General features: G+C 36.9%; 2 protein-coding genes across 4 annotated transcripts in view; one reads left to right on the top strand and one right to left on the bottom strand.

The window, feature by feature from the left end:
- The first annotated feature begins 2799 nt into the window (after positions 1-2799).
- LOC149783044 (large neutral amino acids transporter small subunit 2-like) lies at positions 2800-59541 on the top strand. Of its 2 annotated transcripts, XM_089934640.1 has the most exons (10): positions 2802-3477; positions 16007-16132; positions 18637-18739; positions 23598-23642; positions 30439-30562; positions 31270-31373; positions 32939-33035; positions 53108-53257; positions 54194-54371; positions 59031-59541. In XM_089934640.1, exons 1-10 carry the CDS (start codon positions 3000-3002, stop codon positions 59093-59095), a joined length of 1470 nt encoding a protein of 489 aa, XP_089790766.1. In that variant the 5' UTR covers positions 2802-2999; the 3' UTR covers positions 59096-59541. The 2 variants fall into 2 exon arrangements, with proteins under 2 accessions (XP_089790767.1, XP_089790766.1); XM_089934641.1 differs by lacking the exon at positions 54194-54371 and having other exon boundaries at positions 2800-3477.
- Positions 59542-67148: 7607 nt separating this feature from the next.
- Positions 67149-72089, bottom strand: part of LOC149783045 (uncharacterized) — a 23794-nt gene continuing 18853 nt past the window's right edge. For both annotated transcript variants that reach the window (XM_089934642.1, XM_089934643.1), the window contains exons 2-3: positions 70941-71770; positions 67149-70157 (exon numbers count right to left, since the gene is read on the bottom strand). In XM_089934642.1, coding sequence (XP_089790768.1) covers positions 69179-70157; positions 70941-71470 — 1509 coding nt within the window. In that variant the 5' untranslated portion in view covers positions 71471-71770 and the 3' untranslated portion in view covers positions 67149-69178. The remainder of the gene's footprint in view (positions 70158-70940; positions 71771-72089) is intronic.

The raw sequence follows: 72089 nt of genomic DNA on the forward strand, positions 1-72089 counted from the left end.
ATTTAATATATGCAATTCTGACACCTTATATAAACAATCATAGATCGTTTATCTTACAAGACAGTGTAACTGTACAAATTTCACTCCTCGTAGTCGTACGTAGTGAAAAACAACAAATGGAAAACAGAAACGTAAATGTATAATTTAGAGACATTGCACGGTCCTTAGTAACTAAATTGTCGCTAGGATTAAAACTCTCAATGTCGCAATCGTTTCACAGACGAAAAACGTACTCCATAAGTAATGCAGTTCACGGCTCGGGGTCTGTATTATAGTTGCCATAACTACGTGCCAATAGCATTCCTATTGACACGGATGTCACTCGAATTGTTTTGGTCAATAAGCCCTACAATTATCCTGCTTTCATTATTAACGTAATATTTGGAAATATTACGACTCTCCGGTCACAAACTAAGTAACAGAAAGAAGCGAAACCAACAAAGTTTGTAAGAACTAATCAAAATTTAATTATCAAAGTTATAAATGAAAATGTTAGAAAGAAATTACAGCATAATGGAGTAAATAAAAAATAATCCTGAAAAAATTGTTTGATCGTCCAAATGTATGAAAGGTTCCGTATCTAGTAAAAAACCAGAACTTTACTGGTTTGCCAATATGTGAAAATTACTTTGTCCAAAAATCCTTTGAATAATTCACAATATCTCCAGAATAATAGTATAGTCCAAATGATGCACGTTTTCTGTTTCAACTGAACAGTCCAAACAAACGCTTTTCCTCTACAAATAATATCTAAATACTATATAAAACACGTTCGCAGACTACAAACAGGAACACAAAAATATACCTTCTATTACGACAATATTTCACAACATGACATATCCCGTTACTTAATTTGACCAAGCCCAACCAATGGGAAGTTACCGAATTCTTCCCGAACCGTCCAACCATTGAGTAAACGTAAGCATCTATTTATAGTTCCTATGTAATCATACCCTCTTAGCAGACCCTGCCTCGAAGGCAAAATGTACCTAAAACTAATTTGTACAATTTACAGCCATGAATAAAGTAAAACAAATTAGATAAAATCATGTATCAGGAGTTACAAAATTATAATTATACACAGCAGTAAGAACTTTAGTGGAATATCATCAATCGATGCTAGCAAGTAAAGTAAATTTTGTTGTTAGCATTTCAGTTTCTACACACATTCATTGTTTGTGTTAACTTTTTTCAGAACAAATCTTATCTCCGAAAATGAACTTTATGGGAAATGATTATTCGCTGATTTTAATAATTCCCTTTTAACTTTTGTTTCGTAGTTTCAAAGGTACTGTTAATGTAAGCTTTAGTTTCAGTTAAAATAATAAAATCAACGAAGGCATAAGTGACACTGCATTCGTACGAGGAGGCGAAGGATCGACATAAAAGTCAGAATCATGAATCGAAGAACATTTACTCTCAAAGGACAAATTTGTCGACATTTGCAAATGTACTGTGACTGAAATTTCTTCACATGTAGTAATTATGGAACTATCTAAAGCAGACAGATGGCCAGAATGGCTGCCCCCATGTTGTCCATGTTGTAAATAGAATGTCTATATAGCACATGAGTAGGTACATTGTCTTATATGTATTTAGACAGGAATTTTCTGTTGAAATAACTCACATCTATGTTGAGTGTAAATGTCTATAAATAGGGATTTGAGAAACAAACACGTCATTACTGTTTTAGATGAGTCTGTGGGAATCATTTGTGTTGTTCAAATCAGAAATAATACACTAAGAATTATTTACTTAAAATATTCTTTGGTGATAAGTTCTCGTTCATCATTTGGATTTATACACACTCTTTTGGATTTATGTGAACTCATTCAAAGACATTCTGGAGTACATCATTGTTTTATATCAGGACATTCTAGACTTGGAATTCATTCGGTACATTCCATATTTTGGACTTGTGGTAGGACATTTAGGATTGTTTGGGATTTAATTCACAATAATGTGTCTCTTGAATTTTCACTAACTCTAAGAATTAATTAGTTGTTGGTTTCACTTAAATTACTGGTTTCATTTTCTTTATGTTACATATTTTAAGACCTAGAATTGTAGCAATATGTATTTATAAATAACTAGGATAGAGAAGTGAGGAGAACATGGGAAATGTGTTTCTTTAAAGTTAAAGCCCTATGCAAGTGAGAAACTGTAGAGAAGAAATCTAAGCACATAGTGTCGCATGCCTGAAAGAAGTGGCATTTCACCACTGTTTTTCTTAGAAGTAACATTTATTAAAATGGTTTTATATTTAATATAAAAAATTGCAACATTGTTTAAAACATTTTTAAAGATGTTTGTAATTTTAAAGAAAGTATTCATTGATGATCTGAAATTTTGATACCGCCTTTACACTTTTTAAGAAGAAGAAGATAATAATGATGAAGAAATGATGGCGACGATAATGGACTTCGACAAATGCGTGCCTACGTAACTGATATGACGGTATGCATATTGCTTAGATATATCGGTATGCATATTGCTTTGGACAAAACAGTGTGGTCTCATTCTCATTTCTGTCTTGTTTATGTCGCTTGAATCAATAACCTAGGGACATCAGTCAAGTTTAATTCCACAACAAGCATTATATTAATAACTACTGCTCCTCCTACTTTCAACTAGACCAATGACCGGCCGTTTCATTCGTTTTATGAGTGGTCATATTACAAAACGTCATTCATACAACTATACTCGAATCATTCTACCATATACTATAGCGTTCCCGCTTAATCTTATCAATAGGTTTCTGTATCGTCTTTAATGAAACTACATTGCAGTGATACATTATTCAATCAATTTTCGTTGCAAGAGGGTTAATTGTACTACTGACGCTTCCTCTATATTCGCATTGATTTGCGTAATTCTCTGTCAATAGTTTATCAATATAATTTGAGAGTGAAACCATGTTTTTTTAGTTTATTTCATGCATTGCTTTACGTAAATACATTATATTTCTTCTTTCAGGACGTCGTAAGAAATTTTAAGATATGGAAATAGTAAATGGCGAGGTCATGGAGAAAACCCCGAGCAATGGAGGTGATAAAGAATCGAACTCAGTAAACCTGAAGAAGGAACTTGGTCTGCATAATGCCGTTGCTATGATCGTGGGAGTTATTGTGGGGAGTGGTATTTTCGTGTCGCCAAAGGGTGTACTTTTGGAAGCTGGCTCTGTAGGGATCTCGCTAATCGTATGGGGAGCATGCGGATTTGTTTCGTTAATCGGGGCCATGTGCTACGCAGAATTAGGAACTTGTATCCTGAAATCAGGCGCAGACTATGCTTATATCATGGAATCGTTCGGGCATTTGCCAGCCTTCTTGTATCTGTGGGTTGCCTTGGTAATCATAATCCCAACAGGCAATGCTATTACTGCCTTGACATTTGCCAATTACATTCTTCAGCCTCTGTTTCCAGACTGTGACGCACCAGGCATCGCTGTCACGTTGCTTGCAGCCCTTTGTATAAGTAAGTAATTAAACTATATGTTATTCTCTCTCTCTCTCTCTCTCTCTCTCTCTCTCTCTCGCTCTTCTCTCTCTCTCTCTCTCTCTCTCTCTCTCTCTCTCTCTCTCTCTCAATTAATTTTATTGTCCATAATACATTATTTAACAGATTGGTTTCGCAAATTATATTGTTTAGACGTCCATTTTTTATCATGCAATTGGCGGTCTTTCATGTGGGATGTCCGTGATAGGTACGATATCTAGTTCAACCACGAGATAAAAATACTGTCGCGTGGCTTGTTATATGGTTCATGTTTTTTTTGGGTGGGGAGTTGGCACAATACCAATGACTTAGTATTGAAAATTTGCTTATCTGTATCGATATCAATTACAACTGCCAAATTTTTTGATGCAAATGATATTTAAACATTCTATTTGGCGTTATAAATAATTGACACACAACTTTATGCAGCTTCGAAATTAGTCTGATTTTTTCCCCACTGCTCTTCAAAGCTCCCAGATTTTTTAGTAAGAGCTCAGCGTCATTTGGGCCGGCCTCTAAATTGCATGACACACTGGTAGGACCATCCCATTTAAAATTACATCAGATATGCCATTGTTTTTACACTTAAACATATAGTCAGACAGACTGTTAAAGCCCAAATTGTGTCACACATTCTGTTGGTAGGACCATCGCAGTTAAAATTACAACAAGTATGCCATTGCTTTTACACTTACACATAGAGTCTTACATTTACATAGAGTCTTACATTTACGTAGAGTCAGAGTCTTATATTTACATAGAGTCATAGTCTTACATTTACATAGAGTCTTACATTTACATAGAGTCTTAAATTTACATAGAGTCTTACATTTACATAGAGTCAGAGTCTTTCATTTACACAGAGTCAGAGTCTTACATTTACATAGAGTCATAGACCAACAAATTGTTCTCCACCACGTATTATCTGAGTTGATCTGACATTACTGTCCGTGGCGAAGAACAATCATGTGTTAGGAAAGATTCAATTAGAAGAGGTCGGCCTCGGAAAAATCTAATCTTCAGGCCTTTCTCCCTCCCACCCTCTCTCTCTCTCTCTCTCATATTTGCACTTTGAATGGTGTTACGATATGCTCTGGGCAACTGTGTATTGATCGAGTGAATGAACTCCTCACATCCCTGCGAGTGTATCCGCTACAAAATGTAGTTCTTTTTCTTCTTTTTTTGTCACTCGTGACAATATAAAAGGTATACTTCATGCTTGAATTAATTCCTTGTATATACTAGAAAAAAAAAAACGTATATATGCTCTAAATATGAAGTATTTCAACCGGCAATAAATGTAGGTTTTGAAATATGCATCACGTTACTAACAATAAATCAACAAATACAAATACATACACACATACCTGGTGGAGGAAGAATCCGGGTAAAACCCGATAAGAAGCACTGTCCAAAGGGAAGCTACTGGCATTTTTTTTCACATAACAACATTGACCGAGCCCTAGACTTGAACTCAGGATGAAAAATGTGAGATGGCAGCCATCGGTCAAAACTTTGATAGAAGGTTCCTTAACTAGTTGTGCTTATCAATAACTTTTGTATACGACACTCTCAGAACCTCAACTTACACCTAGAAAATTATTTGTTGACACGGTTAAAAAGAAGTTGAAACATTTAACTGATTACTTGACTTATTTTGCAAAATGAAACCAACAGTAACATAGCCTGGAATTATTAGTAGTGTGATGGGTTCGTTGCGAGCGCTGGTTATATTGCTTCTTATCTTGCTGAACATTTTATGTTTAAAATTTGTTTTGTCTTTTTTTGTGGGTGTGTTATTTTCATGGCTGATTAGTGGGTTTGCTATTTGCATAGTTGATCAGAGAGTTTGTTATTTGCATCGTTGAGCAAAGTTGTAAAGAAATCATCTACAGGTGTAAGAGGTTTGTCAGCGTAGATGACGTATTTCTTCAAGAAAGCATAGCCTCGTTTAAACAAAAACCATAGCAGCTACCGATACCAGAAGAATAAAAATAAATGATTTTGTTCCTGTTTATTTCATGGTCGATAATGTTTGTTTTGATTTTACCCGTTACTAAATTGGCACTTGTTCTTTGGCCCCCAAGAATTGCATGTAACTTTTAGACCCGGTGGTTTTTATCTTTGTCTACCCACAACGCTGACAAGGTTTTCCATTATTTAACAGTACCAGCTTTGACAGTATATTTAGAAACATTAGCTGTTTCCATAACATGTGTGGGCTTCCCAAAACATTTCTGTACTGCTTTCTTCTTCGCCATATCTATCAAGTAGTTTTTTTTATCTTTGAGATATCTGCGGTAAGGATTTACAACAACGACATATTGCAGATGTCAAGTTCATTCACTCGTTAAATTCCATACAATATAAATCTCTCAGAGATACACTTGCTAGCTTCCTGGTAAAATCCGCGATGAAAATAAAACTAGTATTAGGGGCCGGTAATTAATCAACCGAGTAGTATTATTATGAAATCGATTTATAATAGCCCAAGAGGATATTAGAGGGGTAGAGCAGCGATTAGTAAACTTGTTGATGCAGCAAATGTCACATGTTATTTTGCTTCAAATTGGTTAGCACGACAGGCAATATGGCAAATATATCTATCACCAACTAAACAAAATGAGTATGCATATTTTGATATCAGCGCTCCCAATGAGGTTCATCAAGCAGATATGTTGTTTTTAATAGACGATATTATTAAAACACGTAGACGTCAATCACGCACATACAAATACGCTTTGAGTGTCGTTGGCGTTGCAAGTAGGTATAAACAAGCAGAACCATCATCAACCACAACAACAACTGAAGTTGCATCTGCGTTTGAACGAATGTATCATCGAGGATACTTATGATGGCCACAGTTGCTACAGGTTGATCCTGGTGAGGAATTTCTTGGTTCAGTATCATCTCTGATGAAAAATATAACGACAAAATCAGAGGGCACGCCACATTTCATCGCGATCAGGCAACCGTTGAACGATTTAATCGAATACTTGCTGAGCGGTTATCAGTTTGAGCAGGACATATCCCTTTCAAAAAGACATGAACTCTCATGAATGGGTTGCAAGTCTCTCATGAATGGGTTGCAAGTCTACCAAGTGTGATAGCTGCGTTAAATAATGAAATTACTCGTGCAATTTCTCTGAAATCTATGAATGCGATCACAAAAAACATGTACTAATACGACGATATAACCCCTTCTCAAAACAACCAGTACTAAGCAATGAACTTGGAGGGGGTACAAAAATAAGCAGAAATATATTTACACCTTTTGACTTCGTCCCTGATAAATTTATAACATCAGTAAGTCACGCTCGCTTATGTAGCACAGCTAAGTTATTTTTAGATCTCTTGGTAACATTGCTGTATACAGACCTACATATATTTTAACTCGGAGAAAAAATATATGTGCGATTATTTTATATAGTGTGGTTTGGAAATCGAAATAAATCCACGCTGCAGTTTACAATAATTATGATTTATTCAGTCAAATGATCATTTGTAGGAATCTCTTATAGGTAACTTCATAATAATTTCTGAAACATGTATCAGCAAGGATGGTCCGTGGTGCAGTACTAGCGTGTTGAAATCTCATACTCTAGGTCTTGCGTTCAGACAAATGTGTCGATGGTAGGGCGATAATCGCAATTTTTCATTAATAGATGGGGAGCTGGGCCCCATGCTCGAACTTCAACAAACAAATACACATTCCCACCATGTCACCACTTGGTGGGTGTGCTTTTGAACTCACCCATAGTTGATTACGGGAGAATGTATGCAGTTTTTTAACGTAGAAATTGTTCCCCGTATATTTATTGTGCCGTCCATAGAATTAAGTTCGTGTTATGTCATCCATGATATTAAGTTATAGAATAAGTTAGTGATGTGCCGTCCATAGAATTAGGCTAGATAAGATTATATGTTGTGCCGTCCTATAAAAGTTAGATAAGATTGTATGTTGTGCTGTCCATAGAATTAAGATTATACATGTACCCTCTGGACCTGCTAGAATGTTGTTTGGAAATCTATGAGTTCACATGGGGGATGTGCCGTCCTTCGATCTAAGATTATATAAGCTGTAAATATTTTGTATCGCCCTCTGGACCAGCTAGAATATAGTTTGAAAATTTAGGGGTTCAACAGGGGGGTTGTGCTGTTCTTAGGTATAAGATTATATATACTGTAAATGTTTTGTGTAAGTAATTTTTTTAAACAGATATTTATTATATAATGAATTTCTAAAATATCAATGTTCTTATTTCTGCAATTCCAAAATTACAACATGACGGTATAAAAATTTCTGATCAACTTAATCCTGAAAAAAATTTATTTGTGATTTTGAATCTACAATACAAAAAGTTTGAAGATAGATAGACACTATCAGCAGAATACCGATTCGTTAAGCTAATTCAACAATCTATGCTACAATTCTTGGCGACAGTCCAAGATACAGAAATTGAAGAATTCGTTTCTCTGGCACACGCGATTGAAAAAAAATTAGATCAGAATTATCTCACGAATACGAAACAAAAAAGATTGTGAATACGCGTAAGGCAGTTGAGAAAGAGTATGCATGATCATGAAACGATTCAATGTAAAAATTAAAATGTAAACAATGACAAAGTCACTAGTGATTGAGAAAGTGAAACTGTTAAAACCGAATAATAACACCGGTAATATTTATTCTGAATCAGATTGTTTATTTGTTCCTTGACAAAGTCATGGGTGAAATTATAATGCCTTGACCTTGTCCTTGATTTTATGAAGGATTTAATTTTGTATTTTCTTCCATGAGATTTTTATTATTTTGAGTACTATTTACCCCAGCAAATCATGAAATCTGACTGATGATTGCGATTTTGAGTACCATTTATCCCAGCAAATTATGAAATGTGGTCGATATTCACAATTTTGAGTATCATTTACCCCAAAAATTATAATATGTGGTCGATAATCAGTGAAGAAAAAGTTTTAGTTTTATTATGATAATACTATTTATTCAGATTATAATATTTATTCTGATTGTAATATTTATTTTGATTATAATATTTATTAAGATTATAATATTTATTCTGATAATAATATTTATTAAGATTATAATATTTATTCTGATTATAATATTTATTCTGATTATAATATTTATTCTGATAATAATATTTATTAAGATTATAATATTTATTCTGATTATAATATTTATTCTGATTATAATATTTATTCTGATTATAATATTTATTCGGATTATAATATTTATTAAGTTTATAATATTTATGATTATAATATTTATTAAGATTATAATATTTATTCAGATTATAATATTTATTCTGATAATAATATTTATTAAGATTATAATATTTATTCAGATTATAATATTTATTAAGATTAGGATATTTATTTTTATCAGAATCAGATTATTTTTAAGCTGATCAAATTCAATACAGGAACCTGCAGAGTTCGGAATCTGATCTATATCACATATAATCGTAATAAGATGTTTTCGCTACAGTTCATTTATCTGTTCCTGCGTTAACAAACATTCTTCATTGCCGTATTCATCAATAATTATTTTAGTACTAAATTGTTCATTGTGCTGAAGTGTCAATATTGTTCTGATGGCACTTTCAAGTATCTATTTGTTATATACAAAAACTATCACGTGATGACATATAATACTACATAAATAATTGTTTGTAGTGTTTGTAAAACGCCAACTTGACTCAGAAACAAATTTTACAAAATCCTCTACGAACGCACATACATATTTATATTAAAAACCTCCTATTGCAAATCAAACAAGTGTCAGATCTGATCAGTAAGTTCGAAACGTATCCGTGATAATAGCGGATTATGACACTGCAAATAGACCGGATTGAGAGGTTCACTTACAGTAAAAACATCTAGTAGGCACTTTATGCGTTAATGTATATAAAATATATCCCTGTTGAGTCTGGTTAGATTTTCAAGATCAGCTTGATAACTGCAGTCAATTATATCACATACAAGATTAACTGCGATCGTTGATATTATTTTAATAATTCCTGGTGAAATATGTCTGCCGCCACCGTACGGGTCATTATCGTATCTAAGAATACCTGGAGGTGGTGCTATTTGTTTCCATGACGCGATAATTTGTAGGAAGCATTTATCGGAAATATTAATGACTGAATGTTTAGCCCGTCTGTGGCAAATCCTGGTATTACAAAGCTTAGCAATTATGTTTTTTTTTATTTATAATAATTAAGAAACAGCTACTTAAGGATTGTTGTACTGGGTTTTGTATGATGATCAAAATAATTCATCATTACTGTAGCGAATCACTGTTTCAGCAATAGTTTTGCTGATATAATTAAGATCTGATATAACCTGATTTGGATGTTGTATCGTTTCAATAATCTGTTGTTTTATGTCGTTATTGTAGCACTGTGTGATTCTGGAAAATAAATTTTGCAGATTATCAAATATACTTGCGTACCCAGGTTTAATAGCGTCGGAAAATGATTTAAACATTTTTTCGTCGATGAATGGTGTATCATTGTCATTTTCATATATATTTCTCCATAATCTGTAAATTGTTTCACATTCACGAGTCTAAAATCCAAATCCAATACTAGTATTAGGAGATTTACATTGTTCTCTTTTTCGATATTCTGGAGTATTTATAAATATTTCTATGTCAGAAACATTCATCACGTTGTGGTTCTAACAGTCCTTGATAAACATGTGCTATCTCTGGCCATCCTAATTCGGTTTTGATCGATGATTGATGAATATCGATGGCGTATTCTAGCGAGTTTATTTCTATCGCGGCTGATAATGTTGGTTCGTGAACAGTGATAGCATTTTTGGGTTCTTTTCCTTTGACAGATTTTATTCTGCGTTGGAATTCATCGTTGATTTGTTCGATCTGATAACTGCCTGTAGGTATACTCACAACATTGCAGTCTGGTGCTCCATCTGGTTTATTTTCTAAACGAAAATATCAGAGAATTCTTTGTTAACAATCCTCCGAATGAATTTGATCTAATATTTGGCCAGCTGTGATATACTCGTAATTGTGCTAATGCTATCTCGGTTGATGAAATTGCGGCTGGAAAATTGACGCTAAATTCCGGGCCAGTTGAGCTTGCTGATATCATCGTGGTTTTTGACGGAGTTGTATTAGCGACGATCTGCTGTAGTAATTCTTGCGATGACGACATTATTATTTGTTAAACCGAATGCCTAGTATCGTTTTGTCGTAGATTCTGATACAGTCATTCCCAAAGGTACATTTGTGCCTTCTTAGTAAATCCTAATTATTTCTGCGAATTCCTGATCTGATATTATTCCATCGCTAGGACTTGATGATATCAACGAAGAAAATTTGGAGTATGCGTGAGTCCCCGCGGACAACTTCGTTGTACACTCGTGTAATTTATCAACCGCGCACGTGGATACCTTTTTGCCATGTATTAGGAATACCAGCAACACTGGTTTATAACGGCGACACCAAATCCCATTGCTGGTGCTATCACGTATGACGCTGATGACGCACCAACAATAGTTACAGTTGCAGCGATGACCGCGGATGCAGAATACAAAATTATATCAGTAACAACGACACGTCTGAAGTAATTTTATTTTGTTTTACTGTATACTCATCGATTATATTTTTCAGCTGGGTATGCCATAAACATGCTTGCTCGAATCTGTATTTGCTTACAAAATTTAGATCTGACGATTGTGAAATCATATATTCTAATTACTAACAAGTGAGGTGTTTCAGCGACAAATTCCAGACACCGCCAGTAAGACGCTGCGGTTAATCTTTCATCAGATGGTTCCAGCATAAACGTTTCTTCGTCCACTTTATTTAACACAATAGACACGGTTCGAGAAAAAATATCGGTTGAATAACGCCAGAGATACGTGGTAAATATACTAAATTTTCCACTGCTAAACACGGACAGCCTATACACACCACTGACTTCCGCGATATATTTGATAGTGTTATTTTGCTGTGACCAGTTGATGATTCTAATGATACTGTGTATACCACGATGATGAACTGTTTGTGAGGAATTTTAGTCTGACATTTTAAAACAAATATCAGGAATTCCACTGACAATATCTTCTAGTTTTTTTCCAATATCATCGATATTCCTCTGCGCTACTGTGATTAGATCTGAAAATGATTTAGGATCTCTGATATCACCTAATAGTTGATTAATCGTTTGAATATCTGATATAGCTGTTTTACTATCGCAGAGTTTTGTGTTAATTTCAGAGAATGTTACATCAACAAACAACGGACTGCTAAATAAATCATCTGTGATTTTACAGAGATTTAAAAAATTTCTACGAAGATTTGAAAACATGTTCACGCGAGCGTCATACTTAGATCGCAGCTTGGTTAATTTGGTATCCAGTGTAATATAGTTATTGTCTACATATTTTTTACGGCATCTTCAACGGATGATGGTTCTCGTAAAACAACTATTTTATTTAGATTCATATTGAGTTCACCTGTCATTCATCACCGGTGGATCGTAAACGATTAACAACACTTTTTATAATTTCATTTCAGATAGTTGCGACTGAAATATTTGAGTTTCTGATTCTTCCGCCGTCAGTAAATACTGAAATGTTATCCGTGGTAGCACCGAGAACTCTACTATGTCGACCCACTTAATGTTACTCGTCTTTAAAATATCGTATTTATCCTGAAAAATAACAACTTCAGCCCACTCATCTCCAAAGAGGTTCATGAGATCATCGAGAACATCACTAGCCACGTAATTCGACAAATCAATATAATTTTTTTTCTTGTCTTTGACAGAATATCTTCCATAAATGTCAACCATTATATGATTAGTAATTATTTAAAACAGAACTCGTGTACGCATGTACAACCGTATGAGGTGCATCGGAAGATTTTGACACAGATTCGAGTAGAGCAATTACTTCACGGCCACATATTGGCGGATAAGTCCTTGCCTGTGTTGGTAATGTTGAATACCAAACGGGATCATTTTAAAATGAGTGCCTTGCACTCTGCCGACATATTTTACAAATTCTTTTGGTGTTGCCAGTTCATACTAATCGAAATAAATAATTCCACGTGGATCAATCGCGTATGCAACCCAATGAGTAACTGGACCAGAAGTTCCATCAAGATTAATGATACCGGTTTCAACACGGTTTGATTGTTTTTGGTAATTGTTCACGCATAAAAACACCTCTGAAGTTTTTTATGTTTAATTTTTAGCTGCATCAAGTTAATCAAAACTGGACATAGGAAGGAGACAATTGGCGTGTAACAAAGTGTCCCGGTAAGTCACAGACCTTGACCGTACCAAGAAATGAGGGGGTTCCTGGTAGTCTTAGACCCTTTCCGTTTTCTGGAAGTTTTTATTTCGTGACCTGCTGCTATCTTTAGTGCCATCCTAGCAGCAGTTACAATAGAACCAAGTGCAGTTTCTTTTCCAACAGCTGGAGTTCAGCGGCTATCAACGCTGGTATAGCTGCAAGAAGTGGAAACATAACACCAGTCTTGATTGTGTCTTTAATGGTACCCGCAGAAAGATTAAGTCGTACGCCTGTCTTTGATCGTTTGGCTTCATTGAAGTGCCTGAATTTACTTTCTGTCAGTAAACGCTTATTCAGACCACCTGCGATCTGATCTTGTTTTAGTGCTATTTTTGCTCCGCATTTGTTTGGTGATTTCGATTGAAGCTTGTTAATCTGACCAGGAGTCAGACTACCACTAACGTGATAATATGACATTATAATATCATGAGCGATTTAATTACATGTTTTCTACTGGGACATCAATAACTCTCATTCGTCCACCAACACATTCAAGCAGCATTGTTTTGTCTTAGAGAATAACAGCAATTGTTCTGTACTCAGCAATAGCTCGTCTTGTCACACGAGCTCGAAAATATATATACACGACTGATTGTAAGAACATATCTATATGTTCCAACGATAAGTAATAGATCGGATATAGCGCTGTGGAATCCAACTGAGATATCTGCAAACCAGAATCAACATTTTGATCACGCCACTTGAATGACATCAAACGATGATATGCACGCACAACATGATTATTCTCTACATTTAACAATGCTTCTTCATATGGCTCCTGGTGTCCGTTTGTCCTTAAGGAAACTTCACTAACTCCAAGTTTGTTAAATACCATTGGACTATGTTCTTGAGCGTTTAATCGTGCAGTATCTTGGAAAACAATAAATATATGTCTTGGCGCAGAAACACCTTGCTGTGATGCTATTTACCGTGTGAATAAACTATTAACTACACTTTGAGTGCTGTTTGTGATCATCGTCTTCCATGACAATGTTGATTTGCCACCTTGGTTCATAAAAGAGAGCAACCGTTGTTCTTCATTAATCGACGGATTCATTACCGTCATCCACAATGAAAGTTTTGATAATATTACTTTATCAGCAGCAGCGCCACCATGGCGTCAAGTAGCATCATTATCATTACCCTTTCTTTCTGTATGCTGGTTCCGAAAATAACCTTTCTGACATTTCTGCAAAATCCAAAGATATGTGATAATGGAATTACACATGAAAACCTTCTACGATCATGTTTCAGCATTGATCGACGCGCCGAGAACCCTAAGTTAAAATTTGGGTTGGCTCCATATAATATCGGAAATTCGGCGGCGGGTATGTCTATCATTCCATCTGGTTGTCGATCAGTCGCACTAGCCCGTGTTATTTGTACCGAAAGATGCAGTCTGCCATTAGGTTGGTCAAATTTATCCTTGGCAAACGTCATTGACGGACAAGCTGATCTTGTATAATCATCTGAATATCTTGCTAGACCCAATATCGTCGTATGGTGTATTAGCGACGACGTATGTTACCAGTTCTCTTTTTACTTCAGTAAATGCATCAGCTGGCAAGAAATATCTGCTTGTGTCATGAACTTGCAGATTCGTCTTTGAGAACTGGTGCGTCCATGTCAAACGCTGGATCGGATATACGCTTAAACATTTTTATTATAATTTTTATCGTCTAAAATGAAGACCACTTCTAGCTATCAGACTTGTACTTATATTTTTTCTGCTTCACCAGCCAACGCGGATAATTTTTATCTGCAGCTTAATTATTATTTTACTAAAATTTGCAGGCATAACTTCAGTGCTGGGCAATTTTACTGATTGCGTGTTTCATCGTATTAATCATGTTAGTTTGCCCTTGATCGCTGAGAATGCTTTGCTTGCAACATCACCCACAGCACCATTACCTTTATCACGAACAACGTCAATAGCTTTCATTGATAATTGTTTTGCAATTGGTATTGCTTTTGGGTCTATCCTTCTAAATAAACCGTGAACAACTTTGATTTTTTCTTCAACCTGTTCAATTCTAATACCTCGTTAATGCTCATTTCATTTACATATATTTTGCATTTATGGTATGTTGTATTTCCTTTTTCATTTCCTCTAGATATTTCTCTTTGTAGTGTTTATGAACCTTTCACAACATGTGCAACATCGTCGTTGTTTCTTCTAAACAAGCCTTGTGGAGCAGCGACATCTTCTCTAAATATGGTTTTATCATTTCTTTCAGAAGTTTAACTTCAAGGAGATCGTGAAAACATTTTTCCTATTTCGACTGAGTTTAATTAGTTTTGGATAAATCTTTATAATTGAAGGTATGATGGACGTGTTCATTTGTTTATGGTGAAACGTTTGTTCAGAGAAATCGCATAATTGTATTTATGTGAATCCCTTCTATGCCTTTGTTTAATAAAACTTGAAAGAATTTAAATCCCCCCCCCCAGTATATGTGTGATATTGTGTTGTATTTGTTTAAAATATCGTAGGACAGTTTGTAACATTTTGTATTGTTTATTCAGCGTTTTATAGATTTTGATGGGATCAACTTCGTGTGTTTTAAATTTTGTTTCTCTCCGTTTCTTCTGTGATGTCACTTAATACGATGCAAAGACTTTGTCTATGTTCTCGTCCACTTATCGCGTTTATAATGTGTAGCATTATTGTTATTGTTATATTGTTTAACTCTGATGCTTCTGGTTGTGCTTTATTCTGTACATCCGATTACATGATCAATCCAAATTATCACGACTTGCATGTTTTAATTCCTTCGATTTCTAATTCTTTGTTTATTCCTTATTTGTTATTGTCAAGAAACTTCAATCGTTCATAACCTCGGCATGTTTATAGGTCTCAATAAATTATTGTACTGGGCTTTATTCATCACAATTCAAGATTATTACATAACATTTTTACCACCAAACCATTTAATATTTGAGAAATTTTACAAAGTTGATAATTTACTTTTGGTGAAACAATTTGTGCATGTACATGTTTGAGCACTACTATTTTCGCCGATTGTCAGGCTTTCACATCACCACATTTTGCCCCAAACGTTGTATGCCCTAATCAATTGATATCACCTCAGTCCAAACATAATAATTCCTTTATATGAATTTTCTTATGCATACTTTCTCTTTTTATACAATTTTTCAGCTCTTCTTACGTTTATCAACATTGCCAATGTGAAATGGGCCGTCCGTGTTCAAGACTTCTTCACATTAGCCAAAATCGTCGCCTTGCTAATGATCATCGTCACAGGCATTGTCAAAATTTGCCAAGGTGAATATGAGGATGACAATGACATGGGTATACAATTATATTTGTGTAATGATTGAGGTTCATATTTTATTTTTCTTTACTCCATGTCTCGTAGCTCACCCTCCATTTTATTAAAGCTCCTTTCTTCATGGAAATGGTTGGTCATTTAAACCTTCAAAATATGATGTTTAAATCATTACATAAGGTCGTAATTGTTTTGGACAAGTGTCGTATTTAACAGATAATTATTACCCTCTGCTTGATGGTAAAACAACACCCTAGTTTCTAAAAGTCTTGTCAAAAGGTTACTAGAGTTAAAGTTCTCTAATAATAAGTCCAGCTCCACCCCATCCACCCACCTACATTTATTAAGGCGAATGAGTGAATTGCGTTGGTCCACTTTAAATGCATCTTTAAGTGAAGTTAAATATTAAAAGACATCTTCAAATTTGCATAACAAGTTTATATGTAATTTAATATTACTATCTTGTATATTTGTACCACTGGATATCTATTAGAAATTCTGCGTTATGTTGAAAATATATAACTATTTGGTTACCATAAAAGATTTTTTATCTGCAGAACATCCGTATTTTTAAAACTAATGTTTTAAATGTTATCTTTTAGGGATTTCAATATTTAAGTATCAATGACAGGTTTAAAAAATCACTCGCCAACATTTCTGTTTTCTATGATAGCTGGCTGAGTAAGATTTTATTGTAGAAAAAGTTAAATATTTTGTACTAACCTCACAGACGAATAGGTAGATGATGGTATTTTAAAGTGTGTGTACATACATACATACATACATGCGTGCATGCATGCATGCAATGCATATCAATATATGTGGTTTTGGGAAGCTTAGCATTTTCGTCGGTACTTGAATTAGTGGATTAGAAAATGGGTATTAATGTTGTTTCAACATCAGGAACATAGTTTGTGGGTGTAGATATATTCGTGGATTAGAAAATTGGTATAACTGTTGTTTCTGCATCAGGAAAATTGTGTGTTGGGTATTTGAATTCGTGGTTTCTAACAAACGTGAAATCCATGAATACATGTTCAGCGCTAAAAATGGTGAATTCACACTAACTTCCTTTTTTATTTTTTTCCTTTTTTCCTTTTCTTTTAAAAATAAGTATCATGATTATTGTAATATTTTCATAACGTGTTAAGTTCTGTTTTAGAACATGGCATTTACTTATTTCCCTTGGAAAATTTATTAGAATAATTTCTCTCACCATGCATTTTGGATAATAAATGTCACCATCTAAACACTTTGCTTCTTGTTTATCATGGGGTTATAGAGACCTGGCATTTAATTCTGGGCTCTAGCCATGGCATGACTTGTTATGCTACCGGAATGCCGGGTAGACACCAAACTAACTGTCCAATCGATGGCATGAACTGTTATGCTACGGTTATGTTGGGTAGGCACCAAACTAAATGTCAAATCAATGGCATGAACTGTTATGATATGGGTATGTTGGATAGACACCAAACTAACTGTAAAATATATGGCATGAACTGCTATGCTACGGTAATGTCGAGTAGACACCAAACTAACTGTCCAATCTATGGTATGAATTGTTATGCTACGGTAATGTCGGGTAGACACCAAACTAACTGTCCAATCTATGGTATGAATTGTTATGCTACGGTAATGTCGGGTAGACACCAAACTAACTGTCCAATCTATGGTATGAATTGTTATGCTACGGTAATGTCGGGTAGACACCAAATTAACTGTCCAATCTATGGTATGAATTGTTATACTACGGTAATGTCGGGTAGACACCAAACTAACTGTCCAATCTAGGGTATGAATTGTTATGCTACGGTAATGTCGAGTAGACACCAAACTAACTGTCCAATCTATGGTATGAATTGTTATACTACGGTAATGTCGGGTAGACACCAAACTAAATGCCGTCCATCAAAGTTCATGCAAATAAGATTGTTATAAGCACAAAACATTTGCAAATATTTAGAAGAGAAGAAATGCAAGGATGGATGGATGGTTGGATGCTTCCTTTTGTGATGATAGCAGCATGATTAATCAGCTGTTTGACATGAACATCACCCATCGATTTTATACAATTTAGCAAATAATTGAGGAAGATACACTCGTATGTTTATTACAATGGCCCATCTCTTATTTACAATGGAGAAATATTGTAATAGTATGCATATACACAAGGCTCTTGTCTCGGAAACATTTTTTTCTCAGATAAGCTGAATTTAGAGAAGCTGTGAAACTTTGATGATGCTATAGTGTATGCTTTGTATCGGGCCATATAAATATATACAAGTGTGCCTGTTGAGAATTGAATGTGTTGTCTTTAGTTAATATGTTATTAAGTACATTTGGCTGATATTTATTTGCTAAAATGCAAAAATACTGCGTTCACCGAATACTATGAATGAATCAGAATGTTTATCTAAGTAATCTGCATTAGTTACATTAGTTGCAAAAACCATCTGTTTAACATTTAACCCATGAACACTTGCATCATTCATTGCAGGTGACATAGAAGACAGCTTCGAAGCACCATTTGAAAACTCGCAAAAAGAGCCCGGAAAAGTGGCATTAGCGTTTTACTCAGGACTTTTCTCTTACTCAGGATGGTAATATTAAAAGCGTTATTCCACTGGGACATTGCTTTCAAAGGTTGCTATTATTTCTACAGTACAAGATTCCACACTATATGATCCTTTATTATAACAATGTACCTTTATAAGGCAGGTATATTCATGGATCTCAGTTCACTACGTAGCTGTACTGTATATCTATACAAGTAATGCACTATTAAAGTGGGTTTTCACTATAAGGCTGTATACTTATGGGAAGCATTACAATGAGGGAGTGCTGTATAGGCAACGTTAACATGAAGGAACGTGTCTCAGAGATCAAAGAATATCATTCAATACCAACATTGAACCTCTCTGTTAAAAATTGTAAATAGCAATACTAACTGTTAATACCAACACTTGTTGTATGTGCCAACACGTACTGACTCGTAGAATAATCTGCAACAATCCACGCGAAACTGTTCATAAATACTAACCGTGATAAAAGAAAACGCTGAGCGTAAAATTTAATTTCTTCGTCCAGTTACATGTATGTGGTATTTCGTAATAGAAGAGCCTCTGTGTTACATGGCAGATTAAGACACCAATGCAGTTCGTTCAATTATGGCTAATATAGATGCAATCTTATTGTCAGTCATTTCTGCTCTTGTGGATTTGTAACAGAAAATGAGATTGACACTAATACACTGGCAACGAATTTTAGATGGCAGAATAAAATATTTTGATACACAAAGAAATGGCGGACTTTTTAATTTACTTACAACGATTCAAAAAAATATGATCATATTTTGTTCCCTTACATTTACAGTTAACTAATTACCGACTAAAACAAATTAAAGTTCATGACTGTGGGTTGTAAGGGTTATTATGTATTTAAAAAAATAAAAAAGTAATTTTCTATGTGACTAAGTGTTCATAGGTTTACACTTTAAAAATTAAGTCATTGTTGTGAAACAATATGTTGTTTTAATGAAGCTATATGAACTCTTCTTATTCACGTAAAATTCCTGTGATTTGACATAATTCGTGATTAGCAGGCTAATTAAATCCTGTGATTTGACATAATTTGTGATTAGCAGGCTAATTAAATCCTGTAATTTGACATAATTCGTGATTAGCAGGCTAAAGAAATCCTGTGATTTGACATAATTCGTGATTAGCAGGCTAAATAAATCCTGTGATTTGACATAATTCGTGATTAGCAGGCTAAAGAAATCCTGTGATTTGACATAATTCGTGATTAGCAGGCTAATAGAAATCCGGTGATTTCACATAAAACGAGATTAGTAGGCTAAAGAAATCCTGGACCGTGCTTACAAGCTTTAGGTCACTGTAAATGAGTCATCGATCCACTTTCTGCCTTTGTTAAGTGTGTTTTAGATTTATTTTTAACAGATGTTTACCTAAAACATTGGATATCTATTAATTTCTGACTTGTAAGACAATTAGTTGTGTTTGTTTCCGGGGATTTAATTCCAGCATTTATTGGAATTCTAAAGTACTGGACTGTTTGGATTTATAACTGTATTAGAATTATTGTGAATTCATTTTTAAAGACATTTTTGGGATTAAATCATAGTGAGTTTTAAATAATATTGTTGCATGAGTACAGTAGTGAATATGATTCGGAATAACACTGGAACTCATTTGGATTACTCGTTACTTTTGGACTTGATAGAACATAAATGACTATTTATGATTTCAGTCACAATACTGAAACTTATTTTTAATTTTTTCACTTTGTTTTTTTTAGGGAATTACATTATGTTGTGAATTTTACAAAACTCTCTCTCTCTCTCTCTCTCTCTCTCTCGTTCCTTAAGTTGATATGTGTGTGTGTGCGCGTGTACTTCACCTATCTTGCTTGCTCATTAATTAATTAAATTTATAATGGAGAGGATCTGGCAAGCTGATGAACGTATTGCCAATCCTTTAGTCTTCAATACATCATTGTAATTTTCTTGTCATTAAAATGTCTATATTGTTTAATAAACTGTTTTTTTTTTAAAATCGCTAAATTAACAATAATAACTTGAAGAGAAGACCAACACGGTATCCATATCTAAGCTTTTAATTCAATTTATGTTTCCCACATTCATTTCACTTCACAATTTGCGTCATTGCATGTGGGTTTTGCCCCAAATCAATCCACCCACCCACATATTTGCTTACGCTTCTGAAGTTACCTGGCACATTGTTGTGCTGAGGCTTTATTGTGGAACACATCATCGTTTTTGGATTTGTTTTGTTGGCAATCTTGTTAGATATAGTTATGTCCTGTTTCAGATCGTTTACTTAATGTGGTTGTTTTTTGTTACGACTCTAAGCTCTTAAATTAAGTTATAGTACAAGAAAACTTAAGAAGTTTAGTAAAATTCAGTAAGTAATTTATTTCCCAGGAATACAAAGTGAAAATTTACAAAGAACTTGCAGTATTGTGAATCAAATCCTAAATAATCGCAAAAGTTCTATCACAAGTCCAAAAGGATAGTGTTCCACATTTACTCTAGTGGTGTTCCAAAATGAATTCCGATATTGATTGTGCCTAAAGTACCAAGAGTCTTGAATGTGCAGATGTACTAAGTATTGATGTATTATAATGATATAATCCAGAGCGTCTTTGAATGAGTCCTCAACAATCCCCAAAAAATGTTTAGTCCAAATATTAATGAGCACTTTGTGATTTTAATGAATAATGTTTAAATAAATGATTCCTCTCAAATTATATCTGAACACAACAGTAAATACTTAAACAGACTGAGAGTAAAGGAGGAATAAAAAATCATGTTGCTTTGAACTTTATATATACCCCCACCCACGTAACCTCTCTTGCAATATCATTTTCTGAAGAAACAAACCCTCAATCATCGTAATGAAATATTGCTAAAAACAGCAAATAATTTCGTTTCTAGAACTGTCTTATGTCAAGGCTAGGTCGTAAACTCAAACCCAAGCAAACATCTATTTATAATTTGCAAACAAGACGAAAATCAGATACGTGCTAAAATTATATCCTCAATCATGGACAAACTCCAAACACTGCTTTTTCTTGCATTACTCACTGTTGATTATATATTTACAGGTAAATGTCATTATATAGACAGGTATCGAAAAACGTATCAGGACAATAATTGTCTCCAAAATAGTACCGCAAAAAGTATTTAAAGATTTAACAAATCTGCTCATGTTGAAGGCCATATAATACCTATTACCACATAGAAAAGAGTATGTTGGTGAATGAGTTGGTTTGAATTTTTTTTCAATATGTGAGACGCTTATTGACATCACGTCGGTAGTTAGCAGCAGCCTGCGTGCACGATCGATTTACCTTCGGTCGTAACCACTAAAGATTCTCCAAGAACGTCATTCATTTTCTCTGACTTTATCATTTTTTCTCTGATTTGTATTATAATTATTAAAAACTTATAAGCATTTCTCTTAGGCAGCACTGACCTTAGGCAATGTTAAATCTCTCCCCGAGTTCATAGTGCTGCGAAACACTTATCTGACAGATGGAGTCGTATCTATGATGTCATAATGTAACGATCATGTGATTTCAAGCTGCGTAGCAAGCGCAGATTTTACCAAAGTAGATATACTTGAGTTACATTTTTTCTGTTATTTTGTAAAACTGGTTCACTTGGTGCTTTTTTGTGGTCCTTCTTGAAGAATATGAAATGGTTGAGCAATTTCTAGTTGCTTTAAAAAGTTGAGTTTTGTTGTGAAGTTGGGAACAGTGTTGATTTCCTGCATACTTCTAGCTCCAAACGCTAATGTAAGGATGAAGACTTACCCAGTTTTCCTTCATACTTTTTTTTATACTATAATCACGCTGGGCTACAGGCATAATAGAAGTAAAAACGATTGTTAGCAGATTTGTCTGGCATGTACAAAATACTTGGTGGTTTATATATCAACTTCCTTGTGAATACTTTTGTTCTTGTTTCTTCGTGTGTGCTATTTTGAAAGATTACATGTATTGACTCAATGACACTTTGTAAACATTTTTTCATCAATCATCCAGAGCACTCCCGCATTCTGTTTTTGTTGTTTGTTTTGTTTTTTAATGTGATGTGAATAGACTTGCTCTAGAAGTATCACAGAAAGCAGAAATCCAGACGAAGATAGCTGATTCCTAATCTTATATCAGAAATATTTTGCCAATTTTGAAGATAAATAAAGATGAATATATAACGTAGTCAAAGTACGGAATCTTAAATTTTTGCTTCCTTTATACTTAATTGCTTATTTTTATATTCTGATGACATTGTTACTATAGTGTTTTTGGTGTAAATTCTGAAGTAATCGTTATATGCAGCATGGTTTTAATTATTCATACATGTATTAGTATACGAGTTTTCAAATGGAATATAATGCTAAATTTACTGCACAATTTAGATTTTTTGTGCACGAGTATTTGTACGGGGTCGCTTGATTGTTTATTTATACAAACTGCTTTTATAAGCCGTAAGCATGATTTGTCATATATGGTGATTAAGATTATTTGTACATTATTTGTTCCTTACATTTATTCTCTACTTCTTTACATGTAAACTTGCTTAAAATATCTTGAAGTTCTGCTTACGATCTACATTACTTCATAATAATTTACACAGAGCCAAGTTTCAAAGTGACATGAACATTTTCTTTTCAAATCAGACTGGTCCTGTATTTCAGTCTCTATCTGCTATATATTTCATAAAGAATAACATACCTGCACGGCTTAATAAAACATTTGTATATATTTATTGCAAATGATTAAATCCTTGGAATTTTAAGCTTCTACGAGTGTTTATTTTCAAATAACGCGTCATTAACATTGTTATGTCTGTATCTAATCGTCATGACATGATGAAAAAATGATCTATCTGTTTTTTTTGTGGGTTCTTTTCAGGAACTACTTGAATTTTGTCACAGAAGAACTTAAGGATCCCTATAAGTAAGTCCCCCCAGCACCATTAAGCTGAGTATGTAGCTTGTATGGTACTTACTGGTACGTAATTGATTCCTTTTAGCTTTAATTAAATTAAGTTTGTTGGAGTTTATGTTGAGTATGTTTTTGCTTTGTTGTTGTTGTTGTTGTGTTTGGGTTTAACGCCATATTTCAGCACACGATAGGCTATGTATGGCGGCCAGTATTAATGGTGGAGGAAGAACCCGGGAAAACCCCGGGAAGAACCACCGACCCACGAGAAGCTACTGGCAAGCTTTCTCACATGCCCACATTGGCTGAATCCTAGACTCGAACCCACGCAGACAGAGGTGAGATGGCAGTGATCCGTAACGGAGAGCGCTTTAGACCACTCGGCCACTCGGGGCCCCTGATGCTTTTGCAGTCTTGGTGGGATGTGTTAATTTTTTACCAGTTTTGGTGGGGTGTGTTAGTTTTATACCAGTCTTGGTGGGATATGTTTGCTTTATACCAGTCTTGGTGGGGTGTATTAGTTTTATACCAGTCTTGGTGGGATGTGTTAGGTTTATATCAGTCTTGGTGGGATGTGTTAATTTTATACCAGTCTTGGTGGGGTGTGTTAGTTTTATTCCAGTCTTGGTGGGATGTGTTTGTTTTATACCAGTCTTGGTGGGATGTGTTAGGTTTATACCAGTCTTGGTGGGATGTGTTTGTTTTATTCCAGTGCTGTACTCTTATAATACATTATTTTATACATATACATTTTTTAAATCACAATTAATTTTGTATGTAGGGTGTATTATGTCTATTTGATTTAATTTATGTTTGATTTAATTTAATTGTTTGTAAGTTTCAGAATCTTTTTATTTTTAATTTCATTGCATGTCAAAGTAATGTAATTTTGTTTACTAGGAATTTGATACTTTCCAGAAATTAGTTTGACCTGATTGTTTAGTCGTAAACACCGAACTTTGTGTCTTTTGCTGACCTAATTCCTGACCTTGATAGAGAATCAAGTAAACTTCTTTTATAAATCCATTTTTAATGTGTGAATGATAATAGTGAAATCGAGGCTGTACTGGAATACGTAAACTTAGACATGTAAATAGTTTCTAAACTGTTCTGGAATGTGATCACGTGACCCTCATACGGGCATCTGTTTTGCACATTATTTGAATATAACCTTTCTCCATAGAGAAATAATCTCCGTTGGGCTTTAACCTTGAACACTGTTAAGTTTTTCGTTGTGACCATTTTGGAGTTTCATTTTAATTTCTATTCAAATTATTGGGATTCTAAAAGATTCATTCTTTTTCCTGTCAATATTTGTGTGCTCATACAGAATTCTTGGACAAAAAGATTTCTTTAAATTTTATTAGGAAATTAAAACACCGGAATATTGTTTGTTAATCAACAAAGAACTGTAGACACAACAGCACAATACTAGTTACAGTATACGTTATCGCCTTCCATTTTGGATTTTTTTGTCGGGAATCGAACTCAAATTTCACTAGAACATTTCATTACTAGGACTTATAAAATTTAATTTGTGGATTTTTCTTGGATTATTTTGATTTCTTAAACTGTAGGTTCTTATTTATTTATTTTTTATTTTTATTTTTACATTTTTTTTCCATGGAATACATTATTTGTTAAATTTTGTCAAAGCTTGTTGTTTTCACTCTTTCATTGTTACTGTTTATTAGAGCCTAAAGACGTAACAGGTGGTTCAGGGAACAGTTGGCATTCTTTTAACTGCTTTTGTTGACACCCTTCAGCCCTCCCCAGCATAACAACTGGTTTGGACTTTAAGGTGACACCCTGGTTTTCCAAAAATATTTATTGGTGTAGGTTTCCCTGTCCACCCATTTAGTGTTTTGAGTTTTTGTATTAGGTAGTTATTACGTAATTTTTGTCAGGGTTGCTCTCTGTTTTGTTCATCAAATTCTCTAGTCCAGTTACTTTATCCAAATCTAACCTGGGCGGTTATGCCCCAGAAAGTACGACAATAAGAACAAGCCAGTGTCTATCCATTAACATGGATTTACTTCTAACTTAAAATGGCTATGACGTATATATTGTCAAAAATCAAAAACTTCTTGGCAACTACATTGATCAACATCTCATCAGGAATACACATATCGATCGCCTATGTGCAATGGTAATCAAAAGAATAACTCTGTTAAAATTACTTTACAAATTTCTACCTCCCCAATCACTTGAACTTTATTTTTTCGGGTTATATAATACCGCTGATAGATTACGGCTATATCACATGGGGAAACACATCCAATAATAATCTGTCCAAAATTGATAAAATCCAAAAAAGGGCAGCCAGAATAATACTCAAACTTCCTGTTATGACTCCCTCGAATGTTTTGTTTTCGCGTACGCAATAGCTACCTATACAACAATGTATTCTATATTTTAAAGGAATTATAACATATGTGTCTTTAAACGGTCTTTCTCCAGATTATATATCTAACCTAATTGAACTAAGGTCATCAAATACTGAGCGTAATCTCCGATCGACGACTAACAACGATCTCCAGATTCCTTGGACGAAAACCAATCATTACAAAAGCTCATTTACTGTATCAGCGCCTACTGTATGGAATTCCTTACCAATGAGGATACGTAATTCAACTTCCCTTGCTTCTTTTAAAATATCGTTAAAGAAATTCTTCTAGACCAGCTGGAATGACAAATTAAAGGCTCTGAATAGAAAATTGTATCATTATATTCATAAATGATATGTCCAGATCTTATTATATATATATATATATATATATATATATATATATATATATATATATATATATATATATATATATATATATATATATATATATATATATATATAATACGTACAACGTATGCTCAAATGTATGTACCTGTTTATATAATATTGTTCATATGTGTATATGTTTCCCTATTGTGACACATAGTCATTCATGTTAAATATGTATGTATGAATGAGTGTGCGACGATACCTGAATATGTACATTGTCTTGTATTTTTATATTTTATTATTATTATTATTATTATTATTATTATTATTATTATTATTATTATTATTATTATTATTAACGTAGCCAATTAAAATTTAGTAATCCGAGAACTCTGTTTACTACATGGAGATTTAAATTGATGAATTTGTCATCGGGGTGCCTCGGTTTGACTGGATGCGTTTATTATGGATAAACTGTTGTAGGTTGGAGGCGAAATATTCAAGTATCTGAGGTAAGTTGTAACTGTAGATGTTTGTTATAAGGGCGTTTATTACAACTGAAATAAAATACTAATCGTGAAGTGAAGCGCAAAGGTTGATGTGATAGATAAAAAATATGAGTTGCTGTTTCATGTAAGCCAAGCCTTCTCACGGTCAGTGATCCAGTATACTTCTACATTATGTAGTTGTCCATGATTATTACGTTTGTGATAATGCATTAATAATACCTGCTTGTACGAAAAATCAGGTATATTTGTTTTGTCACGGCAGCTGAGTTTTTTCCAACTGGTCCGTCTGCACGTCCATCGTTCTTTATAGTCTCTTGAAGTCCCAATTTAGAGTTTGTAGTTAGGTTCCCTAGGGCTTGTTAATAATATGTGGATTTCGGATTCAGGTTCGATCCTAGGGGAACCTTGATCAGATTACTTGTCTTAGTTAATATAGAAAATTCCTCACTGCGATGTCTTTGTTTTTAGATTAGAAGACCGATCGGTGGCCTAGTGGTCGTATGCAGAAGGTCGCGGGTTCGAACCCGGGCCTAGTCATACCAAAGACTTATAAAAAATGTTACTAACAGCTGCCTTGCTAGGCGCTCAGTAAAAAGAGGTTAGTGTTGGGACTGGTCAGGCTGGTGTCAGGATAATGTGACTGGGTGGGACATCATGCTACATGTTTGCGGCATTATGCACCAGTGCTAGACATCACTATAAACTGCCACACTACAGACATCGTAACGACATGACTGCAAAAGTATTAGAGCTATGTTAAGAATCCCAAACACACACACACACACACACACACACACACACACACACACACAAATTAGATGAGGTGTATATGGCTTACACAATTAGAGCTTGCTTTTTTATTTGACCTCAAGCAATTCATAGAGAAGGCATAAAGATCAAAAGGTCAAAATATGCTAGAGTTGGAATCGAATTTTTCAAGATGCTTACGGCACTCGGAAACTGATAAAAGTGTGTGTCTTTATGGGGAGATTGGTCTTTTCAAAACTGAGTATTCCACAGCAATAGGGTTGGGATTTATCTTTAGGAGAAGAATAAAAAACAGGACTTCACCACGTCCTGTAAAGAATATATATGATGTTATTTAAAGGTCTTGGAAAAGTGACTTTGATAAACTGTTTCACAAATGATTTCTGTAGGTATCACTCCGCTATTTCAGTTCCATAAATGCTTCCATCATTTCTCCACATTTTGTATGAAATCTAGTCAAATAATTAGAACTTCAGGTGCATCAAGACTATTTTACTTATGTTAGTCACTAACTTGGATGCACCCTGTCCAAAAATCGGTTTAGGTTACGTGGCATTTTATGGAAATGGCTCCATCTGACTTAAATCACTGGACTTTCTACTGCGAAAAACCTTTTCAAAACAGGTTGAAAGAAAAACACTTGTTTGCTTGATCTTCCAATGTACAATCCTTGGGCTGAACTAAAACAACGTTGTATTTTCTGTTATGGCTTTACTGCCGCTTTCTAGTGAATGCAAATCAGATTGTTCATTGTTAAGCAAATCTCCAGGGGAAGAAAAAAAATAGAATAAATGTCAATTATTTTCTTCGAGATTGCAATAAGACACATCAAAAAAGCCTAATGGCTCAGTTAGTGTAGTGATATCCTATCTTAGTAAGAACCCGAGTTCAATGACTGCAGAAAGATGCACTTTTATTATCGGATTAGGAACTAGGACTTCACCCAAAAATAACATTAGAAATGTAAAAACTAACACTTTGGCAAGCTTAGTGTGTACCTCATCGGTCTACAAGGATAAAAGACCTACAAACGATAAATGTGATATACCCTCCTCCTTTCAAAGCCTGACCTTCAGGAAGAAAAGCTATTTTTTTGCAATCACTTTCCATTATCATATGTAAAGTTTCTGATTCATTTAGTTTTCGTGGAAGCTAATTTCATGAATGTGACATTTGGTGGAAGCAAAAAACATGACCAGACGATTTATCGTATCTGAGTAAGAACCAAAGTTCAACGACTGCAGAAAGCTACATATATAGAATAATAATTGAATAGAAGAAAGTTTTGTTTCTTTTTCAAATCCAGTTCTGGCAGGGGAAAACAATAACATTGCAACTGATGGAGTATTGGTAGAAACTGCAGTATTGGTCAAGAAAATGTCATTAACATGGATCAACGTTGCATCACTTGACGCAGAAACATAGAATCACAGAAATATTGTTTTCAGCTGAATTCATTAAAAAGGTGCCTTAAAAATGTTTCCATTTGGGACTCAATAAATTTCAAAAAGGTCAATTTACAATATACGAAAATGAATTAGCAAGTAGTCTATAACCCTCTCCCTTTCCATTTATTGGAAAAACTAGCATTGTACATTAATATAGGCAAATGTATACAGTCTTACAAGGCTTTCAAGTAAATAAATGCATGCAAAACCATTACAGATACTATTTGGTTCAAGATTACAGTGGAGAGGGTATTGTGGTTATGTTGTTTGAAACTGAAGAGTTATCTAACTTGAATTAATTTGAATCTGAGTACGCTTTGCTATCACTAACTTTCCAGGTTGATTTTAATAACTTGCATTGTGCATCAAAATCAAGTACAGGCAAGAAAATGCCGTGACTTTGTCTCTTTAAGCATATTTGGTCATCTTTAAATCTGGGATTATGCTGATGTACATGATCATTAAAAATATTTGTTAAGGTTGTCACTCAGCAAATTAGGTACCTGAAATATTAGGTTTGACCTATAGCGGAGTGCACATCATTGCTTAGCAATAGGTCGCTGTGACCTTAGTTTTAATCTATATTGGATTAGATCCCATTGCTTAACCAGACGAGTGAGGTAATTATTCACATATGTTTATACTGAATTTGAAATAAAGTTACACTGACGAAGATTTTGGACTTTTTTTCATTACGTAATCTTCCTCCTAGACGTCTGGAGAAATTGTTTTATTGCAGTACTTTCTTATAACTAATTTACTGTATTGGCCGTGATAATATTTAAATCAACTCCATTTTCAAATTAGCTCTTATTGATAATTTCTATCTCCAAACCAATACTTTAAAGTTCGCTTGGCTGTGTAAGTGTGGATAAAACAGTTGTAAGACGGCTATTTTTGATACTACATTCTTTTTTCACAAATGTTAATAAAGAATGTTGTATTCCTTGTAAACGAAGTAGTAATTGTATCAGGTTTTCTCTGTTAATATCACACCTCCACATATTGCTAGGAGAGACACCTGACTCATACAAATCCGTGTGGCATTTCTTAGCAAAACTCAATAAAAAGAAAATGTTATTACTCTTTTTTCAAATTATATGTTTATTGGTAAAATTGTCATCATCATCAAGTAATTTCTGATGGTAATATCAGGCCTTTGAATTTTTTTTAAATGTCGGTGAGGTGATGGAAATGACATTATTATCATAAGACAAATATATTTTCAGCAAAATAATCTGAAATATGGTAAAACTTGTGTGTGTGTGTGTGTGTGTGTGTGTGTGTGCGTGTGTGCGTGAAGCACTGGATTTATCACTGGATAAATACGACACACATTTAATGAAGTCTATGTTTCCAATTTACAGAAACCTTCCTCGTGCAATATGGATATCTATTCCCTTGGTAACAACCATTTATGTTTTGGCCAACATTGCCTATTTTGCTGTGATGACGCCACAGGAAATGCTGGCATCAAATGCAGTGGCAGTGGTACGCTGTATTATTTATGTATCGCCTTTGCCAGCCTGGTGAATATAGAATTATTTAGTCTTTTACAAAGCTTGGACACCTACCATATGAATGACAACATTTTGTGTCATCAATGTCGGCAATTCTTCATACCATTTACATTAACACTACACTTCCAATCAATTATATTTTGTGTGTGCCAATAACTATGTGTCGGATATAATTATTAATGATACTTTTTGTGTGTGCCAATAACTATGTGTCGGATATAATTATTAATGATACTTTTTGTGTGTGCCAATAACTATGTGTCGGATATAATTATTAATGATACTTTTTGTGTGTGCCAATAACTATGTGTCGGATATAATTATTAATGATACTTTTTGTGTGTGCCAATAACTATGTGTCTGATATAATTATTAATGATACTTTTCATCTCATTCTTTAGTATTATTAGTTGCAAGTCTATACAAAGACAGAAATTATGTGTATCAAAATATTACAGTACAAAAATATTTATGAAATTCAAAATTGATGGGAACGCAACAAACAAGAGGTTAAGAATGCAATTGCAGTGTGTTCTATTTTTCTGTATCAATCGTTTTGTTTATATACAGAATAGAGATAATTGTTTTGACTGCTTTTTCATAACGTTCCAGTTTTGGTTCCTAAAATACGAATATGAAACACAATTTAATATTGTACATGTTTAACGTCTTTTTCAGGTATTTGCAAGCCGAACGTATGGAGTAATGGCATGGATTATGCCCCTTTTTGTTGCCTGTTCAACTTTTGGAGGTGTGAATGGTGCTATATTTACATCAGCTCGGTTAGTTACCGCAATTTAAACTTCCTGTTTGGCCTGTCACGTACAATCTACTTACATGAAATGTATTCAAAAAAATAGTCAGCATATTTTAAGATTCGCCTAATATATTAAGCCATCTATGCATTCTCCTAAATCTCATATAGTCATTGAATTGATAAAATGATGTTAAAAGACTATTAACTCGGGGGAACTGTTTCTAACATTAACAATGATTATTGCAAAATTAGAGGCGGAACCTTCCCTTGAATCTAACGTTTTGTTGTTGTTGTTGTTGTTGTTGTTGTTATTGTTGTTGTTATGTGTGTGTGCGTGTTGTGTTTTTTTAATGGACACGTTTGATTGGTATAAAAGTGTTGTCGAGAAATTTATTCAAATAAATAGTTAGCGAAAACCATGCAACGGACCAAAGACGCTTAAGTAGTAGCTATTTATTTCAGCTGGTTTCTTGTCTGAGCTGCTCTGATTGCTCTACAAAAAGTCAATTGTTGTGACTGACTGACACACAAAGCCACTGCCGTGAAGCCCGTATAATTCCGCCTATTATTGAAATAGGATGGCGAGGTTGGTATCAGTGCTTTGTGTGTACCTAATTGTGAACATTCTTCACTTTTACAGACAGTGGTGGGGATATATGATAGCCTCATCCATCCAATCATCCACCTGATTGATTTATAGAAATTTGTGTTACTCCAATCACAATCGTGTTATGTTGTTTGGCGGTATAAAATGTCGTGTTTTCTGACTGTTACTTGGCAGGTATATGATATATTTGGAATTTAGCTCCTCACGGTTGGGTGTGTGTAATACATGACCGAATAAAGTCTTGGTGCAAAAACACAAAACTCTAGCTAAAGGTGAAAGTAAATTGTCAGATATGAAAGAATACCAATGCAGGTCAATTATTCCTATAACTAACATCTTGAAAATATATTTTAGCAGCTGTAGCTTTGGCAACGATTTTTAGGAGTTACAGGGGAAATAAGTAATGTTAAACGAATGTGTACAGAAGGGAGGCGCATTAATTTCGTGAAAGTATCAGATCATCATAAAGGAGATATTCGTGTTAGAAAATTATCTTCGTAAATTTTAGACTTTTTCAGAGGATAATGATTTTAAAAAGTCTGTTGTGTAACAACAATTTGCAAAAGATGTTAAAACAATGCATTCATTCGTTTTACATTTTCACGCATTTGCTACCATGTATGACCAGGTTTTCAGGTGGTTTTGTACAAAAACAGTACCAGCATGACACTTTATAAGCGGTGGGAACGAATTTCGTGTCTTGCTATTATGACTAAGTTAGGCGTTGATTATTCGCATTAACTTGACGCTCTGTGGTATATGTCCATCCCATTTTTAACGGCACTGAACCAGATGTTCATATCGTAAACGGCACTGAGCCAGACGTTCATATAGTTATTCAATGTTCTTGTAATTTCCGGCAAAACATCACAAACACTGGTCTGTATGTATTGTATATCATAATAGATCCGATGCTATGTTGTATACTACCAACTGTGCAGTATACAAACGTAAATATAGTATACATGTTATTTTATTAACAGACTTTTCTTCGTCGGTGCTCGGCAGGGTCATTTACCAGGATTTCTGGCTACAATAAATATTCATCGTTATACTCCAATGCCATCACTTATGTTTGGGGTAAGAAGACACATTTCTACTTATTTTTGCTATTTTTAGAATCCATGCTTCTATATAATTTTGCTTTATCTAGAATCCAAGCTTCTGTGTATCTCCACAAATTCTAATTATAAATTATAGGACTGAAAAACTGTACCGATTTGATTAGGAACATCTAGCTCGATACACACACACCCATCTGTGTTGATACTGATGGACGACATATGGGTATGATGTCACATGTTCATTAAAATGTGAAATTATGCTACATGCAAATCGTTTCGGTACAAACCTGCAGACACTATAGGACACACGATACTAATGGTATGGAAAAATGGGAACCAGCCTGGAAATGGGTGAACCTAAAATAGAGTATATATGGGTTTGGCTGACCATGATTGGTTAATAATGTAAGTTATGTTGTAGGAAAAAAAAACTTTTGAGAGCTTATCCTAGTTGTAAGTGAAAAAATAATAGAAACATTGTTTTATTGAAGGAATTTCAGTCCTTTAAAAGTCTTGAGTTTGGAACACTACTAAAATTAGCCCCTGACTCTTTGGTGTGGAATTGAAAGCACATGTTTCAAACACATGCAGGTCCAGAAAATGCCGCGGTTCATATCCTTTCTTCTACACAGAAGCTGACATCCATGTTTCATCTATACTGATAAATATAGGTTTGATCATGAGCACTCAAAACTGTTAAGTTATTGAATTTTTAATATCATGGGGTTTGCATAGGTTTACTATGGGAACTGAATTAGTACCGTGAGTCCTTTAGACACATACCGATAATTGGAAACAGCCATATCTAGCGCGAAATTCAAAATGGCCACATGACATAATGGTTGTGCTATTCCACGTGGATTTACAAGTCACCAAACATAGGATTTGCTCCGGAAATACAGTGCACTTGTCACCAAAAGAACCTTTCAGCCGATGGTAGATCCCGTATCCGCGAGAAATACCGTTAAATGTATAAAATATACACCGATAAGTGCAGGCAAAATTAACTGCAGATTTTCTCAGCTTTTAATGAATAGGCGATATCATCACGGAGAAGGGGCTGATTTATCGGCCTATGCTGTGATCCAGAATAAGACACAGTTTTATTCATTTAGCCTCTAATAATCTGTGATGTCTGCATTGTATCTATAAAGTTAGCAAATCAAGTGAGTAGTTAAGTGGGCCACTTTACCGTCAATGGGAATTAGCATTACAAGACCCCTTGGGCAACTCTAGCGTCAAGGGAAATTTAACATGGAGAAAAATCGTGGGCAACTCTAGGGACAATGGGAATTTAACATAGAGTTTGGGTCTGTCTAGGGACAAGGGAAATTAACATGGGGAATAGAGTTTGGGCTTTTGGGATTTTTTTTTTTTTTTAAAAAGTTTTTTTAAATTTAAATTTAAATTTAAATTTAAAAAAAGGGGTAGGCAATGGAAAGGCTATCTCTTTTCGAGAAATATGGCTGGCCCTGAAAAGGGCCTTTGGGTTTTCTTCTTCTTCTTCTGCTTCTAATTTCTTCTTTTTCTCCACCAAGTTCTTATTTTATCTCCAACACTCTTTCTCTTCTTCTCTTTCTTTTTCTCCTGCTCTTCTTTCTTCTTCTCTTCCTCCTCTTCTTTCTTCCTCTTCTCATTTTCTTCTTCTTTTTCAATCTTTTCGTTCCATTTGCTTATTCTTATTCTTTCCTCTTCATCCTCCTTCTCCTCCTTTATCTCTTTCATGACACCACTAATCTTGTCCTTTACCTTTTTTAAGTTATTAATTTCCATCTTTACACGATGGGGACTATAGGAATAATGGTCTTCAACCAGTCTTATCAACATCTGCTCCATCATTCCTAAGTTGTCTAAAACGTCTTGTAATGTTTGTATTTTGTCCATTTGGTTAGAAGCCATCTTCTTTTTTTATTCTTTGCAGAATGGTTTGAACGACGAATACTGTGGGTTCTTATACTTAAAGCGCGTACGTGAAGGAAAACATCCCCCTAAAACGTAAAATTGATCTTACCTAGATCATGACCAAACAACGCGCGGACGTGAAGGAAAACATCCCCTACTTTTTCATTTCATATAATAAAACCCAAACTATACTCTCCACATACGCTAAGAAACAATAAACAAATCCATAATCTACTATCCACACAATCGTACGTGAGCGGGTACAAACACAAACACACAAACACAAACACACAAACACATACGCTAAGAAACAATAAACAAAATCCATAATCTACTATCCTCACAATCGTACGTGAGCGCTTACAAAACCCAAACTATACTCTCCACATACGCTAAGAAACAATAAACAAATCCATAATCTACTATCCACACAATCGTACGTGAGCGGGTACAAACACAAACACACAAACACAAACACACAAACACATACGCTAAGAAACAATAAACAAATCCATAATCTACTATCCACACAATCGTACGTGAGCTGTTACAAAACCCAAACTATACTCTCCACATACGCTAAGAAACAATAAACAAAATCCATAATCTACTATCCACACAATCGTACGTGAGCGGTTACAAAACCCAAACTATACTCTCCACATACGCTAAGAAACAATAAAGAAACCCATAATCTACTATTCCCACAAACATACCTGAGCTCTTACAAGCACCAACACACAAACACATACCCTCACACTATCTTAGAAAAGAGTTAGTGTTTATATTCACACTACTCTACCTACACATTGGCAAATCGATTGTTATTTCTTTTCTAGAGTATTGGGTAGCCCTGAAAAGGGCTGTTTTTTTGGAATTTCATGGACACCTGGTTAATGGTGGCACCTTCCAGGCCTGGCGCCACATGCACATCTTATCCCCCAGTTACTTTTTACTTTTTTGGGGGAGAGAGCAGAGGCAGGATATGTCGCTTCAGAATCCCAATTTTCGCTCTCTGGGATTCTGAAATTTATTCTTCTTCTCTTCTTTTCCTTCTCCTCCTCCTTTTCTTTGTTTCTTCTCTCCTCCTCTTTGTATCTTCTTTCCTCTTCTTCTTCTTCTTTATATCTTCTCTCCTCCTCTTCTTTTTTTCTTCTTTCCTCCTCCTCTCTTATCCTTCCCTCCTCCACAATGGCTTCCGCGGCCAGTTCATTTAATATACGCCTGGCATATTCCAGATGCACATGAAGTTCCAACAGTTTAGACAGTCTCGTGTTCATTTTTGGTGTTGATCAATCAACAAGGGTAGCTAGACTGCCCAGCGAGTTTCAATTTATAGTGAAAGCGCGGACGTGAAGGAAAACATCCCCCTAAAAAACATAAAATTGATGTTACCTAGATCATGACCAAAAACAACAACGCGCGGACCTAAAAGAAACACTCACTCACTTTTTTATGCTACCCATCACTATTTTAAAACTTTTTATAAATCACTTCATTAGACTATCCACATACGCAAAGCAATCCAATCTAACTCCAAATATACACCTCAAACACCAAAAAAAAAACATGATTTTAATCTACTATTCATACCAACTTACTTAAGCACTTACTAACACACAAACACATACCCTCACATTTTTTAAAAAAGAGTTAGTGTTTATTTTCACACTACTCTACCTACACACATTGGCAAATCGATCGTTATTTCTTTTCTAGAGTATTGGGGTAGCCCTGAAAAGGGCTGTTTTTTTTGTTTGCTATGGCATTCTTGTTTTTAGTTTCTAAGAATGCGATGTCCTCTGAGGATAGACTTTCTGGCGATAGGTCTGCTTCTTCGGAAAGAAAAGAAGAACTCTTTGGTGTCGATACGGCAATCGACAAAGCCTCTGTCAGGTTCAGGTTGCTGCTGCTGCTGCTCTTGTTGTTGTTGTTGTTGCTGCTGTCTCTGAAGTCTGTACTTCTCTGTCCATTCTTCTTTTTCCCTGTTCATTTCTTCTCTGAAGAGCTCTTCTGTCAGGTCTTCAGTGATTTTTAACATTCTCACATTCTCTATTTCTTCTGGCTTCGGTATCAGACTGTGTCTGACCCTATGCAAATTCACGTAGGCTTCGTTGAGTTTAGCTAGTTTGGAGCACATCTTCTTAGGAGGATGAGTCGACAATGGATGGTTAGACTGGAAACAACCCGGTTCTTAAAGTCAAAGCGCGGACGTGAAGGAAAACATCCCCCACACGGTTTTTGAGTCGCAACGTTTAGTGAGTGTCATGAGAGGGATAGTAAGAAATGAAAGAGCATCAATCCAACATTCTTATAGCTAAACAAAAGACAAAGGCATTTTTTTCAAAACACAACATTTTTTTATTCAAAAATCACTTAACACTAAACAACAACTCTAACATTTTTAACAATAATCCAACAATATAACATCAAACAATTTTTTTCAAAACACAACATTTTTTATTCAAAAATCACTTAACACTAAACAACAAGAACTCTAACATTTTTTAACAATAATCCAACACTAAAAGTTTCTCCACTAGGTAAAGAGGGATAACAGTCTTCCATGGTTTCTAGTAATCTAGGATGACTTCTCTCAAACTATTGATTTCTATGGTGTTATCGAATTCTGCATACAGGATGACGTTCGCCGTTTCATCAGGGTCTCGGTCTTTAAACTGAATTTCCACACGAATCTGGCCGGATTTTATAGGGTGGAAATGTCCCTCGTCGCTGCCTTGGTCTGGAGTGAAATCGAAAGCCCACAAAGCGTAGCCTCCTGCATAATCCTCGTACGTAATACCGTGACTGGTATTGGTTCCTAACTGTCCGGTGGCTTCGTACAGGGACAAGTACGATCTCAAGTAATTCTTCTTGGTAAAGTCAGGTTCGAAAGGTCGGGTACACAAGGTCTTGCCATCGCGACTGACTTCGATTTTGGACACGCCAAAGTGTTGAAAGTAGAAAGGATTTTTTTCGGCAGCTCCGTTGAAGGCTGTATTCTCGACGATACCAACGATCAAACGTTTGGGTAACTGTCCTTGGAACAGATGATCTTCGATCATGGATCGCTGTCCCTTGGGAATGGTGAAGGTTTTCACTTCCACGCGTCGTATGGGATACTTGGCAGTCGTTCTACTCAACGTCTGACTGATGTCGTTTCCCACTTTAGGTAACACTTCCACACGGCGTACGTAGAGTCTGGCTTCTAGGATTTTGGTTTTGTAACCGTCACTATCAGCCATCAAATGGAAAGCGGCACTGCTACGATTCAGTCTCAGGCGGACATCCACCCCGTTCAGCAAATACTTTTCTTGCAACCACATGTCCAAATGCAAACGATCCATCAGTTCTAAACTTGTGTCGGCTCCCGTGATTCTCTTTCTTCGTTCTAGAAATCCATCATTGTTGTCTTTCTTTTCATCAGTTTCCAATATTTCAAACTTGGTAGCTTCGTCAGCTTCCCATACCACACAGGCATTGAGATGAGTGTTCTTGGCATCTATTCCGTACGTCAAGAGATTTTCCAGGTAGGCACGATAAGGGTAAGTATCCATGCTGCTACTGACCAGTTTGTTATTCAAGTACAAGTCCACTCCACTGAACAAGGAATGCATGAAATTGTTGACGGGAGCTACTGCTTCATCGTCTATAGCACCTCCAGTCTTATCTAGAATTTTGACTTTCAGGTACAAGATCGATGTAATCTTCGGGCTGTCCTTTGATTTCAAACTCGATGGGAGCGGAATCGGTCAGTGAGGAGACGGGGTGAAATTCCACCCACATGGATTCTTGCATCGTCATCATGGTAGGGGGCATGGCAAACAGATCCAGTTCCGTCTTGGAACAAGCGCAAGATTCTCGGTGCATCATTTTTTTGTCTCTTTTTTCTCAATAATCGAAAACGTCTAAGTCTCGAACGGTTCTTCTTTTCTTGGCCTTTCTCGCTTGAAGTCTGCTGAAAGGGTGTTTTCTTCGTCGTCTCTTTCTGCCTTGTCCTTGCTGAATGCCTGACTCGGTAGCGTGCAGGGCATTTATAGGTGTTTCTCGTTGGCCTAAAATGTCTTTGCCCGTTTGCAGCAAGACATTTTTGCCTGCCCTCATGAAGGCTTCTTTAGGGTTTTGTTTGTCGATGATGACATTTTGGAGAAATTCTTTGCCTTGCGTCAGTGCCGCATCTTTCAAGGCGTGCAATCCGCGTATCACCATCGGTTTCAACACCGGGGCCACCGAACGAAAGGCCGATTTTAACATATCTCCTAAACCGTGTCCTCGCTGTCGAGCAACCCCTCGGTACACTGGATACATGACTTACGAATCGTGAGAAAACCGTTTTCGAAAATGGAGTTTCACCGTGACTTTTCCTTTGGTGAATGGAATATTTTGTCCCAAATCTCCTTTTATAGTAATGTTGACCGTGTCCAAATACGACTTACTGACAGGCAAATAATGAGGATGTACAAATTCCCGGTGGACGTGGTAAGTTTTTCCACCTTCCTCATCAGTGTTCGTGGCAGAATCCACTTTGAAAGGAATGACACGCAGTAACGGTACGGAGGTGTGTCCCACCACGTTATACTCCACCACATCGGAGTACACAAACATCAAATTCAGTCCTTGGTTCAGTTCTACCGGGGCACGAAATAACTTTCTAAAAGACTCGTTGTCGTAAACGATGGGTAATTCGCTTTTCTTCATCATGCTCATTCTCAGGTTCATGTCTCCGCCCAGCATGTCATACAATTCAGGACAAAATAAAATGGACAGGATTTTACTCCGTTCAAATTTCATCAAGAAGCGACGAGCTGTTTTGTGGTACTCCATGGTGACACTTTTGTTAACATGCTCCAAAGCTTTCAGAAACACGGCATTAAACCTGGAGGCTATGGTGCTGACCAAATGTTGACCACTAAAATAATAGCCTGGGGAAATGAACAAGTGATAGGTGGTGTACTTTTGTGTACGGGTTTTCTTGTCATATTTGACATTGCTATCCATCCACTGTTGCAATTGTTCGTCATGAACTTCCACATCAAAACAATTTTGATTGGGAAGGACATTGAGGACTTGGGTCGGGTGAATCATTTCTACTAAAGCCACTTCCCAATGGGCTTCGTGATCTAAGGGGATGGCTTGAGGTAATTTGGCCGTGTAACAGCACAACGTGTTCTTGGGAAACACCTCCATGGAACTGTCACTGGGTAAGGTTAAGTAAAATTGGTTTTGGTGACTCATAATTCCAGAGTTCTGTGGCTGTCCGAGGGGTTAGTGGACGTCAGAGGCGTGTCTCCGCCCAAAATGGGGTTCTGGTTGTGGTTGGAGTGGTGACTGGCACTGGCACTGGACACAAGGTTCCCGTGGTTCCCGTTGGAGGTGAATTTCAGGGAGGGATTAGGAAGCAGGTAACCGATGCAACTGCTCAATAAAATGGTCCACAATTATTTGTCTCCTTGTTGCAAACTCAAATTGGCAATGGCTGCCCCGATGACACAATACACCACGAAGATTTGGCAGAAAAAGACGATTTGCGTTTTAGGCACACGTTCTCCACACCACACCCACAAGGGTTGTTTTTGTAAATCTTGCACAGAAGAACTGGGTGAAGGAGGAGTGGTCGACGTAGCTGCGTCTGTGTGAAAAGGCATGATGGTCACTTCTTTTTATAGTCGATGACTTGCGAAGCGTCGATCCAAGAATCAAAACTGGGTGAATATCCTTTCCAACGTACTTTGACTTCTTTGACACGTCGTTTGCCCACTTTACGGGTTCTGCGTTCGAGAATGCTTTCGATGTCGTACACGTCGTCTTCTTTTTTGGTGACACGTTGTAACTCGGGCAAATAAAACGTTCCTTTGAGCACTTCTCCGTTCATGTCTTCCAATTTATAGACGGCAGGATGACGGCCATGCACTCGTCCAGTGACGCGAAACAATTCGGTCGTCCAGTTAGGTAAGTAACCTTTGTCGAAAGTGCGTTTGGTTTTGCCAATGCGCACCCAATCTCCTACGGCCAACATTCCACTTTTCTCGGGGACAGCCCTCGTCGGGGACGTACCAAACAGACACTCAAACACCAACACTTCGTTGTCGGGAGTCACGTCTTGCGGGGCACGTCCGATGCTTCGATGGTAAGATTGGTTGTACGCTTGCACCAGGTGCGGTAAGATGTCGATGTACTTCAGAGTGTGGTGATGCGTAAAATATTTCCACATGCGTTCTTTCAAAGTGCGTTGAAAACGTTCCACGATGCTGGCTTTGGTTTCGGGATTCTCGGTGGTAAAAAAATGAATGTCACGTTTCTTTAATTCTTTTTGGAAAGCTTGGTTCAGAAATTCGGTGCCTTTGTCCGTTTGCCATCGAAGAGGGTGACGACCGCTTTGTTTCAACACCCGTTGCAGGGCTCGCACTAACTCGCTGCTCGATTTGGAAGTCAAGGGTACGACCCAGGCAAATTTGGAAAAGACGTCGATGACACAAAACAAATATTTGTAGCCACGATTGTAGCTGGCCAAATGAGAGACATCGGCTAAATCGGCTTGCCATTGATGATCGATGCCTTCCACTCGGGTGCGACTTCTGGCATACTTGCGTCGAATGGGTTTGTGTAAAGTGTAGGTAGCTTGTTCTTGTAACCATCGTTGCACTTGAGGTAAACGGAGACTTTTCAGTCGCGTTTTGGCAGCACGATACAATTTTTGAACTCCTGCGTAACCTGCAGGATGGGAGGGATCGTAGTAAATGCTGGCTAAGACTTTTTCCATTTTTTGTGTTGGTTGGTGTGTTAATAAGACACCCACTCTTGGAGGATGCTACTCTTTTTCTCTTGGGGTATTTTCTTGGATTGCAATGCTTTGCGTGTGCGGCCAGCAATAGGTGTCGAAGAGGAGAAGGATGTCTGAGCGGGGGATATCGGTTCTTGTTTCACTTCTGTCTTCACTTCTGTCTTCACTTTCTTTTTCTCTTGTGATGAAGAAGGGGTGGCCATCATCTTTTTAATCCATCCAATTCTGGAGGTAGGTGGTGTTGTTAACTTGCGTACTTTTTCTGGTGGAGTTTGAAACCCTTCCTCTTCTTCTCCTTTTTCTGTCTTGGTCACGGGTACTGGTGGTACTGGTACTGGTACTGGTACTGGTGATGGTGCTGGACTTTTCATCAAGGTCTTAAAATCTTTCAGAGTGGGTAGAACTGTTTCGTCTAAAGCTTTCTGGTGAAAGAGTTGCAGTCGTTGCAAGAGTTGACCGTACTTTTGCGATTTTTCTGTTTCGGACAAATCTTGGCGATCCATCAAGGACTGCAATTCGTGTTGTAACTGGGACATCTCGCTCAAATGGGGATTGGGAGGTAAATGCGGGGTGTGTTGTTCTTGCCACCGATGGTATTCCATCCATCGTTTGTAAGGCACTAAAGCTAGTTTTCGTCCTTCCATGGGGTTGTCAGGGGTCGATTCTGAGATCTTGGAACTTCCGAGGCCTTTTTATCTTGCTCCCACCAGTCCTCCCAACATGGTTCCCAAGACTCCTTTCAGTATGGGGCCTAACAAGAGAGGTAAAATACCTCCACGTTGCACTAACATCTTCTTTTTTTGACGAATGGGAATTTTCTTTTGAACCATTTGGCGAAGAACGTGACGATGTTTGCCTAAGCATTGTTTCTGGTGTTTGGACAAAGGGATCGTGCCTTTCAAAACGTTCAAACAACATTCGCACACGGTATCGATGACCTCTTTGGAGGCCGTTTGAATGAGTTTTTTTCGTAGGGGTGGAGAAGCTTTGGACAGGACAGATAACATGTCCCCATGTTTGGCTAAACGTGGTGGCAGTCCTTTCCTTTTCTTTCCTTGGGGTTTTCTGGAGGATGACATCTTTGAGTCTTCAGGAGCACCAAAAAACACTGATACCCCGACTTGGTCGCAGGCCTTTTTTATACTGGAACGCGTCGCCACTGATTGTCTTGACGTCGTATTAGTTTGAGGACAGGCATGACACGTCGTGCAGGGGTACGTAACGGACTAAATCGAGCCAGTTCTTGCTTGGACAAATCCAGTAAACCTTGTAACATGCCCGATCTTTCTTGAACTTTGATTTTGGGAGAAGGTACTTTGTGAGCAGCAGCCACTGCCACTAAATTGGAAGGTCCTGCCACTGGGGAAGCTCTTTTGGGGGTCATCAACGGAGAAGTTCTTGGTGTGATCAACGTCTCCAAGTACTCTTCAGTTCTGGGTGTCATTAACGGAGAAGTGGACAAACGTGAGGCTGCCGGAGACGCAGTCACCGCCGTGGCAGGTCGTGGTTTGCGAGTGTAAGGTTGAGTCCTGGCCGAAGTGCCTCTCTTGCGACTAGTTTTCTGTGGACTTTTCTTTTTCTGGGGACTTTTTCTCTGTTTCTTTTTCTGGGGGCTTCTTTTCTTTTTCCGGGGTGGTGGTGTCTGGTCAGAGGAGGGCCCTGCCACTGGAGAAGTTCTCCTTGGGGACCTGGTCTTTTTCTTCTTGGGGCTTCGTTGGACTTTTGTCTTGGGTATAACTTTGGGGGCATTAGGATCCCATCTTAAGAGTGAGCGAATGATGACCCCTCCTAGAGTACCGCTCCCTCCAGGTTTCAAAATGATTTGTTTTTTGGTTTGAGTGTCGATGCGGGGATCGGCCAGTTGGACCAAAGCGACTTTGTTTCGATCGAAAAAGCGTTTGGTTTGATGAGGAATCTGAATGATTCCTTGGAGTAATTGACGTGCCGTCACCGTGAACCATCGTAAGACTTCTTTGAGACTAGCTTCTAAGACACGAGCTCGTGTTTGTGGATCTTTTACTCGACTGATGCCATACAAGGCACGAATCAATTTGACGGGAAGATGCGACTGAAGGGACGTCATGTTCACACTGTGTGAGACAGACGAAAAAGGGTCTGAGGTTTTTATAGATTTTTTTATTGGGAGTGAAATGAAGTCGAGGATGGAGACGTGTACAGGACAGGCCCTCCGTCTTGGCACCAGTGGTGAAACAAGTGGGTACGAAATCGCAAATCCTCGGGAGTCGTAGGTTTCAAATCGACAAGTAAATAGGCGTGTGGCGTTTGAGTGGCATCGTCGTACGCCTGAGTCAGCCAAGGCGTTCCTAACTGTTTGGCTAAGACTTGCACTTGCGATTTATCTCGAGGGCTTTTAAACAAGACCACGTAATGTGCATTGAGACTGATGGTGCGATGGGCTTTACTTTGTTGAAACAAATTTTGGGTGATGTAAATGACACTGGCATTACGGTGATGCCCTTTGCGCGTGAACCACAATTTAATTTCTTCTTCGTCTTCTCCTAACATGTCGTCGAAAATGACCAAATGGGTTTGACGGGAGTCAGAGACGATGCCATCGTCTTCTTTAGGAATGCCTTCCACAAACACGATGGAATCGCCTTGACTTTCTCGCAAGAGGCTGTACGCCGATTGCCACTCTTTGTAACACCACACGATTCGTTGAGGGGGTCGATCGATCAAATGATGTTTATGTTCGATCAAACGTTTGACGAATTCGGTTTTGCCTGAACCGCTAGGTCCAGCAATGAGCATGTTAAAGGGATGGCGAAGATACAAAGCCTCCCAACTGGCACGATCTAAGTGTTCGTCGATGACTTTGACAGTAGAGGAAGAGGGAGCAGAGACAGTAGAGGTAGCCATAGTGTGAGAAATGTCACTTGTGACACGAAAAACAAACAAGACAAGAGTTTATATACTTTTTCAGAACACGTTTATTGAATGTTTTTTTCAAACATGAATACGAAAGACAAAAATACATAAAAGCCAAAGGCTTAAGTACAAGAATAAAAGGCACATGATAACCATGAACGTGGAATAAACACAAGTGTCTGTACAACAAGATGTTTTGGGTAATGTTCTAACCAGTTCTATAGTAGGGGGTAAGGTCACACAAGTGTCCTCCCGAAAGGGTCTTTCAGGCCTGTCCACGACAGTCCTGTCCTGGGTGACGACGGGTTCTTCTGGCACCGTCACTAACACGGGTTGAAAAGTAACTTTTTTCCTTGAATAACTCTCGTGCATACTGGGCCACCTCTTGTGTCCAAGCCTCAAAACCCTGGTCTCGGTGATGTCCAACATTTGACTCCTAACCAATCTGGTTTCTTCTTCGTCAACGACATGGTAAGTTACTTCAATGAACAATGATCTTGGACGTTGTCCTTTTTTATATGCTGACCAATATCGATGTGACCGTACGGCAACGTAAAGTGATTGGGAAGTCTCACTCGCTTCTGGTACACGATTTGATAGATTTTTTCCAGGGGCCGACTGACGATGTGGTGAGTGGGTAAACGTACAATCTTGTTCGGTTGATAAGTGGTCACTTTAAAGTTTCCATCCTCTCCCGATTGCAAGGCTTCTTTCAATACCCCAAAGTTGACCACTCGACTGGTACGATGATTCAGAGTCAGTCCTTTCACTTTGCACGTCGTGTGCACTTCTCCTTGTTTGTCCCGGTATTCGTAGCCGTAATTTTTGGGACCACCACTGACGAAACTTAGAATCTTGTCGTCGGGATGCTCGTCTGTCCAGGCTCCTAAACGGTCTCCTTCGATGTCAGGGTGCTGTTGAATCGGGTGATGGATGTAAATGCAACTGTCCGTGTCAAAGTACAGGACGCGTTCTTCTAACAGTTCTAAAGCTTCGCACAATTTTAAGCGAGCATGAGCTGTCACGTAAGCCGCAATGATGACATTTCCAAAAGGGTCGTCTTGTACAAAGTCCAGATCTTCTTCGTAATTGACCAAGATCAAATCCTCTCGAACGACGTCCACGTGTTTCATGTATTTGGTTTTGTCGTGAATCATCTGGAAGTAGCGGGAAGGTTCTGTCAAATATTCCGTCTTGGGTAAACACGGACGTTGTGCCATTTTACCCCACAAGCAATTTAACATCACTTTGGCAAACGATCTCCTGCCTTCGTTTTTTTCGATGTGGTCTAAAGAGATGCCTTCTTGTGCATAGTATTTCTCTTTGAATTGTATTTGGTCTTCGGGAGTGTGACACCAGGAAGGATAGCCGCTGGCTTCTTGTTTCAGTTTCAAAAAGGCATCCACGTAGTCGGCGAAAATGCCTTTCTGAGTAGGGTCACCCTTGTGGTACTGTTGTGTCTTGGGAAAGTGGCAAATTTCGTACACTTCTAACAGTTGGTATCCCATGTCCAGAGCTTTGAACAATTCCACGCTGACCCAGGTTCCCGTCAAGGCACGTTCTTCCTGGCTGTGATGGCAAGGTTGGTCCTGGTTGCACGTTTCGGCACAAGTACGGCACAAGGGAAACATCAGTTTGCCTTGACAATGGTGAGGTAAGACGGGATGGTATAGGTTCGTGGGAGGCAAAACTTTACACTTGATCAAGCCTTCGTATTGTCGAATGTTTTTCAGGTCGATGTGTTCCGTCAACAATTGCGGGTGCCCTACGGGAAAGCGACAATATTTGCACACGTAGGGATACAGCGAACACACGTCCAAGTATTTGATTTCTTCTCCTTTCTCTTCGTCGGCTTGGTACAGCAAACAGGTGGCATTGGTCCTTCCTCCGTACAAACTATCCCTCGGGTTCAGCGGGTCCATGAACTGGTAACTTTCCACGAGGCGTTTAAACTCGGGATCGGTTTTCAAACGGTGATCGTACTCGTGTTCCCACATTTCCACCACTTGGTATCCTTGCTGTGTCCTGGTACAAGTCTTCCATGGTTCGTTGCAAAAACTGATTTTTAGTGCCACGGTCAGGGTAACAGACGGGACATCCGTGAAATAAGCAACCGTTAAACTCGTACACGATCTTGGGGTTTTCCAAGTCCCAGCCATCTACCGAATACGTTCCGATGGTCTTTTCGCCTCCTCCGTTGCGGGCATGCTGAATCCATTTGTCTTCCTTGTCGCACAAGTAATGTAACCAACGTAGGGCTTTGACCGAGTATTGACGCTTGACATAGTGGGTCGTTTGAGGACTGATGACAGCCACGGTGTTTTCAGGCATGAATCGTTGGCGGTACACTAAGGAACACGCTTTGGCAATGGTGCAAGCTTCTTTCAAAGGATCGACCCCTCCGTGTTCCATGAACAGTTCTCGAAATTTTCCACAGCAACGCCGTAAAATGTCCACGTCGGAACGACAATACTTTAACATTTCTTCCTGAAAGTCGAAAGGGTCCGAGGCGTGAGCTTGGTGCCAAGCGTAGAAAGCTTCTCGTTGTTCGGTACGCATGTTGTCGGGGTCGTAATAGTGAGCCTCAGGTAAATGGGGTAGAACAGCATGTTGATTGGCTTCCGTATTGAAAAAGTGTGGAAAGTACCCTTTAGCCATTTCTGTCATTCCAAACGTTTTAGGCATTCGGCTCAAAGGCATGGCCAAGTAACTCATCGAATCTTTAAACTGTACGTGTCCCACTTGCATGAAAATGATTTTGGCTCCGTTCAAAATCACTTTAGGACGTTCGGTGCCATGTTCCGTATAGTACCTCAAAAGAAACTGTCCATCGTATCCGGAGAAATTGTGAGCCATCACCGTGGCATGACGATGACAATCTCCGTAACGTTCGATGTCCTCTTGGCTCCACGTCTTGTCGATGGGGTCTAAAATCCATTGGGCAAAATCGGCTAACGTGTTTGGTCCCCGAAAGATTTTTTCACGTCCTCCAGGAATCTTGCTGCAGTGAGGGCAATGACTGAAGATAGGTTCTTGAATGCACTTCTCGCACGCTCGATGAGCCACGCAGAAATTAGGAATGTGAATGCCAGTCTCTTGCATGCATTCGAAATCGAAAAAGATGAAATTGCCTTTCTTCTTGTGACCGTCCTCTTTCTCTGGTGGGGGTTGGTATTTTTGCACGTAGCATTGGTGTTCCAAGTTCACGATGTGGTGACAAATGTGACATTTTTTCTTTCCTCGACATACGTGTGCCTTGGCATTGTTGGTACGTATGCCTTGTCTACACGTAGGGCACAATCTCAGGAGTTGACAAGCACATTTCTTCTGTGAACCTTGTGTTTTCAAATGTTGTTGGTAACAGGTAGGGCTGACAAACGTGCGCAGACAAGTCGAACAAGGCACTGGTTCTTCGCTCAGACAGGGTGGAGAGGCCAAACATCCTGGGCATTTCCATCCACAATGCTTGTGTTGCTCTCGATTATTATAACCATAGTCACATTTCTCACAGTAATATCTGTATCCCAGGAATCCGGTGATACTGGTAATGGTATCGAAATGGTCATCGTGATGATAAACATGAATGTATTTTCCGTCCTTAAAGACTTGGCCTCGAAACAACAGAGACCCGCGCATTTCTTGAGGGTGCACTTTCAAGGTGTAGCGTGGAGCTAGGGCATCTTGCAATTTTTGCATCTCAGGAATGCCACAGGGTGTGTCTTTGGACAGGCCAGCTTGTTGCAACAGGAGTTCTGCTTCATTTCGTTGTTTGGCTCGGTCGGATTGTTGAATAGTGTTCCAGGTTCTTTTCCATTCTACCGTGTCGTTCTTGTTGGCATAGGTTCGTCCCACCACGATGGCCCTGGCTAAACACATCTGGTCTTGAGGGTTGTTAATTCGGACGAGACTCTTTTTGGTGTTGCGAAGGTCGTCCACCAATAACATCTTTTTGCGTCCTGTCCCTTGAGGAGGAGAGACGTGGGCCATTTTCAGTGTGGCTTTACCATCGGTGATGTCAAACTGGTAATTAGATTGTTGTACGTGTTGTATCTTGTCCATGACTTTGGAAGGGGTCAGTTCTGCGGGTCTGCTAAACTCGATCCAAACAGGGGATTTCAAACCGTCGTGATCTATGGATAGTGTCAAGCGATCGTCTTCTTTGGCTTGACATTGTCGCTTGAGTGCAGTGAGCAAAGAATCCCACATCTCGGTGATAAACCCTTCTGTTTTCTCCAAGGGTACGTCGGACTTGAAATCTTTAAACTTCACCGTGTAGGTGTAAGCCGTGGTTCTAAATTTTCTAGAGGAGCGCTTTTCCGTCTCTCGAATGGAATAGTACTTTTCAGGGTTGACTAAGGGTGGTGAACTTGGTTTAGAGGGTTCTGATTCTGGTTCACTCATGTCCTCTTCAAAATCACTGGCATGAATTTGTGCCAAGATTTCAGCCCTGGTACGAGGCGATAGATCACGTTTCTGCCTCTTACTTTCTTCTTCTTCTTTCTTCTCGAATGAATGGGATCGTTTCATCTTGAGTGCAAAACGTCAAATGACTCAAGTTTGAACACCATAGACTAATTTATAGTCTTGGCAAACCAGCGTATATAAAAAGGGTGTGTGTCTTGTCCTTTCACTATTCATTTCACTCTCAAGCTGAGCACAACGATGGAAGAGACTACCCAGATGGAACATTTCGTCAGAGCTTTGCGAGGGGTCATTAGAAAATTCTCTTCAGACCAGCCGACAGACTACTCTCCTTCCTTTCGAGATAAAAGTCAAGATACTTGCTATATCTGTCAGAAGAAAGGGCATTGGTCTTCAGAGTGTCCAGACCGTCAAAAAAGAACAAAAACAGGGGCTAAAAAAGACAAAAGTCAAGATACCTGTTATTATTGTAAAGAAAAAGGACATTGGTCTCCAGATTGCCCAAAAAAGAAACAAGAGGAGTCAGAAGAAAAGAAGGATTCTTCAAAAGAAGAGAGGGATTCTTCGGAAGAAGAGAGGGATTCTTCAGAGGAAGAAGAGGAAGAAAGAAGACAATTCTATTTAAAAGAGGCAAAGAAACAGGAGAAGAAAAGAAGAAGGGAAGAAAATGAGGAAAAAACGGTGAAGAAATTCAAAAAACAGAGAGACTAAATAATGAAAAAGAAGAAGTGTACAAACTTTTTAAAGTGTTCTGTGGTGAATTGTGAATTGGATTGTAAAAAAATGGATAAAAGAATACATGAATGATATAAGGTAAGTGTCTTTGAGTTTTTGATTTTAAAATAAGAAGCTACACTCACGCACTCATACACAGACACGTACTATAAGGGTAAAATGGGTGGGTTTATTTTTGAGTTATTGGCAAATTGAAATTGTATTTCTTTTCGAGAAATGTGGCTGGCCCTGAAAAGGGCCTTTTTCTTTATGGTGTAGGAGTGAGTTTAACCAATCAACTTTAACTGCCTTAAGCCTTTGCCACGGCCAAGGCCTACTTCTGATGATTGGGTTGAAATCACTAAGGGTGGTACGACAGGCTTAGTCACAGGGTTGGCGTGTTTAGCTCGGGAAGGTCGTATTCTCTTCGGTCGTGATAAAGAAGTCTGATACATTTGTTTCAAACTTCTTAACTCCGCTAAAATGTCCAACAGTACCGTAGCCGTTTGATTTTCACCCTCTTGTTTCTTTGTTGCTACTTCTTCTTGCTGTTGTTGCTGTTGTTTTTTTCTTACCTCTTCTTGTTGCTGTTGCTGTTGCTGTAGGAGAAAAGCTTGTTCCGCTTCCTTTTGTCGTTGCATAAATTTCTCCAATTCTTCTTTCTGTCTCTGTCTAAAATTCTCCACTTGCGGTAATGAAGAAGGTAACGAAGGTTCCGGAACAAATTCTTGCGAGGTAAGAAAATCCACAAAATCCCAATGTCCCTCTTCTGAAAGTAAGTCCGGGTTCCCTTGTGTAGTCTCTTCTGCTGGTGCACCCCAATGGATCGTTTTCTGAGTTTGCGTCATGTTGAATCACTGTCGCATAGATTGACTGCACACAAGCGCTAGCGAATCTATATAGACCAACTGACGTCACAGACTACTCTCCTCGGATTGGATGCGGGCTGACTGAATTTTGTAACGCGTGTTTAGATTGGTGAATGAACTCAATCCGTTTCAATCCTGCCTCTACCTATAAATAAGCGCAGTTCAGTGCATTGATTCACCTGTTCTCGTCGCTTCAAGATGTGGACCGATGTGCAATCTTCTACGCTTGTGTCTTCCATGATGTTCCGGACGGACATACCCATGTATGTCCGATCCAAGTGGGCCGTTGTCCACAGGACAAACACCAGCCTGTGGATACGTAGGATCTACGTAGAAAGACAAGGATGCCTGAAAGGAGTGCTGATTTACGGACCAACAGTGAGACGTAGCCTAAGGACAAGAAGAAGACCAATGCGGTACCATTTATGTTAATGAATACATTAACATAAACCCAAAGGCCCTTTTCAAGGCCAGCCATATTTCTCGAAAAGAGATAGCCTTTCCATTGCCTACCCCTTTTTTTAAATTTAAATTTAAATTTAAATTTAAAAAAAACTTTTAAAAAAAAAAAAAAAATCCCAAAAGCCCAAACTCTATTCCCCATGTTAATTTCCCTTGTCCCTAGACAGACCCAAACTCTATGTTAAATTCCCATTGTCCCTAGAGTTGCCCACGACTTTTCTCCATGTTAAATTTCCCTTGACGCTAGAGTTGCCCAAGGGGTCTTGTAATGCTAATTCCCATTGACGGTAAAGTGGCCCACTTAACTACTCAAGTGCAATATTCCCCGTCCCATAAAGTTCATACACACAGATCAGAGGACAGTTTACGTAAAGATACTGAATTCTGGGGAAAAGAAATGGATCTGGAGGGAGTCCACAACATATGGCAAGAAATGCACAGTGTCCGCAATAGCAGCCAGTAGCATGCTTAACTCATTAAACCCTGGCGCCACGTTTATACATCAGAAGGTAGCACCATGCTTCCGAGCTCTGTAGCGTCAAGGTCATTTAAGATACACCAAAGTGGGTGGTATTACATAAATTTAGACAGATGTAGTTGTGCAATGATACAAAATAATCTGGACTTTCTGGTCGCATTACAAAATGCAAAGGTAAACACTTATTTTTTTTAGACCCGATTCTTTTACACCCAAAATTCGCCATTTGTCGGACTCGGATTTCAGACTTTTTAGCCTGAGATCTGTGTGAGTGTGTGATTTGGATTTTTAACGTAGCTTTAACAATTTTTTAATCGTATCACTATGATGTCTACAGTGTGGCAGTTTATAGTGATGTCTAGCACTAAGGCATCATGCTGCAGACATGTAACATGATGTCCCACCCAGTCACATTATCCTTACACCAGGCTGACCAATCTTAACACTAATCTGTTAATGCTGAGCGCCTGGCGAGGCAGCTGTTAGTACCATTTTTTTTCTACAAGTCTTTGGTATGACTCAGCCTGGGTTCAAACCTGCGACCTCCCGCATCCGAGGCGGACGCTCTAACCACAAGGCCACCGGAGCGGTTGTCTGAGATCTAAGGTAGACAGGTCTGAACTGCACACAGACATGTGAACATTAGAAAAAGGTAGGATAACTTGGGGAGTTGGAGTAAAAAGTGACCTGGACACAACAATGATTTGTCCAAAAAGCAAAAGGAAACAAAAAGCCCCCCCCCCCCCCAGAAAACAAACAAACAAACGTTTACCTTTCAGCACATGCGCGCGCAAAATAGCCAACGAAAACGACGTTTCTAATACACTTAGGCATCAGGCTAAACGAAAATCTTTTGGAAGCAAATGGCAAATGTAGCTGAATGTATCCAGAAGTAGCCACCGTAATGGTTTCTTACTCCTATTTCAGGCGCAAATAACAAAAATCTCAAGTGGTAAATGAACTTAAAAATCCACATTTATAACTTTGGAATTCTGTAGCCGTCTATTTTATCAAAATTATAAAAAGTGCATTACAATACAGTATTGATCCAACAGTATAATTATGAAAAGATTTGAGCTTACTACTTCAAAAGATAATATAGGTTGGATAGATTAGAAATTCAATTATCACACTTTTCATATGAATTATTTGTTTATCTGAACTATATGTAAGTCAAAAAAGCTTGCGTATTTGGAATAACCTAATTTGTAATTTCTAACAAAAACAGAATAGATCCTGATCTGTAGGTATGTCATTGGACAGCAGATATGGTTCTGGTTTTTACAATGAATGCGCGTTTACTAATTTACATATATACTGGTTCCTCGCTATACAGCACCCCACTGTAACAGTGTTCCTTATATAACACGGATATGATTATGGATACCATTTCAGTAATGAATACAGATTTGACATTTAACCTACCGCAGTATAAGGAGATAGTACTGAAAAAGAGCTACACTTAATAACAGTTCTATATAATAGCGTTATAGTGAGAATCCGCGGTATAGAAAGACCAAGACAGGTAAGTTTAAAAGAACATTCTCATGTTTTTATTTTCATGTTTGCAGTGTGTAATGACCTTGATCATGTTGTCGTCCAGTGATGTATATGCCCTTATCAACTATACAAGCTTTGTTGCATCAGGATTTATTGGTGTCAGCATAGCTGGCATGTTATATCTGCGTTATTCGCGGCCAACGATGGAAAGACCAATAAAGGTATGTTCCACGACATAAACTGAAATTAAATAAGTGTCACGGAGTGCATCCAGAATAAAATATCAACTAATAATTGCAAATATGCATGTCTAGGAGCAATGACATTCCTTGGTGTAAAGGGTGACAAGTTAGGATTTAAAAATGGCGTCTTGATAATGGGACTAGGACTGACTCTTACTAGATTATAACACCGTCTCTACTTGGGTATAAGTCAAATGCAATTGCAAACTGCATAGACCCATATCTGCTATGGTATAATGCACAGGCAGATCTGGGTCTGTGTAGTTTGTTAGGAGTCATCAGTAAAGCAAAAATATAGATCCTGATCTGCTTGGCGATTATGCGACGGCAATTCAGGGTCTATATTGTTGCGGTTTTATCCGATTGATACACGAGTGTGTAGGCTTCTGCATTCATAACCCCACAAATGCTGTTAATGTTTTCTGTTAATGTGAGAAAACTGCATGGCAAATGTAAATACAGTACAATATGGTTGTTTTCTGTTACTATGAGAAAACTGCATGATAAATGTAAATACAGTAAACTATGATTGTTTTCTGTTCATGTCAGAAAAATAAAATCCATGATAAATGTAAATACATTAAACTTTTTTAAAAAAACCTGTTTATGTGATGAAAATACATGGATCATATAAATACAAACTATGTGTGTGTGTGTGTGTGTGTGTGTGTGTGTGTGTGTGTAATGATTTTGCATTGAGTGAGATGGTAATTTTCATTCGCAATGAAACGTCTCTCATAAAGATAATACAGCTATAAAGCTAAAACTTCTTTATAAAGATATGTCTAATTGTTGATACAAGAAAGTAATTGTTTTGGTTCTAAGAGTAATGTGTTAAATTTTATTACAACCTGTAAGCTAGACATATTTGTACTACGTATGTGCGTATTAAGACCAATCTACCTTGTGTTCCAGGTCAACATTGGCTTTCCCGTTTTTTTCATGATAACATGCCTGTTTCTTGTCATCATGCCTCTCACGTCCAATCCCATGGAGTGCTTCATTGGCATCATTATGGTGATTACTGGAATTCCTGTGTATCTCATTGGAGTCGTGTGGAAAAATAAACCCGACTGGTTCAGGAGTTTATTGGGTTAGTGCTCTACTTCTCTGTGTGTAGAACATCATGGGAGTCGTTCGGTAAAATAAACAGGCGTGATTCAAACACGTTGGGTTAGTGCCCTGATAATTAGATTTCAGCCAGTATGCGTAACGTGTAATTATTAGTATTTAGCTCATTAGGACATAGGGTCAAGTGAGTTCATGATATGTTCCTTTGAGTGTCGAACGTCGAGCGTCATGAAATTTTTTATTTACGACTGCTTCTCTCAAACCACTCATTAATGAACACATGACTTTCGTAGGAAACGTTCCGGTATTGTGTCCCTTCAGATTTGATCAGTGCATCCCAATTCATCGTCTAAGACTACTTATCATAATTTGACCAAATTTGACAAAATGCATGCTGACATAAAGAACTTTAAAGTTTATACAAACGACGCCAGTTCACGATCAAATAGGGCAGCTATTAAAAATAATTAGAAAAAAGTAAAGGACTATAAAAACTGAAGAACATAATTTGACCAAATTTTACGAAATGCGCCCTCGTACAAAAAGCTTTCTCATGTGCATAAATAATGCCGATCTGGCATTAGACATGACCGTACAAATAGAAAAACTGAAACACTTTGAAATACTTTTTCGTGCTATCCCCTAAACAGAATTTGACCAAATTTGACAGACTCCTGGAATATAATGTTTGTAAGATGGGTTTCGACATCAAAAATGATAAATGTTACTAAGAAGAGCTAAATCTAGAACGACTTCTTCTGTTTATCCGACAACAGAGTTTGACCAAATTTGACAATACCCTTGATTAACAGCTTTCATATTTTTACAGTTGGTGCAGATCCTCCATAAAATATGGCCACACTTGATAACAGAAAGAAAAACGTTTAAATAAATTTATATCTCAAGCTGCAGTCAAGCTGAATTTAAGCAACTATGTTAGAAAGCACCCCGACATAAAGTCCTTTAATGTATTGGACAAGCGTTACTGATCGTGATCGTTGTAAATCCTGCGAAAGTTATGTAGCCGATTATGAATTCGTCCCAGATAAATGAAACCAATTCATTTAGAATGATAAATTCATTTGAATATTAAGAATTTATTTCCTATTAATTATCTTAAGATTAATGAACTAATTTATACATCTAAAGGAGATTTCGTTAATTACCATAGTTTTATGCACCAAATGTAACCACCCTAGACAAATAAAAGTAACCATTTTACTAAGAACAAAAGTTCCATTAGTATTCTTCAAATTGCACCAAACATCTTTATTTTTGATATTTCACCATTAAAAGTTCGATTGTTAACGCTTATTTAGAAAGGTTTATTTCATTAGTATATGACCGAATGTTAAAGCGTACTTAGAAGGGTTTATCTTTGCGTAAAATCTGTGTTGCAATTCTTTACCTTTACACTTGTGAAATTTAACCTTCAATCGGTAATTTGTAGTCGTAAATTATGCTGGCCTGATGTTGAACCCAAGAATTAATGATAGAAGATCATGGCTTGAAACGAGTGAATTACGGAAATATTTAATCGAGTGGACGAAAAATTCAGCATTTTCATTCACGCGATGAAATAAATCTGTTATTCACTCGTAGCAAGCAGATTTTCTTTGTATTTTATGCTCAAACATATTGGCTAGCAAGATGTACTGTATAACTTATTGATGTAGCAGAATTCTTACTGGATTCCGGGCGATGTCAGTGGTTTACTGTTTATGTTCTGCTGGTTTTTTTGTGATTATTCACACATAAAATATCAGCAGTTACATGATCCATCTTCCCGATTCATAGTAACACAGCACATTAGGAAAAAAAAAAAAAACTCACGTATTGTTTAATTTAAACTCCAGTAGACTTTCACGTGAGATGGTCATATTTACCACTCAGCCAAGTAATATAAGAGCAACTTCGAATTTTAAGGTTATCTTATTATCGACGAGGCAGTTAAAGTAGTTATCGCATTTTACTCCAATGATTTGTAGCAATTATTTTGCTTGGAAAATCCAGTAATTGACGGCCCAACATTATGTATGTAATTTACATCAATCTTACAAAGAGTGTAATTTGAACCTGCATTATCATGATCAATAGTATAACTAGGTGTTATGTATATTTGATTTAATCTATATTTGATTTAATTGTTTGTAAGTTTTAAAATCTTTATATTTTAATTTCATTACATGTCAAAGACCTGTAATTTTGTTTACTTGATTTGGCCCAAAAAATTTCAGAATATTCAGTTTGACCCGACTCTTTTCATAAACACCTGTTTCTAACACTGTTTCTATTTTTTACTTAGTTCCCGACCTTGATTCAGAAATCACTGAGACAAGTAAACAACTTTTTGTTTATTTTATTCTTGGAGTAAAATGATTGTTTTTTTTTATCAAGGTCACACTGGGAGTATGTGACTTAAGATGTAAATGTAAACAGCCTCTATTTCGCAATTATGGGTTTCCGAAATTGCGCAGTAGTTAGATTTAATAGTGATGTTTAGAGATATATTTCTCAGTTAGGCTTTTACCTTTGCACTGGAAAGTGTTTGTTTGTGACCAGTTCCTAGTTACATTTAATTTTTTTTTTTTGCTTCAAATTATTTAGATTCTAGAAGAATAATTCTTTTTCCTGGAAATATGTGAGTGCTCATACAGAATTCTTGGGCAAAGACATTTCTTTAGATTTTATTCGGAATTCAAACACCAGAATATTATTTTCTGGGGTTCACAAACAACTGCAAACACGTCAGCGCTATACTGACTACAGTATACGTCATCCCTTTCCGTTTTGTATTTTTCGTCGGGACTCGAACTTGAATTCATTAGAACATTTCGTTACTAGGACTTCATACATTTAATTCGTGGATTATTCTTGGATTATTTTTGGACTTGATTCTTAAAACCGTAAGTTTTTTTCTTTCATTTTTACATTGTTTTGTTCCAGGGAAATAAATTATTTGTTAAATTTTTCTTTGTTACTGTTTATTAGAGCCTAAACACGTAACACTAGGTTACTGATTAGGCCACAACGAACTCTTAAAACGTAAGTTAAAATGACTCATACTTGAACTTAACAGCGCACCGCTCTGATATTAGTGAATGATAAAACGAAGCTATTTTAAATTACTGTTCCACATCAAAGATCGCATACATTGTCCCGAAATGGTAATTCTCAGTGGCTATGCACATGGATGTAAACATTGATGTGGATATGTATGTTAACATGGATGCTTTTCAGTATTTACATATACATGCATTTGTGTACGTGGGAATTTATGTCAGGCTCTCGAAAACCTGAGTAGTAGCATAAACATGGATATGTAAGCATGAACATGTATTTGTATACTGATTACACACACTTGTATTGCCAATCTGACATTGGAGTATAAACGTGTTACGCGCGATCATCAACCAAGCATTATGAATACTTATTGTATTAATCCGCGGACACGGTTTGACTATCATACAAAAATGTTGTTGTTGTTGTTGTTGTTGTAGGATTTAACGCCATTTTTCAGCACAAGATAGGCTATACATGGCGGCCAGTATAACTGGTGGAGGAAGAACCCTGGAAAACCCAGGGAAGAACCACCGACCCACGAGAAGCTACTGGCAGGCTTTCCCACGTACCCACGCTAGCCGAGCCTTGGACTCGAACCCACGCAGAAAGAGGTGAGATGGCAGTGATCCGGAACGGTGAGCGCTTTAGACCACTCGGCCACTCGGGGCCCCATATAAAAATGTATTGCCAATATGACAAGGTCATTGACAATGGAGTAGTATGATACTTGTGGTTTGTTTGGTTATTGATCTAGATCAAAGCCTTGTATACCCAAGACGGTCCCCTCGCATGGGGATGTTAAAGACTTTGACCTGGATCAGTAACTGAAGTCTCAAATTGATATTATCATACTACTCGTGTAAATCCGGTCCAACTGCATCCGGGATAGACCCAGATATGCCATTGCATAATGCTCTGGCATGTCCGGGTAGGCCGTTTTGTTAGGACAAATCCGTAGAACAAGCAACATATAACCTAATCTGCCCGAGCATCATGCGTAAGCAGATCGTGGTCTATGTTGTTTGAAGTGAGACCAGACTTACAAACGAGTACAGACAGTATTTGGCTTTATATTAAGAAGACGGACGTCAAATGTGATTTTCTTCTTTATTGCTCCTCTAGATTTGGCTGAGTGATATCTGTGTTTCACTTAAAAGTGTGCCCATGGAAAACGACCTAAATGAATTAGGTGGTAGTCATATCTTTCTCGTCTGTACTCATGTCTCCGAGTGCTTTTAAGATACAGATAAAAGCTACAAAGAATTTTAAGTAAAACAACGCCAGTGATCTGAATCTATACAGTAGGTATATGTAGATAGTCCGCATTCGATTATTTCTTGTCTAAATTATTTTAGAAAATCAAATGTAAATATGTATATTTGGTCATCTGATAGTTACTTTAACTGATTATATCACAAGTAATCAATTTTAGTTGTACTCATTTAAACTCTTTCTCTTTTTCTTTCAGAGCAATGTACAGTCCTGACACAGAAAGCTTGCCTAAGTTTGCATGAATTTAAAACCTTTTCCATTTATCTTTCAGAGCAATGTACAGTCCTGACACAGAAAGCTTGCCTAAGTTTGCATGAATTTAAAACCTTTTCCATTTATCTTTCAGAGCAATGTACAGTCCTGACACAGAAAGCTTGCCTGAGTTTGCAAGAAGAACTGAAAGAAGAATAAGAAGGATAGTTGGGCCAAAAGGAAATGATCAGACAGTCCTAGTAATAAGTAATACATTCAGTAAATGAATGATATAAACACTGCCTTTGGGGTTAAGTGTTGAAAGACTCTAGATTTGTACCGCGTACAATGTATCTTTATAACGTGTGGGAGAATTTAACATTATTATATAGTAATTGCGCATTAGAACTTAACAATATTCCAACTGTCCACCGTTTCTATTGGAATTGCCTTTTTGATGTTTCTTCTTTACCAATTGAACTTTGTGTAAAACATTTAAAACTTTAAGCAAAAGAAAATTGTGTTATGGTTAGATAAAGTTCAAGAATAGTCTTATACTAAAAACCATACTATTATAGTGTCTCGAATATTATTCTTGATGACATGAATGAAAAATAAATTACCGCAGTTGTCATAAAATACATAAATAAAAACTACCCCACTCATGTCTAATAAGTTCTTTATTCAAAAGTAGTGAAAAACATGAAAACAATTCATCTTCTCTGTTAAGCCATGTTCCCCCGTTGAGAAATCCAGGCTACTGGGAACGAAAGAAAAAAATTACATTGGCAACAGTGATGTCAACATCAACATTTTTGTTCAAGTTTTTGTTAAAGTTTTAATTGAGTTAGAGTTGATATGCAGGTCATGACTTTCTTTTTTTCTACAAGCTATGTAAATGCTCTTTTTGTATGATTTTAATAATTGCTCATTTTTAAATTTTTTTATACTTTTTTGTTAACACAAGTGCTTTCTTTGCAAGCACAAACTATGGTATAAACTCCTCCCAAAACCAAGTCAACATCCACTTAGAGACTTGAATTACGGTCTCTCGAATATTTTCCATTATTTAAATGACTAGCCCATTACTTAAATGACTTGTTATTACATAACATCCCCTTACTTCAATGAACAGACATTACTTAATTTCAAATTACTTAAATGACTTATTTATTACTTAAAAGACGTTTTCATTACATAAATAACATGCTCAGTCGGCTGTTAAAAATTATAATTTTTGAGACATTGGAAAACTCGGAACTACGGAAATTTCAAATCATATATTTAGTCACACAGTGCTTTTGAGTTTTCTAAATTCTACTATGATTATATCATTTAAATATCTTACCATAATAGCAGCATTGTTAGTGGTTTGTTACATACTCATATCATGACCATTATTATCCTATATTACCTTTGACTACAAAGCCAGGCTTCATTTTCGACGACAGAACGCAAGTCTAGACGTAAATGTATGTTTGAAACCCAGAGGTCTGGTTGATTGACTGAAATTTCAGTCTGACTTAAAAATGACCAATGAAATATTATAAGTCATGACTTAACTTAAGACGTTTTTAAAATTAAAATTTGTCCCAGGCTCCATAGCATTGAACATTTTAAAGCTTAAAGCCTGAGATCAATCACAATGTTTCACATGCTTTTACAATGTATGTGAAACATCTGTGCTTTTTGAGATTCAGCAAATTCTGAAAGGAAACAAAGCTAACATAATTCTAAGTTTGATTCCCTATGTATGATTTCCTGCTATGTCGAACCATTTTCAGGCTGAGACCAGTGTGTATCACAGTTGCTGCACATATTGTTTGCCTATTTTTTTACCGATTGTTCCGATTTTCCAGTAAATTTTGACAACATGATCTCTTTTATCCAAACCTAAATTCTGCACCACCCTTTTCATCATAGGGTATGTATCTCTCGTACATGTGCATGACAGCGTCATATTCGAATATTAAAGGTTGCAGGAAATATACAATTGAATTTCATTTTAATTAACCAAGAAAATATATTTGTTTCCAATTTTACATGTACTTTGGGCTTTCATATGTCCTAAAACTTGAAAATGTGTATGTCTTGATCTTCAAACGGTAGAATATGGTAAAATTCATATTGACATCCGTTTTCTACTATGGGCCTATAATTTCAAAAACCGTCTTTGAGTTTCTAGTGAAAGAACACATAATAATCATCATCACCACGTTTGTTAACATATTTATCTTTAGCTGAAACAATTTGTAAAGTATGATAAAAGGTGTTTGGGTAGCATCAATATTACCTCATCCTGCCACTCAGATCCACACGCAAGGTGGGTAGCCTCCCATATAACATATCAATATTACCTCATCCTGCCACTCAGATGTACACGCACGCAGAATGGTAGCCTCACATCTTATATACCAATACTGTCTCACCATACACACAGTTCTATACGCAGAATACGTAGCTTCCCATCTGATATGTCATAATGCCTCACCCTACCACTCAGATCCAACCGGAGAATGTGCTTCCTCCAATATTATAGATCAATCCTGTCTCACCTACACTCAGATCCACGTGCAGAATGGGTAGTCTCCCATCTTACATGTTAGTACTATCTCACCCTGCCACACAGACCCACGTTGTGAATGGGCAGCCTGCCATATTATAGGTCCATGCTTCTTCACCCTGCCACCCAGAAGCATCTGGAGAATGGCAACCTCCCATCGGATACGTCAAAGATGACTCACCCTGCCACATAGATCAACATAGAGAATAAACCAGCTGTAGGATTCTTTTTTATTTAAATTTAAAATTAATATATTTTGTCTTGCACATATTGTAAAATGAACATTATTTTCTTATGCAAAAGATAGTGCACGTGGCTTAGACAAAATTTGGATCGTATAAACATAAGGTCAGTGAAAATTAAAGATATTAATCAGATATTCAGCGTGAAGTGTCGAATTTTTAATTGCAGTGAACTTTAAAGTTGAATGCATTGATCATTAAAATTTTATCACATTTAAGCCAGAAAAGTCTTTGTGAAGTGTCACTTCGACTTTTCTTCGTTCATCTCCCCCTATGTCAGTGTAAACTTCAAATGGGGCAGCATTCCAACTCAGTGAAATTGACCGGGGTATCTTAACACGGTCCATAGAAAGTAAACATTTGAGCTTCCACCCCTAACCGCTTGGTATGAACCTATGTCCACTTATCATGTTTTAAAAGTAAAATTGTTACGCACCGTCGTTCACAGATTCCGAGCTGTCTAAACCTGATGAAAGGAATTTTTTTTGGGAAAAATTAGGGACCGCTGCCTACGATTGGGCAGAATAAATTAAGGCATACACTTTAGAAGCAATCAGACTTTAAAGTGACGACCTCAGTCGAAATTCTTAGTTTGAAAATTTCCTAGAAGAGGAAAAAAAAGTCGACTTCGTGGAAGCCTAAAGAGAATAGTACTTTCATCGTTAAACAAGAAAGGGACCAGGTGGCCGTCTTGTAAAAAGAAAGACAGGTTTTAGTGTTAGGACGCACAAGTTCTGAAAAAGAACAGGAATAAGGTACGCAACTTTAGTTTCACGTACTATTCTATTATTTGATCGTTTGTTTTACGCAAATGTGTGTTGCTATGACTAGGTTTCCATATTATGTATCGTTTATTCAATTTCATGGAAATGTGTTGATGCTAAATTTGTTATGCAATTTATTTTATTCAATTTCATGGAAAGTGTTGATGCTAGAGTTATTATGCGATTTATTTTATTAAATTTCATGGAAAGTGTTGATGCTAGAATTGTTATGCAATTTATCTTTAAATTTTACAGTTATTATTTCATTGGTAGAATTGATTGCATGCTATCCAAATGTTCATATGTATAGGATTTCATAGGGTTATATGAAATAACTTCCTTTGTTTGTTAGGACGATGCAGATCATCGTGAGTTAACGATACTTACCCGATTGTATCTGATTATGTAATATTTGAATAATCTTGTTGGTTAAGGATTGCTTGAGTTACAATTTGTGAATTTCATGCAATAGTAATTGAACATATGTAAAAGAATGCGGTAATATTCGATAGACGCTCACATGGTAATTTAAGACCTGCCGCTGGAAGGGACGTCAATGTCCTACCGTACTAAGTCAGAATTTACGCAATGTGTGGATAGCCAACATGCTCTGAGTAACGTGAGGGAATTTGATGTACGTCTAGAGAGTGGGGTATACAGAAATTTAGGGGTAATTTTGTCCTTTAAGGAACACATTTCTGGGACAGATGGGACAGTATGAAGACAGAAGTCCGAGGAAAAGAAGGACGAGGTCAGAATAAAAGGACCAGGAAGTCCATGAAGGGGCAAAGCATAGAGCTTAAGAAGGATGAACTAGGAAACGTTGATATACGGTCAAGAGAGGAAGGTGATGCAAATCAATAGTGGACATTGCATTCTTTTCATCTCTCGTTATGATGATGAAATAAATCCAAATTGGACACTCCTGTTAAATTATATTGATATAATCTAACTGGAATTGGAATTGCCGTTATTAATTTCTTCTTATTAAATATGTTATTTTCTTGTAAAGGGGGCACGTATTGTTTTTGTTTTTTTGTTCCCAGTATTCTTGCTCAGTTCTCTGTTGAAATTATATTCTTCCTTCACTCCCGCCGGGCTATAATATAGAGGGAGGTCATCCACTAGATAACGCCAGCCAAATCCAATTAACCACCCCTCTTACTAAGAGGGCGACGTTACATCCAGGCTCATCAGATGTTTGTATTCTCACATATTTACACCATGTTAACAAGACTCGGCTGGTTATAATGCATAACTAAATTGAAACTATTCAATGATGATAATGTTATACAAAATGTACTTTGCGAAATCCAGCTCTAAGGTCCTAAGAGCAGAAATACATTTCTTTAGTTAAAAGTTTAATTTGCGTCCGAAAAAGGCTTTACAGTAAGGGCTTTTCTAAAAATTCTCCTTTTGAAAGACTGCACCACCCATCAAATTAAAGCTAAATTAGTTATCACAGAACGTCACTACCTATTACAACAAGTAAAATGCGACCGTCATCCACGTACACACCTCTTTAATTCTGGAACAGTCCTAATCTTGTATAATGTATTCATCCATTTGGATTTCTCGTGTATTCATGATTAATGTGTAATAATTAGTGTATATGCGTTATGAATCATCTTTTTATCCCCGTATACCTTGTCTGGTATGAGTTTTATACCTTGAAAAACACGTCCCGAACTGAAGGCGAAGACCGTTATGACGACCGGATAATACAAAAATAAATGTACGGTATATGTGCCAGCCACCTATATATATGGAAAACTTGTGTCTGTTTTAGAAAGATGTATGTTTAAGTAAAATGGTTATTGTTATTACTGTTGATGTTGTTGTTGTTGTTTAACGCCATTTTTCAGCACAAGATAGGCTATACGTGGCGGCCAGTATAAATGGTCGAGGAAGAACCCGTGAAAATCCCGGAAAGAACCATCGACCCACGAGAAATCAAAGACTATTTCTCTGCCACGAAATAAGCGCTGCAATTAAACATATTTGGTTCAATCTTAATATGGCGTGCCACAATATATCAGAAGCAAAAGAGGTTGCATTGTTCTATTTTCTGGTTTGTATAACAGCGATATCGATTCAATTGCATTTTCGGGTAGACACCCTGTTAAACTTAAGTAAATATATGACAAGACTGTACGCAACAACAAGCTTCGTTTTGTGGTATTTCATCGAGGCGTAGAAAACGTTCTTGAATTGACGAATGTTATCTGTCAGAATAAATTTGCTGAGATAACAGAGAATGTGTGTGGTCGCTAATAAATAGATATTTATTTTCATTTTTAAAAAAAACATATAGTATAGTGCATGTGTTCGAGTCGATGAGCTAAAAGATAAGGCCCATATTATGAGAAACTATTCGGGGCAGCAGGAACAATTACTTGGCTGCATTATTGCAGAAATAATTGGCTTTCAAGAATTTCAGTGCGGTATCGCAGAAAAAAATCATTTAAATCAATGATATGAGGTATCATCTGCAGACAATACAAAATAAGAGAAGCCGATAAAAGACCACAAAGTTACCGATGTTGTTTTAGCAAAGGTTTTGCTGGCATTAAATAAAAAGCAGCAACCAAAAAAAGTGCAGATTTGCATAGAAATTTAAGAAGCTTCAAAAGTTGACAGATTAAAATTTAAAAGACATGAGGAGGCAGTTGATCTGCCAGCTTGAGAAGAAGCGGCAGGTGGGCAACTAGTCGCTGAGTGGGTCAGATATATGTTCTACTAAGACAACAAACAGATCGTCGTTGCGAACACAGCTGCATGGGATGATAAATTGGTTATCCTAGAATGACTTTGACATTTTTAAAAAATTAAGACAGGGTCTTCCCGACACAAACCTACCCTTTACTAAATATAGCAGGAAATTATAACTAGAACTAAGTGAGGTTGTCAGCAGAGGTAAGCTTGTCAGGTTACAACTAGAGAAAATATTGATATATTCAAGCTTAAGACTAAGAGTGGTACCGACATCAAATGCTACACTAATGTAGCCCATCTGAACTTAATGTAAGAGTAAACTTAACCTGTGACAGTTATGTTTCCTAATTTTTGTTTAAGGTATGATTCCTTTTTTCCCCAAACAATTCACCTAAAGATGAACTGTTTGAGAGAATGAACATTTTAATACAAAATTTACTTAAACACGAATGGAAGTTGTATAGTATTTGCAAACGTTACTATTGCTTTATTAGTCTATAGAAATTCTAGATGTAAGAACTAGTATCAGGGTCCTTACAAAATTTTCTGATAAGTCAACCATTCATTGCCACTGTTTGATGGACGTACTCGTACTGTTATGAAATTAATAATTTAGTTGATAGGTGGTGCCTTCTAATAGTGAATGTTTCTTAATGGTTGTAATGGTATCCATAATGGACGGCAAGCCATCATCATCAGTACAAGTGTAAGGCCTCATCGAGGAATTCTCTCTTTGATATTCGGTCAACGTCTACTTTCCGGTTCTTAAGAAGGAATCATTTAAAGACTTTTTCTAATTTTGGTAACATAGGACATTTCGAATGATGGATTAGCAGTAGTGGTGGAAAAACTGAAAGACCTTTATATCCGGTTGCATTCTGGATAGATTATGCTTGGCAGATTTTGAGAGGAAAGTCAGTTTAATTAACCTTTGTTGTTTCTTAAAATTCTTTTAGACCAAATTTGATGACTATTCAGCATGATTTATATAATCATGAAAGACTTTCTTTCCAGAGTGTTTTTTTATATTTAGTTAAACTTTGTCAAGAACGTTCTAAAATTAACTTATTTATGGTTCTCTAATTTAATAAGAAGGGTGGTAAATGACAGCGGATTCGCGTCATTTGTACAAATATGAAATTCCTTGTATGCACGGATGCTTAAAGACAAAATTTGATCAATCTCTGCTCAGTACATTGATGAAGGTAGTCTTTTAAAATGTGCTCTCGTTTTATTAACAAACGTAACTGTTAAATCAATTTTTGTATAGCGATTTATTCAAAGTAGTTGCTGAAAGTGTCTTTCTCTCAACTTTGATCCAAGTCTTTTCAGTGGTTGTTGAGAAAAATCCATTAAAAATTGTATTATTCATTTAGCAACAGCAGCTAGACTAAATGGCTGGTCACATCAGTTAAACAAAGTTAAAAGACTTCTACTCCTAAATGCGTCCTGTAAAATGTAGGCAAATACCGCCAAGCTATTTTCGAAAAATAGTAGTTTATAAGCTTGCCTAATTTTAGAAACTGCGTCCATGTTTGACGGCAAATCATCATCATTTGTATAAATTTCAAAGGCCTTCGTACCAAAATGCATTCTGTCAAATATGGTCAACTTTGTTTAAGTGTTTTTCTTTAAAAGAAGTCGTTTGAATCTTTTCGTTGTTTTGCTATGGTGGCCATGTTTGTTGGTGGACTGGCATTTTTATATAAAGGAAATGAAGACTTCTCTTCAAAAGTGTTTAAGATGTCGTTTAGAGCTTTTTAATTTTTAATAATAGCGACAACGTTTGAAAGTGAAACGGAATAATTTGTACAAAGTTCAATGGTCTTCATAGTAGAATGTTCTCTAACAAGTTTGATTTGAAATGGGTCTAATGGTTTTTGAAAAAAAAGTTTACAGAAGCAATTTCTGACGACACACGCCAGACGAGGGACCATAACACACGTGGGCAGATACACTTAAAACAACAAAAAATGCGAAACATTAAATTGTAATGTTGATAGACTTTATTCATTTCAGGCAGTAAGACATAAAAATTCAAAGTAAAGTATTGAAAGTTCGAGTTAAAAAAATGAAGAAAGAATTCAATATTACTCCATTTTAAGGTCTAGGCGTTTCAACTAAGTACCTGACTATTGAATAAAACAAGTGCGCAGTCTATTATTGCTATATACTGTGTAAAGCTGTTTTCAAAATACATCCAATAGTTTAAGTTACAACATGGAAATCGAGTAAAATTTGTACATTACAATTTTCTATGATATCAACGTTAGGTAAATATGATATGAAACTGTGTTGTATCATAGGGCACCAGAAAAAAAACACAGTTGCATGCTAATCGGAGGTTCTCTGACTTCATCGTTTAGAAGAGATATTAACTGTGAATCAATAGAAATCAGCATGTTCTGGTACAAAAGTACTCTCTCTCTCTCTCTCTTCACGTCCATTAAATGGGTTGGAACAGGCTATATTTGCATGTTCTCATCTGCGTGTATACTAAATAATCCCTCTCATTATCAGTGGTATAAAATATGGTTGTATCCATTGCTTATTTGACAAATTGAAATATTTTATTTTTAACTAAATATTCATTGATTAATTTCAGACATACTGATTAAAAAAATTACACCTTTGGCATGTACAATAAAAATAGCAACTGCTAAATGCATTGCTTTTAAAGGTTAGAAAAGAATCATAATCCAACTTTTCTGAAGAGTATTGACTTATCCTCTTCTTTATATTTTTTAGTCAGATTTAAGAAAGTCATTGTTTCTATTTTCTACGCTAAGAACCATTCTTAGATTAATGTCATAATTTCCAGGACAGCTATGTTGTCTCTTTGCATGGTCAAATTAAAATGTTAAAGCCAAACTCATGGCTGTAGAATTTGAATGGTGTGTGGCGTCAGAATACTCATAGAAGTGAAATAATTTTTTAAAGACACCTTTTGGGGACAAATTATTTTGAAGAACATAGTGGAGAGAACTGTGTGGTCCCAAATCTCCCTTCTACCTAAACTCTATTTATGATTTGCAAGAATGTATCTCTTTAAAAATAAATAAAAGTATTTCCCTTCATTTTTAATATAATTATGCTTTAAAATAAATTTATGTTATATTTTACTATGCTTGATTTTTTTCTCCGCTTGTACGTGTCATTAAGAAATACAGCCTATGCCTTGATGAAACTCACTGGGCAGGGCCGGGTGCTGGTTACTGTCATGGCATTTTAAGCGCTTTTTATGGTTCTACTGAAAACACTCCTTCTGCAAGAGAATGCATCGTTGGTGCGTTTAAGATAATATCTGAACTTCAAGAGAAAAAACGGATGCCAAATGTGCAATTATCAGATTTTACTGAGCTGTGACAAAGCTGGGACTTTTTCAGGATCTGTCAAGGGCTTCCTGCTCGAATATTTGATGGTCCGGAATGGTACCAATTATTGAAGAGTGGACCATCGTTGTAATCGGTGCCGGGTTGTCGGTGCCGAAGCTGTACAGTTTTCCCTGCCTGAATCGCCAAAGGTCCTGTAATGGTACCATGAATCAGTGATTAAAGCGTAATGATTACTGGAATGTGCTGGTATATTAATTGCTGGCCATATGGGCCACCGTACCAAGCTTGCCGAAAAGATATGTCCTGGTTGTGTAGGCGAGACCGGTATTGGAATATCTGGAATCCTGTAATAAGGCGACTTGTGTCTCTTTTGATGCTGAACGTAGGGTGGGGGCTGTGTTTGCAAGTTAATGGCTCCTAATGTATTATGATCAAATTTGAACAAGAAATAAATTCTCCAGAAATTCAGTCTATTCTGGCTTTTAATGAGTACAAGCTGCTCTCCAGCATGATGGACAATAGTCCAAAACATGCGTTGATAATAATCAATTACAGACAAACCAAAATATGCCTTAATTAGCAGATGACAGCTTATTCACAACTGCCAGCGACAACGAATAAAGTTAGGGAATAAGTTGTTCCATTTGCAAAGTAATGGTATTCAATGAATTTCATCTAAAGAGCTATATTTGTTTATCTACTGTCTGCAGGTCGAGAGAAACACCTTCCAATTTCGACCATATGGAACGGATCCGATGCACAAGTTCATCCTGGTACAGAAGCATCCTTGTATCTAATACCCTAATTCCCTCATGAGGCTTAAACCAATTGCGGTAATGATGGAGTAACCCAACACTGGGATCAACAACATGGGAGTTTTGCCCTTTTCTATATTGGCAAATATCGTGAACCCTAATGCTAACAGCATCGTTCGCCTTTACTACGTATTTACTTCTCTGTCCACCAGGCAGAATTACACTTTCTCTCTGAAGTTTTTTTAAAGTTACCAGGATATACCTGTCTAAGTCATTAACATAGCTTGCAGATACCAATGACTTATTACCGGCTCCAAGATAGTCAGGCCAGTCTTTTCGGAAAAATGTGTTGCGAATAATATATCCACTTGCTTCTGGTAATTGTTTTAACATGTCCACCCATTTGTAACTTTTCTCGCCTCTTGGAATTATAAATTCGTCAATATCAATATTAACCAGGAACTTGGTGTTAGGCCTACTTCTATAAAGGCAGTCGTTGAGAGCCGCCATTTGACCAAAATATGCAACTTCAGGATCTTTTTCGGATGGTGGCCAGGTATCCACGATCATCGGAAGCGGCCATTGTACCACCTCCACTAAGCCTCGATCTGAATACAGTTTCAACACTTTTCGAATGTTGAATGCGGACGAATAATTGTATATAATAAAGTAGTCCGCACCAAGCATGCGGTTGAGCTCTAACCATTCAACTATTTCATAGGCTCTACTGTAATTCATATTAAGAGGAGACACACACACGGTAAAATTTCGTATTATCTGAACATTTTGTTTCCATGGCTGGACTGGAAGACTATTTAAAGGGTCTTGGCATTTGGTCGTCACTATGGATACGGCATGTGGTACACTGTTATTTGGTAATGGGCACAAGTAATAAACAGCAGTATACCTACAAAAATTAGAAAAAAGAAATACATGTATGATTTCTGACACGTGTATAAGTCAATGTTTATATTTCTTCTGCAGGAATATACATCATTCAAAAGACTGGCGTGAACACTGGTAATAGATAGATGGATAGATAGACAGACAGACAGACATACTGACAGACAGACAGAGAGACAGATGACAGACAGACAGATAGATAGATAGATAAATAGATAGCTAGATAGATAGATGGATAGATATATAGATAGATAGACAGACAGATATAAATAGATAGATCGATAAATAGATTTTGCAGTTGGGAAGAAAATCTTTAAACATATACGCGTAAAACTAAAGGGTTATATGTTTTTGAACTTATCCTCGAAAAGTAAGATTTATAAAAGTAATTCAGATTTGAAAAGAAAATTCTCAAAATTCTTAAGTTTGCGTCAAAAAAACAAACAGATGTTAAAATAACCATCATGCAAAACATTTTTGACGTTTCCTTATGGAACGAACCCACGTCATTTATCTTACTTACGAATACCCATTTTCAGACGTTTAGATGTATATGGAACGAATCCACGTAGTTTACCTTACTGACGAAAGAAGACCTCTTTTAAAATCCAAAGAAAATTAAACCCGAAAGCATGTAAAATTGAGCAAGTGTTTTTGGATACAACTATTGATAAGCATCAGCTGCATGATGGATGCAGTATATACTGTGAACTTACAATGTATGCACGCAGTATATACTGTAAACTTTCAATTTATATTATCTGCAATTAATAATAGTACACTTTACCTTTTAGAATATTCATTTGCAATCAATGCTGAGCTGCCCATTATAATCTTCAGATAAAACTTTTTTGACCGGGTTGTGCTAAACCACAAATGGCAGAAAAATGATTGAAATCCATCCTGTCTAAGGCCGATTAAGCGAACGTATGGCTTCCCGTCAATCTCGTCAAAATAGGCAGAGAAAACGAACATCTTGTTTTCATTTTCGATTGGAAGCCATTTTTGTTCATCTCTGATATTTAGTGGTGGCAAAAGTCCAGGACACTCAGAGGAAACGTAACCTTCCTGGTCGGAGTCATATGAGGTTGACCTGATGCTTAATTTTGAAACACCAGTAAGTGACTGAAAGCTCGTTCGTGTAATTTGCGTTTCATTTCCAATGTTTTCTATCAGGATTGATAATGCGTAACTTCGCCTACGGGAAGAGCCGATTGGATCCACGAACAAAATATAATTCATCCACAAACATATCGTTGATAATGTCAACAATGATAAGCTAATTACAGAGTATCGTCTGCTCACCCTCATCCTCATATTCGACCTCAAAATGTTCAAAACAGCGCTAGAGATTGCAGTTAGAACGAGCTACGTATATGGATATCAGACATAGGATTCCCTTCCATATTATATCTTAGGCTATAAAGAAGGATCCGGGACACTGCTGGAAAACCACAAGATCATTTGGATGTCGTTGATGTTCACACCTGAACCGACGAAATCTTATTTACAGGTGAATGCAATCGTCCACACTGGTATGACCTCATAATTTTATAGCATCGGGATTGCATCTAGTCTAAAATATGAATAGACTGTAAGCAAGACATCTTCTGTCACCTGAAACAAAGTCATAACATAAATAATAATAATAATAATAATAATAATAATAATAATAATAATAATGAGGACTTTGTATAGTGCCTAATCATCAGACGCTCTAAGCGCTTTACAACATTAGACAACACCTATAATATAAAAACATATATAATGATATTATTACAGAAAACAAACACCATAAAATTAGAAAACATAAAAACATGCTGTAAATATTTAAGGTAGGGAACATTATTAGGTCTTTAATTTTGTTCTTGCAGTCGAAATAAGTGAGTTTTAAGAGCACTCTTGAATGGGATCACTGTGTCTTTGTGTCTAAGTG

Source organism: Sinohyriopsis cumingii, chromosome 15 (assembly GCF_028554795.1).
Source record: "Sinohyriopsis cumingii isolate HCF-2022 chromosome 15, ASM2855479v2, whole genome shotgun sequence".
In the NCBI taxonomy this organism is placed as follows: domain Eukaryota; kingdom Metazoa; phylum Mollusca; class Bivalvia; order Unionida; family Unionidae; genus Sinohyriopsis; species Sinohyriopsis cumingii.

Bases quoted from the DNA above. Each gene is read 5' to 3' on its own strand.
- LOC149783044 (XM_089934640.1), top strand. From the start codon at position 3,000: ATGGAAATAGTAAATGGCGAGGTCATGGAGAAAACCCCGAGCAATGGA. The intron at 18,740-23,597 runs GTAATATTAAAA...GGTTCTTTTCAG, and splicing joins CTTTTCTCTTACTCAGGATG to GAACTACTTGAATTTTGTCA. The intron at 33,036-53,107 runs GTAAGAAGACAC...TCATGTTTGCAG, and splicing joins TGCCATCACTTATGTTTGGG to TGTGTAATGACCTTGATCAT.